Source organism: Trachemys scripta, chromosome 1, assembly GCF_013100865.1.
Source record: "Trachemys scripta elegans isolate TJP31775 chromosome 1, CAS_Tse_1.0, whole genome shotgun sequence".
Taxonomy (NCBI): Eukaryota; Metazoa; Chordata; order Testudines; family Emydidae; genus Trachemys; species Trachemys scripta.
This window is the reverse complement of record NC_048298.1, coordinates 338,344,673-338,412,508: the sequence shown is the minus strand read 5'-3', so window position 1 is coordinate 338,412,508 and position 67,836 is coordinate 338,344,673. Positions and strand designations below refer to the sequence as shown.

The 67,836-nt window shown below is 48.9% G+C and overlaps 5 protein-coding genes across 6 annotated transcripts; 4 read left to right on the top strand and 1 right to left on the bottom strand.

Moving 5' to 3' along the window:
* Positions 1–9,599: 9,599 nt before the first annotated feature.
* Positions 9,600–15,586, bottom strand: LOC117871367 (olfactory receptor 52K1-like). 2 transcript variants are annotated; one of them, XM_034759291.1, is made up of 2 exons: positions 15,565–15,586; positions 9,600–10,561 (listed from the first exon to the last, which is right to left on the bottom strand). In XM_034759291.1, the coding sequence occupies exons 1-2, from the start codon at positions 15,584–15,586 to the stop codon at positions 9,639–9,641; spliced, it is 945 nt and encodes a 314-aa protein (XP_034615182.1). In that variant the 3' UTR covers positions 9,600–9,638. The 2 variants fall into 2 exon arrangements, with proteins under 2 accessions (XP_034615182.1, XP_034615181.1); XM_034759290.1 differs by lacking the exon at positions 15,565–15,586 and having other exon boundaries at positions 9,600–10,601.
* On the top strand, positions 13,306–14,364 carry LOC117873415 (putative olfactory receptor 52P1). The gene has a single exon (XM_034762774.1). It carries the CDS (start codon positions 13,405–13,407, stop codon positions 14,362–14,364), a length of 960 nt encoding a protein of 319 aa, XP_034618665.1. The 5' UTR covers positions 13,306–13,404.
* A 5,401-nt stretch (positions 15,587–20,987) lies between the features above and the next one.
* On the top strand, positions 20,988–24,537 carry LOC117883031 (olfactory receptor 52I2-like). Its single transcript, XM_034781997.1, has 2 exons — positions 20,988–20,998; positions 23,598–24,537. Exon 2 carries the CDS (start codon positions 23,635–23,637, stop codon positions 24,535–24,537), a length of 903 nt encoding a protein of 300 aa, XP_034637888.1. The 5' UTR covers positions 20,988–20,998; positions 23,598–23,634.
* Positions 24,538–32,718: 8,181 nt separating this feature from the next.
* Positions 32,719–33,681, top strand: LOC117882946 (olfactory receptor 52K2-like). The gene has a single exon (XM_034781879.1). The coding sequence runs from the start codon at positions 32,719–32,721 to the stop codon at positions 33,679–33,681; it is 963 nt and encodes a 320-aa protein (XP_034637770.1).
* Positions 33,682–48,251: 14,570 nt separating this feature from the next.
* Positions 48,252–49,196, top strand: LOC117882864 (olfactory receptor 52M1-like). The gene has a single exon (XM_034781760.1). The coding sequence runs from the start codon at positions 48,252–48,254 to the stop codon at positions 49,194–49,196; it is 945 nt and encodes a 314-aa protein (XP_034637651.1).
* Positions 49,197–67,836: the final 18,640 nt, after the last annotated feature.

Genomic DNA, 67,836 nt, shown 5'->3' with positions numbered 1-67,836 from the left:
CAACCTCCTCCACTCTGGTCCACATGCCCCTTCTCGCACACCCAAAGACCGAAATCCCTCCACAGGCTCCTTGTCCTCATCCTCAGGGCCCTTCACAGCTCCACCTCCTTACTGATTCACTCAGTTCTCTTTTCGTGTTGTCCCCTCTCCCCTCCACTCTGCCAGGGATGGACCACCCAACTATCTGCGTCTCCCACGCTGCATCCCTAGTATAGAACAGCCCCCCTGAACCGGCCCACTCCCCATTCCTGCTTCATAGCCATCCTCAAGACACACTCGGCCAAGGAACAATGGACCATCGGGTAGATTTGATGTGCATCTATTTAACATAACAGATGCATATAATGCAGGAAAAAAATGGTCCATATTTTGGTTTGAATTCCTTTATCTCCCCCTCCGTATGTTACAGAGCTTAATGTTAATAAAGAAAAGTATCTGTGTGTGCACGTGTGTGTGTGTGTGTGTACAGTGCCTTGCACATTCTGAGTGCTATCTGAAGGACAATAATTCTCAGTATCTAGAGAATGTACAAAATCCCCCCAAACTTGCCAATCATTTGGTGGACAAATTTTAACACATGGCTCCTGGCTCCATCCCATCATTAGCTCTTAGGGATTTCCACCTTTGTTTGCACCCACAAGGATCTGCCAACAGGAATGTGGGCACGGAGGCTGCTACACACCTGATTTGTGGGGGCAGCTATTTCCAGGTGCAAATTATGCCTTCAGATAGAAAGGCCAGATTTTTTTAAAAAGCAAGACTCAAACGTAATCCGCATAGTCTCTTGCACATAAACTGCATTCCACTACCCCTTTCAGAATCCAGGCACCTTAACAGAAAGGAATTAGGACCAACGTTGAAGTCAAGAGAGGTCATCTGCCTGTGAAACGTCTAAAGAGCCATTCAACACCACATCCTCATTCTTGGCTGTTGAAAGTATTGGCCTTCATCCACGCTTGGGCACAGAGCTTGATTCTTAGGAGGTGCTGAACACCCATCAGCTCCCATTGAAAACCAGATCACTCATTTAGGTGAAAACCAGATCATTCATTCTAAATATAGACCATAGCTGCCTAGCGCTAGGCACCCAAGTGTGATCAGGTGGGGCACAATACGAATCCGCAGATGAAATAGGAAATTCAAATATACAGCAGCAGATATTTGGATCAGGTTTTGAACTTGCCCAGAATGTGGGTGTGTTTGGATCTGAGGTTCTGCTTCAGACCCGTCTCTGGCTACAGAACTGCACAATTCCTTTGCCCACACGAATCGGATTCCGTGGGCGAACTCACCAGAATCCTGCAGTGCTCCCTTCCTTTCCTCGGGCCTCGCTCTGCCTCACGGGCTGTGTGAGGTCCACACGCTCACCCGCAGCTGGCTGAATTTGGTGGATTTATAGCCATGGTGAGAGAACTTGTCTCCTCCCCTCGGGGGTCTCACAGTTCATCTGGGAATCTCTGCTTCCACTTTATCCTCCCCGCCCACTGCTGGCAGACAGAGTTAACTCTTTCTTTTCAGACTTGGGAGATAAGAAACTGTTCCTGCGTCGTGGGAATGAGAGATAGAAAAGCCATTTTCGGTCCCTTCTAGACCAAGATCCCTCAGCCACTGCAGAACTGATCACTACGGTACATTCCTCACTGCTCGGCCCAGTCTCGTTTTAAACAACCCAGGCAATGAACCCTCCACTACTTCCCTTAGGAGGCTGTATCCACCCCGGGGATTCCATTAGTGCCCGCAGTACCTTCACTGGCTACGCAAGAGGGTCACCCTGGCCAGACAAGTCAACTTCACCTGCTTTCTGGCTGAATATTGAACAGGCCGCAGTCACTACGAATACAAGCTAGCTACTGAACGCCACTCACGGGGAGAGGCCTTAGGAGTGCGAAAAGGCAATACAGCCTCACAGATATTTACTCCGCAGCCGGGCTCCTAATGTTATTATTTTTAGTTTGCACTGGGATAGTGCTGAGAGGCCTCAGCCTGGAAACCGAGCCCCATTGTGTCAGGTGCTGTACACACGTGTAAGGAAAAGGTGCCCTACAGAGTTTCCCATCCGTGTCGGTGTTTCAGTTCCTAGGTGCGGTAAACTTGCTGAGGAGACGAAATCTCACCTCATTCAGCCCCACACTCCCCTGAGGCATTCAGTAACCCTGTGAACAACGCAGACCAATGGGGAGACATTCAGTGCAATGAGTGGATCCTCTTGAGTATAAATAGGTCTACACTGAAAAAAAACCCCAAAGCATGGCAGCGTCTCAGAGGTTCAGGCTTGTGGGGTTCAGGCTGCGGTTCTCAAAATAGCACTGAACGTGTTCCCACTCAGGGGGAAGTCTGGGCTCTGGGCCTTCCCCCTTCACTGGCTTTCAGAGCCCAGGTTCCAGCCCAAGCAGAAATGGCTACACTGCTATCTTTAGCCCTGTACCATGAGCCCGAGTAAGTTCATGCAGACTCTAAGGGCAGGTCTTCACTATGGTGGGGTCGATTTAAGATACGAAAATTCAGCTACGCGAATAGCGTAGCTGAATTCGATGTATCGGAGCCGACTTACCCCGCTGTGAGGACGGCGGCAAAATCGACCTCCGCGGCTCCCCGTCGACGGCGCTTACTCCTACCTCCGCTGGTGGAGTAAGCGCGTCGATTCAGGGATTGATTTCTACCCGCCGATTCAGGCGGGTAGTGTAGACCTAGCCTAAGACTTGCTCCGTGGGAGAGGGTGGTTTGTGGTGTAGACATAACCTAAGAAGAGGCAGTTTCACCGCAGTGCTGGCACTTCCTGACCACAGTCCACCTGCCAATATGGCGAGGCAGCCATTCTGGTGAGATTTCAGCTCTTCCATTTCCATTTCTAGCTGGACCTCAACACGGATGAGGAGCAGTGAAAACAAAAAACAATTCAGTGGGGTGGAGTCCCCTTGGCTTTTCAAAACCTTCATAAAAGCACGCTTACTTGTATCAATCTTTCATCAGCCAGAAGCGCTGTGTTCCCACTGATTTATTCCGGACACCGCCTGGAGTGAAGCAGTTAAGTCACCACTGTTTTGGGTTCTGAAACCCCTGGGTAACACCCTCTTAACCAGACAGGGCACTGATGACCTCATAGTCCAACCTACGCAGAGCCCTGAACATGCAGGGACAAGTCTTCAAACGTCATAGACACTTTTGCACATGCACCCGCTCAGTTGTGCAGATCCCCTCATGCAGACACCTTAGGGGGTATTTGCACAATTAAACTAAATTAAAATTACACACACACGCACACACACACACACACACACCCTGGCACGTCCTCTCTTGAAGCTCAATCCCATATTATTGAATAGAGAAGTAGCTATTAAGCCAAGGGCCTGTAAAACATGAATGGGTTAATTTACTGTTACTATTTGTGGCTATAAATACCCCCAGGCAGGTTGTCCCGGCAGACTGGAGAATCACACAGATTGTGTGTGACTGTAGCATTCACTGAAGGTGAAGAAGATACAGCCGGATCCAGGTGAGTTGGGGCAGTACGGATTTAATCAGGGGCTCTGTTAATGCGTCATTTTTAAATGTACTGGAAAAATTGGGGCCAAATCCTGTTCTCAGTCACGCTGGTGTAAATATAAAATGGTCCCACTGATTAACGCAGAGCTACTCTGGATTTACAGCCGTGTAACTGGGCAGAATTTGCCTCTTTATGAATGAACTATTTAATAACATGGAAAAAAGACATTGTGAGAATGGGAAGGACTCAGAACTCAAGAAATGCCAACGATAACGCAACCTGAAATCCGCCCCCTTTGAATTTCTTAGTCTTTAATGATTCAATTGCAAATTATTCCTCAATTAACACAACCTCAAACGTTCTTTTCTACAACCTTAGACACACACCCGTGCGGTAACACCGTGTAATCCTCTGTTCTCCCGTGTTTACTTTCACTACTTTTGGCATCACAACCGTCCAGGCTGCAGCTCTTTGGTGACTCAGACTTTTTTGTATAAATTCACTTCTCTGCAAGGTCTGGTTTTACATACATTTCAGCCGCAGCAGCCATGGTCCCTGATTTCTTTTCAACCAACAGCATGGCTTCCCGCTCTAATATTGAAGCAGGGAAGCTTTCCCCAGGCAAATGACTGGGAATCGAATGCTGCAGCCTCATCTGCACCGGCCTCTACCGCAATTCATGTATTACCAAGTGGGTTTCCATTTCCGGGGACTTTTTAAAATCTCCAACCGGTTTTTGCATTTTAAACAAAATGGCAATTATTTTGCACACAAAGTGAATGAGCTGCAGTTAGCTACGTGCGGGTCCAAAGAATTGTCTGTGGGGAGCTAGTGGAACCCACAGTCAAACCTGTCTAAACTCTACACAGAGAGACAAGGTGGGGGCGGGAATCTCTTTTTTTTTGACCAACTTCTGTGGGTGAGAGAGGCCAGGTTCTGGGCCACACAGTGTCACATGGCCTTTAGTGTAAGTGACAGTCAGGCCCTCTGATGTCTGTCAGGTGCTCAGCTGTGGTGGTGATGGAGACGAAGAAGCGCCTGGGGTGAGCTGGTAACGGAAGACATGGCGGGAGGCAGAGCTGCTCAATGTCTACTTTGCTTCAGTCTCCACACAAAAAAATAACATGTGACCGGACAACTAGAGAAGTTACCACAGACAATAAAGGGGAAAGGATGGAGATGAGGATAAGTAAAGAACACGTCAGAGATCTGACCAATTTGAATGAGTTCAGGTCAGCAGGGCCGGACGCTATTCACCCCAGGGTACTGAAGAAATTAGCTGAAGAAATCTCGGCGCCACCGGCAATAGTATTTGCAAACTCATGGATGACAGGAGAGGTCTCGGAAGACCGGAGAAGGGCTAACGTGTGGCCCATCTTTAAAAAGGGGGGAAAGGAGGAGCCGGGGAACAATAGACCAGTCAGCCGGACTTCGACACCTGGGAAGCTACTAGAGTAATGTCTAAAACGTTCAATGTGCGAATACCTGGAGGATGAAGGGGTGACCACTAGCAGCCAGCATGGATTTACCAAGACCAAATCATACCAAACCCATTTGATTTCCTTCTTTGACAGGGTAACTGGTTTGGTGGATGGGGGAATGCAGTGGACATAATATACTTGGACTTCAGCAAGGCTTTTGACACAGTCCCACATGACATTCTGATGAGTAAGCTGGAGAAATGTGGTCTTGGCAGAACTACCATTAAGCGGATACATAACTGGTTAAACAACCACAAACAAAGTGTAACTATTACTGGAATGATGTCAGATTGGAAGGAGGTTTCTAGTGGGGTTCCACAGGGATCTGGATCCAGTGTGGTAGGAATAGAGAGTGTCCAGATCAAATTTGCAGATGACACAAAGCTAGGGGGTTGCTAACACTTAGGAGGATAGAGCTAAAATACAGCGGGATCGTGATAAATTGGAGAACTGGGTTTTTGACAACAAAATGAAATTCAACAAAGACAAACGTAAGGAGCTACATTTAGGGAAGAAAAATTGAATGCACAAATACAGAATGGGGGATAACTGGCATGGCAGCAGCACTGCTGGGAAGGATCTGGGAGTTGTGGTGGATCACAACCGCAACGTAAGTCAGCAATTTGATGCCGTTAAAAAAAAGCAAAAACAATTTTGTGTTGCATTAACAGAGGCATAGCATGCAAGTCACAGGAGGTGATAGTACCGCTCTACTTGGCGTTGGCTAGGCCTCAACTGGAGTACTGTGTCCCGTTCTGGTCATCAATGTATAGAAAGGATGTAGAGAAACTGGAAAGGATCCAGAGGTGAGCAACAAAGATGACCAAAGGGATGGAATACAAACCATATGAGAAAGGCTGAAGAAACTGTGTACGTGTAGTTTGGAAAGAGGAGATTAAGAGGGGACAGGACCAGCGTTCCCTCTAATTTTTTACATCCATGAGCGGAATGAATTTTGTTCTGTGCACCAATATGGAGGTGATGTGGTGGGGGTGGGGCTGAGGGAATCAGAGTGTGGGAGGGGGCTCAGGGCTGGGGCAGAGGGTTGGGGAGTGGGGGGCTGAGGGCTCTCACTGGGGATGCTGGCTCTGGGGTTGGGATGGGGCAGAGGGATTTGGGGTGAGGGAGGGGGCCCAGGGCTGGGGCAGAGGGTTGGGTGCAGGGGGTGAGGGCTCCGGTTAAGGGAGAAGGCTCTGGCTAGGGGTGCAGACTCTGGGGCGGGACTTGGGATGAGGGGTTGGGGGTGCAGGCTGCCCCGGTGCTGCAGTGGAGAGAGAATACTCCCTTCAGCCCTCTCTCACCGTAGCAGCTTGGGGCAGGGGAAGGGGCTCCTCTCCCCCGGACGGGGCAGGTCGACGCTGGGGCTGGCGGGGAGGGGCGCCTTTCCCTGACACAGCCCTGAGCCCCTGCGGGGGCTTAATAGGTGGCTTAGAGGGAACTTAGGACATGATAGGGGTCTTCAGATACTTGAAAAGCTGCCATAAAAAAGGTGGGGAAAAGTTGTTCTCTCTTGGCACAGAGGGCAGGACAGGAAACAGTGGGTTCAAACTACAGCAGAGCAGCTTTGGATTAAATCTCAGGAAAAACTTCCTCCCTGTAAGAACAGGAGGACAATGGAGCAGACGCCTCGGGAGGTCGTGGAAGCTCCTTCACTGGAGGTTTTCCAAAGGGGGCTGGAGCCATCTGTCCTGGATGGTTTAGACACAACGAACCCTGCATCTTCGCAGGGGGTTAGACCAGCTGACCCTTGCGGTCCCTTCTCACCCGGAGGGTCTATGATTCTACGATTGTCAGACAATTCCAGCATTGCATCATGGAAGGGAGAATGCGGTTGTTTACCGTGGGTCCCTTCATGGGGAGCTCAGTACATTATCAACTGCTCTGGAACCTTTCTGCAGAGACAAATGGAGCCGAAGCGGCCCAGAGCCTCAGCTCAAAGTGCTTAGCTGCCCCAGCCTGGAGGATCTAGTTCCTCTTTCATCCGTATTACCGACATGCCTGACAATAGAAATGATGTTCAAAAACCAGAAAGGCCGAGTCCCGCTGTGCTGGCTGACACAGGAGAAAGGGCTCTTGGTGGGGTGTGCGTTGGGGAGCTAGTGTAGCCCCATCCTGTCCGTTACAGTCACCTTCTAAGGCACCGCCATTCCGTTTATCCTCTTAGCATGTGTCTCTCTGTGTGTCGCTGTTCGGGGCTGATTGAGCAGCAAGACACGGCCCTGAATGGTGTAGAACTGCCCAGCCCCCAGACAGGAATCCAGGCACCATTCCTGCCCTGCTCCCCGGCAGACACTGACGGATGGTAGCGCGTTATAGGATCCTCTTGACTTCCCCACTCACCCCATCTCAGCTCCACTGCCCCCTTCCCCCGTTCTGCCTGCTCACTCGCGAGGGGGGTCATGGGTGCACAGCGCCTGCTTCCATCCCACTGTTCGGGGGCTCGGCGGCTGTGCCTCCCCCCACAGCCATGCTGGACCCACTCACAATCGGGCCTTTAGCATGTAGATTCTCCTCTGTTGTGCTGGGGGCTCCCACCCCTCTCAACCTATGTATGGGGGGTTGTGTGAGCGTTACAGTCTTAGGATTTAAGTGGACCACTCACTGGGACTGAAATGGGGGAGGGGATTCTGGGAGCAAGAGGACGGGAGGTAAACTGAAGGCCAGGGGAGTCGAAAGGCAAAAGGGGGTGGGGTGGGCAGGGGGCAATTGGAGTGGGCATCTCAGGGATGGTGTGCATAGGGGAGGGGGCCAACGGCAATAGAGCAAGTGAGAATAGAGCAAATATCCAGTGTCCGGGGGTCAGAGCTGAATGACTGATGGCGTCAGGAGCCTGCCAAGGTCCGTCTGGGTCCAGCGAGGAGGGACTGACCTACCTCCCCCTGCTCTTGCAACTAGCTGGCATGGGGAGCTTTGGACAGGAACCCTGGAATCCTGGGGCTTTCCAAAATCCACCCTTGCGAGCTCCTGCCAGCTGCTGCGGAGGGGAGGCCGCTGGACCCGGTGCTCCAGGCATGTCCCTCTGGGCCGGGGGTTGGAAGCAACTAAGTCCTGATTTATTCCAGTGGTCTCAGCTGCTGCTGGCTGGTTGACAAAGCAGCTCCAGGCGCAGGACCGGGCCCCACAACACCACACAGGGCCCAGCGCTGACTCAGAGGGAGTGGATCAGATCCCACCTGCATTACAGCCTGCGTCTCTGCCTACAAACCGCTGGGTCAGCCCGGCTCCTGTGGGACAGGGCAAAGCCCCAGATGAGGCCCGGGAGAGCGCTGTCAGCCGAGGGGATCCACCTGGGAACAAGCCCCCAGCGGAGACGAAATGAATGCAGAGTCCAGCCAACTTTCAGAAATGCTGTCATGGGATAAGAGGGAAGGTCCAATCATGGGTCAGTGTCTACTTAATCGACAGGTGTTACAATGCTGCCTTTCATAGATTCATAGATTCATAGATTCTAGGACTGGAAGGGACCTCGAGAGGTCATTGAGTCCAGTCCCCCTGCCCTCATGGCAGGACCAAATACTGTCTTGACAGCAACCAATGTCAGGTGCCCCAAAGGGAATGAACAGAACAAGGAATCATTACGTGATCCAGCCGCTGTTGCCCATTCCCAGCTTCTAGCAAACAGAGGCTAGGGACACCTTCCCTACCCAGCCTGGCTAATAGCCATTGATGGACCTATCCTCCATGAACGTATCTAGTTCTTTTTTTAACTTCTCTAGTTCTTTTATTACAATATTTGTGGCTAATGTTATTGGTACTTAATGCATACAACTAGTATATAGATATGGTGCAGAAAGTACATATTATCAATGTGATATATATATATGCTGTCCAGCTTATATTAGGCAACGGGAACAAAGGTGATAGCAGAGCAGAGCAAGACTTTCTCCTGAGTATTTTATTAACACACACACACACACACACGGAGACAATACTCTGTTTCATTTATTTATGGTCAGTATCAGAACGTGAACTTTGAACACGTTGTGCCTGAGATCACTCTGGTAAGGATTTGAGGAGTTTCAAAGTGCTCTTTGAGGCAGACATACCTTTCCTCGCCCCCCTCTCTTGACCTGGTGCATTGTGCTGCTGTGTGGTAGGGTTAAACCACTGGGGACAGACTCTCAAATGTTCAGAAACCACAACTAAGGCCAGATTTACAACAACAACAACAACAACAACAACAACAACAAGGTTGTCACCCAGCAGCTTCCATCGTGGTACGTTTGGCACAGAAGAGCCCAGCACTCAGCTTATTCTGGTGCTTAAATGGCCCCAGGTGTGTTGCTACATTTCAGAGGTGACTGAATTTGAGGGGAAGATACAGCATTTGTTCCTGCTGCATGCACAACCGTGGCTGTGGCTGGGTGTGTCAGTAATAAAGGCCAGATGTTCCTGCAAAGAAAGAGGAGTTGCAAGGAGCCTTCACACTCCTCTTCACACTCCTTCACACTCCACACACGGGGCCAAGGGACGACAAGGTCATGGCCAAGATCACCGTCCGGCCAGCAGCGCTACGCTCGTGTAGGGGTCGGTGTATTGCTCCCTGTGAGTCGGAGGTGGAGTTCCCATCCCAGTATACACAAAGCCCCCACAAGCATGCTGTCTAATTAACTCAAAAAACCTCTCCTGCATCCTCTGCTTCCTGATGTCTCCACAGCCCCCTCCTGCTCAGTCTAGATGCTCTTCCCTCGGAACAGGAGAAGCACTCGGATGCGAATCTGTTTGGTTTTCACACCGTACACGATGGGGTTCATCATGGGAGGAAAGAGGAGGTAGAAATTGGCCAGCAGGATGTGTACGTACGGGGCGACATGGTGCCCGAACCTGTGTACTGTTGAGGAGAGGACCACGGGGATGTAGAATACTAAGATGGCGCAAAGATGGGAGCCACAGGTGCTGAAAGCCTTGAGCTGCTCTTCCTTGGACGCCAGGCTTAAGACAGCCCTTAGAACCTTGATGTATGACAGGACGATGAACATCAGATCCAGCCCCACGATGAAGACAGTTACGATGATCCCATAGATGTTATTGAACCTGGTGTCAGCACAGGCCAGCTTCACCACGGCCATGTGCTCACAGTAACAATGGGAGATGACGTGGGACTGGCAGAAGGGCAGCCTCCTCATGAGGAAGGGCAAAGGGACTGCTGGCAGAACAGCCCGAGCCAAAGCCACCAGCCCGATCTTTGCTATCACTGAATTGGTCAGGATGGTGGCGTACCTCAGGGGGTTGCAGATGGCCACGTACCTGTCAAAGGCCATGGCCAGCAGCAGACCAGACTCCAGGGTACAGAACGAAAGAATGAAAAACATCTGTACCAGGCAGGCGTTAAAGCTGATCTCCCTGGAATTAAACCAGAAGATGCTCAGTATTTTCGGCACGGTGGTTGTGGATAAAACCAGGTCGATGACGGCCAGCATGGCGAGGAAATAGAACATGGGCTTGTGTAGGGAGGGCTCTGTCTTGATAATGTACAAGAGGGTGCAGTTTCCTAGAAGGGCCACGGTGAACATCGAGCAGAAGGGGATGGAGATCCAGAGGTGCAGAGCCTCCAGCCCTGGGATGCCCGTCAGGAAGAACACAGATGGATCAGAGCCTGTGCCATTGAGAGCTGACAGGTTGCCCTGCAGGAGCATCCTCCAAAAGTTTCACATCAACGTCTGTCCTGTCAATAAAACATATGAGATGGTGAACAGACACGACACACGTGAGATNACACCAGCTACGGATGCGGCTCAAGGAACTCAAAGCTCACCTAGTTTATTACCCTGCGGGCTCCATTCTTTCTACAATCAACTCTCAGAGAGAAAAATACCTGGACAACATTTCCCCAGTAGTGACGTTGAAATAGGTTGCCTTAAACTGCAAACCACACAAAGTGAACCCTGGTAACCATGCTTTGAAATGTTTCTTGGCCTGTGAGACTGGAATTCTCAGAGCATTTTAGGGATAGAGGATTTATCCTTGGGCCTAGAGCACAAAGTCTATATGACTTTTAAGCACTGGCGGACTTTGCTTTCCTCGTTGTTTAATGAGTTCAAGTCCCTAGACTGGGAATTCGGAGACCTGTGTTCTATTTTCCATTCTGTAGCTGACCGAGTCCCTGCTCTGTGCCTCAGTTTCCCCACCTGTACAGTTAAGGATAACAATACTTCCCCTCCTTTGTGAAAGATTTTGAGACCTATGTCTAAAGAGCACTGTTGAAGTGCAGTTATTAAAGTATTATGATCATTGCAACTTCATTAGGCCAACAGATAAATATTGACAGATTTTATAAGTGCCGGTATACAAATGCTAGAAGTCTAAATACTAGGTGTGAACTTGAGTGCCTGGTATTAAATGAGGATATTGCTATAATAGGCATCGTAGAAATTTGGTGGAATAATAATAATCAATGGCACACGGTAATACTAGGGTACAAAATATATTGGAATGACAGAGTAGGTTGTGCTGGTGGAGTGTGAAAGAGAGCAGAGAGTCAAATATAGTAAAAATCTTAAATGAATTAAACTGTACCATAGAATCTCTATGGATGGAAATTCCATGTTTGAATAATAAGAGTATAACAGTAGAAATATACTACCGACCCCCTGAGCAGGTTGGTGACGGGGATTGTGAAATGCTCCAGGAGACTAGAGAGGCTACACATACAGAAATCTCAATAATAATGGGGGATTTCTACTACTCCCACCCCACTGACTGGGTACATGTCATTTCAGGATGGGATGCAGGGATAAAATTTCTAGGCGCCATTAAGGACTGCTCCTTGGAGCAGCTAGTCCTGGAACCCACAAGGGAAGAGGCAATTCTCGATTTAATCCTAAGTGGCGCATAGGATCAGGTCCAAGAGGTGAATACAGCTGAACTGCTCGGTAGTAACGACCATAATGTAATTACATTTTACATCCTCGTGGGAGGGGAATACCAAAGACGCCCACCACGGTAGCATTTAACGTCAAAAAAAGGAGCTACATAAAAATGAGGAAGCTGTTAAACTTCAATTAAAAGGAACAGTCACAAAGACGAAATGCCTGCAAGCTGCATGGAAGTTATGTAAAAACACCGTAATAGAGGCTCAAACTAAAAATAGTAATTCTTAAAAAAAATCTAATAAAAAACATATGAGGAGAGATTAAAAAGACTGGGACCATTCAGCTCAGAAAAGAGATGGCAAAGGGGGGGATATGGTAGAGGTCTATAAACTCATGAGTGGTGTGGAGAAAGTCAATCAGGAATTGTTATTTACTCCTTCACATAACACAAGAACCAGGGGTCACTCAATGAAATGAATAGGCAGCAGGTTTAAAACAAACAAAAGGCAGTATTTCTTCACACAACGCACAGCCACCCTGTGGAACATGTTGGCAGGGGAAGTTGTGAAGGCCAAAAGTCTAACTGGGTTAAAAAAAAAGAATTAGTTAAGTCCATGGAGGATAGGTCCGTCAGTGGCTATTAGCTAAGATGCTCAGGGATGCAATCCCATGCTCTGGGTCTCCCTGTAGCTCTGACTGCCAGAAGCTGGGACTGGACAACACTCAAGGGATGGGTCACTCGAAATTGCCCTGTTTTGTTCATTCCCTCTATAGCACCTGGCACTGGCCGCTGTTGGAAGACAGGATACTGGGCTAGATGGACCATTGGTCTGACCCAGTAAGGCCGTTCTTATGTTCTTATTACAATTATCATCTACACAGACTGACCTCAGTTAACTCCCAGGTGACGCAGGTTTCCATGGCATAATGCAGGACCAAAGGCCCCTACAAATAGGAAGTCATATGGCTGCTACAGCGTGAAATCCTACCTCCTCCATGGGGCAGCCCCACAACTGACTAACGCTGCCCCGAAAGTGAAGGATGAGGCCTGGGGAGAGTGCTGATTCAGTGCTCCCACAAGGCTCAGCCATCACCTGCCCCTCCCCAGAAGGAGATGCTTTTTACACCCTTCTAAGGCATAGGGGTGACCCCATTTGTGACCCCATCTCAGGGTTCTACTGAACCTTCCATTTCTCTTGCGTTTAAACCCTTCTGGGCTGTTGACTAAAGCCATTCAGACATTGGGCTAGTTGTTGTTTCAGGTCCCCAAAACTGGAACTGGGGGTACAGCTGTGGTCCACCTCTGAGGGGAAGCAGCAGTGAGAAGAGCATAGAGAAAAGATCCATGGGCGCAGCTTGAGCAAATCCCGGGAGAGATGTAGAAAAGACGGCCATTTTGAACTGGATCCTGCGGTGAATGAAGCTGGGGAGGCCCAGGAGCTGGTGGAGGGGGGGGGTGACATGGCTCCAGTTCTCCATGGGGAGAAGGCAGACAGGGGCATTCTGCCTGCACTGGGGTCCAGAGGGGACCACCCCGCAGCAACAAAGCGTTTTTATTGCTGAAACTAACGCGCTGTGTGGTTTCAATTCCAGGCTCCGAAATGGTCCTGGAAACCATCCGTGCGCCATGTCCTGCTACAACCACTCCAACCCCTCCACCTTCCTCCTAATGGGCATTCCGGGGCTGGAGGCCACCCACTTCTGGATCGCCTTCCCGTTCTGTGCCATGTACGTTGTGGCCCTGCTGGGGAACTTCACCCTCCTCTATGTGATCACGACGGAGCCGAGCCTGCACCTGCCCATGTACTACTTCCTCTGCATGCTGGCAGGCATCGACCTGGTGCTCACCACCTCCACCGTGCCCAAAATCCTGAGCATCTTCTGGTTCCACTCCCATGAAATCGGCTTGGAGTGTTGCGTGGTCCAGATGTTCTTCATCCACAGCTTCTCTGCCATGGAGTCGGGGGTGCTGCTGGCCATGGCCTTCGACCGCTACGTCGCCATCTGCAAGCCATTGCGCTACACCGCCATCCTCACCAACGCCATCGTCACCAAGATCGGGTTGGCCGTCTTTGTGCGGGGCATCAGTCTGTTGACCCCCCTGACGTGCATGGTCAGTCGCCTGCCTTACTGTGGGCCCAGGGTCATCTCCCACTCCTACTGCGAGCACATGGCTGTGGTGAAGCTGGCCTGCGGGGATATCACACCCAACTATGTCTATGGGATAACGGCCGTGACCATTATGGTGGGCTCAGACTTCATCTTCATCGCCATCTCCTACATCCTGATTCTCCGGGCTGTCCTGAGCCTGTCCTCCAGAGACGCACGCCTGAAATCCTTCAGCACCTGTGGCTCCCATGTGTGCGTCATCCTGGTCTTCTATACCCCGGCGCTGTTCTCCTTCTACACGCAGCGCTGGGGCCAGAACATCCCTGCACACATCCACATCCTGCTGGCAGACCTCTACCTCTTGGTGCCGCCCATGCTGAACCCCATCATATACGGCATGAAGACCAAGCAGATCAGGGGCCGGGTGCTGAGGCCGTTCTATCCAGAGAGATCCAGGCTGGGCTTTGGCCCCCACTAACATTGGATGCTGAATCGCGATGAGTGAGACGCAGAAGGTTCAGAGAGGCACCCAGAGCTTCCGATTCTGATCTAAAAGGAACCTTGGAGACTCTCGGGCTAGCAATCCCACAAGAAGATGTTCTCATGAAAGTTCTGGTGCTTCCTTCCTTCCAGCTAGGTTGACAATCCTGGCCAAGACCTGGAAGAACAGAATCACCATGAACACAAGTAATTATTTTTAGCAGAAGTTAATTCTGACCTCAGCTGGGAGATGAAAATTTAGTTCATTGTTTATTTTACCCATGCCACTGGCTCATCTTTAACACTGAATATCACCAATGCTCCTTTTCCCAACAGCATCTGGTAAAAGACTGTTCCCACCTCAGAGGACAAGTTCTACACATGAATCTATCCCTCCATCCCTCCACCCATCCTTCCTTCCAACCATCTAGCATCAATCTGCATATCTACCTATCTGTTAGCCTTGAACAGCTGCCCAAGTGTGGCTGCTGCTGACTCCAACTAGCACCTCTGTGTGTGTTCTAGCGCAGAATTTCCCCCTGGATGTATATTGTATCTTTCCACCATAGCTTATGACTTTACTTGAGCAGTTACAGAAAAACTTAACTCGGCTATGTTGTGAGAGGAATGCTAGAAAACAACAATGAAATACTCCCCTGCATAGGTCAGGGGTGTTTTTTAGTGAATTTCAGTGCTGCAAGTTATTCAGAAGCTAATTTAAAAATTCTTAACCATGTCCTGACAGTCTCCTTCTTCCACTTGTCATGTCACCTTGTCTCAAACTTGTTGATCACCTGCTTTTTGTGTCTTCCTCACCTTTATGTCTGTTTCGTGACAATGCTAAAGACAAATTTAAGAGAGAAACCGTATAGTGCACAATATGCACAATCACAAGAGCAATGAAAAATGAAATGATTAAAACGTGTCGTTTGGAAATTTGTGGGAATGCTGATTGTGTACAAGGCCCATTGCACTATCCCTTGTTATTATTGTAACCCTTCTGCCCATCTAAGTTGGCAGCAACAAGGGCCGGGTTCTGTATCTAGGGGTTCCATTTCAATAACGCAATGCAAAACCGGCTCGAGCCCCCACCCAGTGACCTGGGACAATTACATACCACCCCCTGGGTGCCTCTAAGAGGCAATACTTCCCCTCTCGCAAGCATGGAGTCTGAGTGTGGCAGAAAATGTTTAATAACATGAGGTAAACGACATCAGCATTAAATTGGAAAAACACCACAAACAGGATTCATAACACAAACCATGAGCAAAAACCCACCCCAGCAAATTGGGCTGTGTCCTTTCCCTTTGGTTCTTGAATCCAGCAACCCAAAAATCACCCAGAGTCCCCAAAGTCCAACACCCCCAAAGTCTCTTGGGTCCAGCAACCACCCAAAGTTCCAAAAGTCCAACAACCCCCAAAGTCTCTGTCCCTGGTCAGTGAACCCCAGAGTAAAAGGGTCTTAAGGGGCACCTTATGTGATCCGAGGACGGCCGGCCATCTCTCCTTGGGGTTCCACCGCAGCCTTCACCACGAGCCAGTCCACTCCTGCCGTCCCACGAACTGCTCTGCTCTATGAGCTGCTCCACTCCGCTCACCGACCTATGAGCCACTCCAGCTGTCCCCGCAAACAGCTCCGCTCACTGTTCCTTGAGCCGCTCCAATCGTCCCCACAAGTCTCCGCACTGCTCCTCCAGTCTTCCCGGCAAATTGCTCCGCCAGCTGCTTAGCAATGTAGCTTCAGGCTCCCCCACTAGTTAACACAGCCTCAGTGATCTCAGCTCTTAGTAACTTTAGCTCTTTTGTGATTTCAGCTCATAGTAGGGGATCCCCAGTGCTGGTGTAACATTGGCCCAAAGTGAATTCAGCTCAGCAGCCTGTAGCTAGACTCCTAATGGAATCAAAGTTAGCTCTGGCATTCAACAGTGGGGAGCAGAGTCAGTGCAATTGGTGTTTCAAGCTCTCAAAGGGGGGCCCATGCCATCAAGTACAAATACCTGCCTCAATCCCCTCTCCATTCACTGGGGGGTTGTAACCCATGCCCCTTGTCAAGCAAGTGCTACTTAGGTAATGGTGAGTCCTTCTGTCATACAACAGTTCCACTGGCCTTGATTCACAGAATCAGGGTAACAAAACTTTATTCTTCCTGCCCCAATAACAGAGAAACTGGGGATCCCACACCAGCCAAAGTAACCACTTTCAGTTGCTGTTGTTTCATGCCAGGCGAGTGGGTGTGCCTATGCAAACAAGATCAGCCCCTGGAGTTCTTTTCCACCCTCACCATAATTCACCACCAGATGTCAGAGTAGAGCTCATCCTGACTCTGTTTACATTATTATTCATTAATATTGGTATTTGCACAGGGTGTCTCAGCAGAGCTCACAATGGATATGCAAAGGGCTGAAACCAAAGCTGGAATTCGAAGGTACAAGAAAGCGTATGTGTCTCTGCCACCCTCCAGCGCTGCACACCAGCATCTGAGCACTCTCCTACTCAGTGGATTTAAGAGTCACTTTCCAAAGCCCCGTTGAGGTGAACAAAACTCCATTAATCCTCCCTGGGCAGGTTCTCCATTCTCTAGCCCTCATCGTTGCCATATGAGATGCAGGACTCCATTTTAACTCTGATGAATATCATCAGCTATTCCCGCAGGATTTAGGCCTGACAAATGGAAATAGCGCCAGACCAACTCCTCCTCATGCATCTGTCACACGGAAACCAGCGCTAGGAAAATGAAGCTTTTTGGAAGTGGAAATGCTCTGCTGGTACACACAGGAGAGTAACCCGAGGCACTCAGAACCTGTCTTCCCTGACATTATTATTGCCCCCACTGGTTTTCTACTGTCCATCCAACCGCATGTTTCATTTTTGATGGATGGTAACATGATGGGACGCTCCTGTCAATCCAGGTTGGGACAACTGATGTGCCTTGAGAAGACCATCGGGGAAGGAGGGTATTTCTGTCCAGGTGGAATCCTGATAAATTGCTCTAAAATATAGATTATTCCAAATATTTTCATGTCTAGAACGTTCTTGACTCTCTGTGGAGGGGGAAGGGCCTCTGGGACGGCTCTGTAATCAGCTCCGGTTATGGAGAAAGCAGCAGAAGGAAAGTGGGATACTCATTCCTGCATGTATCTCATGCTTAATGAAGGACGAAGTTCCCATCACTGGACGGGTCAGGAAGTGCCATGGTTACTGGATAGAGCCTGGCCCTGGGACCTAAGTGCTGGTGGGAGAACCCCAGGTTCGTTGAGTGGTTCCCCAATGCCAATCTACATTCTTGAGAATACCCTGCTTGACTCCTACTAGGCCCAGAGCCCTTGGTTCCCTCCCACAAACCCCAAGGAGGCAGGAGTTAGCGCCATGCAGAAATGCTGCACTCAGCTAAAAACCAACAATTGAATCTGGGCAGAGACGAGCCCTCAGGCAGTGAAAGGGACCGTTCAGGGGCCCCTGTGGGGAGTCACAAACACTGTCCTCCCCTCAGCTCCAGCACAAGTATGGAGTCCCCAGTGCCTCAATATACAGCCTAATACTCACTAATGCGACTGAGAGTATGTCTACACTGGAACGTAAACCCGGGCTTGAGCCCAGGTTCAGGGCTAATCCCCCATTGCATTTATACTTTAATTGCGCTAACTCAGGGGTTGGACCCAGGGTCCCAGGTCCCTGCAGGGCTGGAGGGTCTAAGCTCGAGTCAAGCTGGGACCCAGGGTATGAGCCCTGTTGCTTTGCAGTGTAGCCACAGCCCTGCTTAACTCATGTCCCAGGAGTCCATTGGAAGTATCCCACAATTCCATGGGACAACTGCCTTAGTCTTCTCTAGCCCAACCATCTGCACGCCACTCTATTGAAAACAGAAGACACCCCCTGACCCCGGACAAACAGCAGTGGTAGCCCATTCTCTTCTGATCACCAGTCTGCAAACACACTGTCAGAGAGAACCCTATGCTTATAGAAACGTCTTAATTTTAAGAATAACTGAAATGTACAAACATGAAGAAATGGAACTGTGCACCAACTTTGGGTGGACCAGCATTCAACAGTGTTACAGCAGGTGACAGCCGTACAATGTTAACCCTCGCCCTTTAGTTCAAAAGGTGGCTATTCTCACCTTTGCCCTCGGGAACTGCAGCACAGAGAGGTCAATAGTGGTGTCCCCCAGGGGTCTGTACTGGGACCAGTGCTGTTCAACATAGTCATAAATGATCTGGAAAAAGGGGTAAACTGAGGTGGCAAAATGATACAAAATTACTCAAGATATTTAAGACCAAAGCAGACTGTGAAGACCTACAAAAGGATCTCACAAAACTGGGTGACTGGGCAACAAAACGGCAGATGAAATTCAGTGTTGATAAATGCAAAGTAATGCACATTGGAAAACATAATCCCAACTACACATACAAAATGATGGGGTCTAAATTAGCTGTTACCACTCAAGAAAGAGATAGGGGTTTGTTACAGGAGTTGGTGGGTGAGATTCTGTGGCCTGCGTTGTGCAGGAGGTCAGACTAGACTATCATAATGGTCCCTTCTGAACTTAAAGTCTATGATTCTATGATCTTGGACTCATTGTGGATAGTTCTCTGAAAACGTCCACTCCATGTGCAGCGGCAGTCAAAAACGCAAACAGAACCATTGGGGAAAGGATAGATAATAAGACAGAAAACATTATAATGCCACTATAGAAATCCATGGTATGCCCACCTCTTGAATACTGAAGGAAGTTCTGGTCAAAAAAGATATATTAGAATTGGAAAAGGTACAGAGAGGGCAACAAAAATGATGAGGGGTATGGAACAGCTGCTGTATGAGGATTAAAAAACCTGGGACTGCTCATCTTAGAAAAGAGACGATTAAGTGGAGATATGATGGAGAGCTATAAAATCATGACTGGTGTGGAAACAGTTATTTACCCCAGCACACAACACAAGAATGAGGGGGTCACCCAATGAAATTATTAGGTATCAGGTTTCAAACCAAAGCCATGTCTACGCTGTGAGATCGCTGTGAGATGCGTAGCCACATTATGCTGATAGGAGAGAGCTCTCCCGTTGACATAATAAAGCCAGCTCAACGAGTGGCAGTAGCTATGTTGGTGGGAGAGTGTCTCCCGCCGACATAGCGCTGTGCACACGAGCACATATGCCAGCAAAGCTTATGTCGCTCAGGGGGGTGTTTTTTCACACCCCTGAATGACCAAAGTTTTGCTGACATAAGTGGTAATGTAGACATGGCCTAATATAAGGAAGTGCCTCACACAACACACAGTCAATCTGTGGAACTCACTGCCAGGGGATGTTGTGAAGGCCAAAAGTATAAGTGTGTTCAAAAAAGAACTAGTTAAGTCCATGGCGGAAAGGTCCATCAATGGCTATTAGCCAAGATGATCAGTGAGGCAACCTCATGCTCTGGTGTCCCTAAACCTCTGACTGCCAGAAAGTGGGAGTGGATGACAGGGGATCACTCAAAATTGCCCTGTTCTGTTCATTCCTTCTGGGGCACCTGGAATTGGCCAGTGTTGGAAGACAGGATACTGGGCTAGATGGACCATTGGTCTGACCCAATATGGCCGTTCTTATGTTTTTATGTTTTTATGCAGAACATGTCTCTTCAAAAAGGTCTTTCCACCATAAGAATTACCCCGGCAACATCAACATAATGCTCCATCCTATCCCCCACCCACAACAAAACACAGAAATCCCTATCCTAAGCAGGGTTCCTATAACCCTAGAACAGAGATGAGCCAGAGATCCCATGTAGGGACCTCACTACTGTGTGTGCCTGGTGCTCAGATGCTGTAGTGTATGGCCGCCATATGATAGGGCTGCATATCAGCTGGGCTAAGCCTGGATGTCTTTCTGAGAGAGAGGCTCTGGCTCAGACCGAAGTTATGGGCTTGATGCAGGAATAACGGGATAAATGTCCCTTGCTTGGGCTATGCAGGAGGTCAGATGAGATGATCCTCCTGCTCCCTTAAAAGCCACACTTCTGTGACTAGATAAATAGGGAAGGGGAGTATTTACTGTACTACCAGCCTCACTGCCCACATACCCATAGGCTCCCTGGGTCTCGCATCCAAGCCTGTCCCTTGCAAAGCTGAGATCAGGTGGGATCATAGCACAAGGGAATATGGTTACACACGTCACGCTTTGCTAATACCATCCAGAGACACATGTTGAGAAGGTCCCCAGAGCAATGGCAATATTAGGGGATCCCTAGCACATGGCAGCTTGTACAGTGGTCGCAGCCCCAGCAATCTAGTGCCCCCTCAGTGTCCGTAGCAGTGAGTACCCATGAATCTAGCCTCAGAACTTTCCCCTGGAGAGAGAACCAAAGGAACAGAAGCGTGTCTTGCCAATTTGCAAGTGCTCACATAAAAGGCAACGGAACCCCATTGGATGTGGCTTGGTGTCTCCTGGGGTTTAATAAGGATGAATTAAATACTTCTGCATTGCGAGGCCTGGCAGATCGGTGATTCACACAGATTCAGCGTGACCAGAGGAACCTCCAAGGGAGAGATACATGACTGCTGCAGCCAGGTGAGATCGATGGATGGGGTGAGAGTTTTGCTTCTGAATGGGAACAGGAGCCTTTCCTTAGATTGTCAGTGTCATGGGACCATCTTTGTGTTCTAGAATATAGGAGCGGCCATAATGGGTCAGACCAATGGTCCATCTAGCCCAATGTCCTGTCTTCCCACAGTGGCCAGTGCATCTATATCGAGCCTACCACAATGGTGCCCTGATCCATGACATGACTGAGACTCCTAGACACTAAGATAATATAGATTATACATAATAAAAATATACTAATCTGCTGTGCCTTGAAAGCAAAGTTTGTGCCACTGACCCACACGTGGCAGGATTCACAGCTCTCTTTGAACATAAGCCTGTATCTTGAAGAACTCGTCTCGTTTTCATTGTTAATGTGATTTCTGCTCTGAGAAGCAAGTAGGGGAAAACAGCCCCTTTTTAGTCATTGCTCTGTTCTCTGTGTATGGTGCCACCTCTGCTCCTGTGGGGTGACGCCCACCTCTGTGCAGAGGGCCAGCACAAAGTCTAGGTACAGGTGTAACACCGACAGACCCCAGTCGTCAGCGGGCAGGATCAAACCAGGGACCTCTGGAGTTTAGCGCATGAGCCTCTACTGCATGAGCTAAAAGCCACCTGCCTGTTAGCTAAGGCTGTAGACCAGACTGGTTTTATCTCTTTCTAAGTGGTGTCAGTGCCATCAGATGGGACAGAGCACCACACCCAGGAGGCGTGTGGGTTACACATGCATCTAGTCTGAATTCCTGCATAGCACCAGTCAGATAATTTTAAAATGGAGCTTACATTCTAGGAAGGCATCCAATCTTCATTTTAAAATTCCAGTGATGTGTTCCAATGGTGAGTTACCCTCGGATAGAAACGTGGGCCTGATTTCCAGTCAGAATTTATCTAGCTTCCGCTGCTGCCACTGGATCTTATCTGCTAGATCAAACAGCCCTTCTACTACTTGAAAACGTCTTCCCCCATTGGTGCTTATCATGGTACTTCTTAACCTTTTCTTGCATAAGCTAAACAGACTGAATTCCTTCGGAGAGAGACACGGTGGGAGAGGGAATATCTTTATTGGACCAACTTCTGTTGGTGGTGAGCTTAATCCCATAAGTCTCTCACTGCAAGGCAGGCTTCCCACTCCCCAAATCATTTTTGTGGCTTTTCTCTGAACCCTCTCCAATTTTTCAACGTGCTTTTCAAAATGTGGCTGCCAGAACCGCACACAGTGTTCTGGTGTCAGTCTCAGCAATACCAACCACAGAGGTAAAATCAACTCCCTACTCCTACTCCGTAGTCCAGTTTTGCTACCTACAAGGATCATGTCAGCCGCCACAGCATTGCACCAGAAGTTCATATTCAGTTGATGATCCACCACGCCCCTACGTCCTTTTCAGAGTCGCTACCTTCCACAATACAGTCTCCCATCCCGTAAGCGTGAGTTATCGGCTTTTTCCTTAGATACCTGACCTCACATTTGGCTGTATGAATATGCAAGTGTTTATGCTCCACTTACTAGTTGATCCAGATCACGCCATATCAGTGACCTGTTCACATCATTATTTACCACCCAACCAATCTTTGCGTCATCAGCACGCTTTTCTTCTAGATCACTGATAAAAATGCACGGGGCTTGTGCTGCACAGGGGTGAATTTCCCTCCGTGCCTTTAACCTAGAGTTGGTTGAAAATTTTTCGCCAAAGCCGTTTTCTATCTGAAAATGCCATTTTTGACAAAACTGATTTTTTTGGTGTGAAATCATATCAGTTTTGGTGATGATAGTGATCGCTTGCTCTCCATGTCCACTGAGGGTAGGACATAGCTGGCTTCGTTTGCAACAAGGGAGATTTAGGTTAGATATTAGGAAAAACTTTCTAACTATAGCAACAGCTCAATTCTGGAATAGATTACCAAAGGAGGTTGTAGAATCCCCATCACTGGAGGTTTTTAAGAACAGGTTACACAAACACCTATCAGGGATGGTCTAGGAATACTTGGTCCTGACTCAGTGGGGGGGGTGGAATGGCTGAGATGACCTCTTCAGGTACCTTCCAGCCCTACATTTCTATTATGTCTGTGAAATTTTGTTGAGAAAAAAATTGAGGAAAAATGTTTTTAAAATATGAAAACATTTTGGACCCTTTTGGAATGAAGCATTTCAATTTTTCATTTCAGAACAACTTTTCTTTCCAAAATGTACTTTAGTTTATATAAAAGTCATTTTAAAATTGAAAGGCTGTTTGCCAGAAGCTAGGAATGGGTGACAGGGATTGATCACTTGATGATTCCCTGCTCTGTTCATTCCCTCTGGGGCACCTGGAATTGGCCACTGTCGGAAGACAGGAGACTGGGCTAGATGGACCTTTGCTCTGACTCGGTATGATCGTTCTTATGGGTAAAAAATGTAAGTGCAACATTTCAAATTTAAAGAAATGAAACATTTTGATTGGCCTACAATGAATTTATTTTTAAAATTTCATTTCACAAGAAACATTTAAAATTTTGGCTTTTTGTCTTGATTTGGGACCAAAACAAACTCCAAATCTCAAACTTTGTGCCGGGATGGACAATCTGTTTTCCCACCAGTTCTGTTTGAAACATTTCATGACATTTAAACAATGATTAAATGTCTTTTCTCTTTTTATTCGTAGAAAACAAACCTCTTCGAAATGGCCTTGGCTCTTTCCAATCACACCAGCTCCAGCTCATCGTCTTTCAGCCTTATGGGCATCCCAGGGCTGGAAGCTTCCCATGTCTGGATGGGAATCCCTTTCTGTTCCATGTACATCATTGCGCTGCTAGGAAACAGCATGATTCTGATTATTGTCAGGTTAGATCAGACCCTCCATGAACCCATGTACTATTTCCTGTGCATGCTCGCGGCCATCGATTTAGTCATGGCTACTTCCATCGTTCCCAAGATGCTCGGCATATTCTGGCTGAACTCGATGGAGATTGCTTTCGATGCCTGTTTCACGCAGATGTTCTTCGTTCATTCCATCACAGCTGCGGAATCAGGGGTGCTCTTGGCAATGGCCTTTGACAGATATGTCGCCATCTGTTACCCTCTGAGGTACCAGGCCATCTTAACGCGCCAAAAGGTGACACAGATAGGCCTGGCCATTCTGCTGAGAGCTGGCCTTGTCATGACTCCGGTCACCTGGATGATGAAGCGCTTACCCTACTGCGGCTCCACCGTGATTGCCCATTCGTACTGCGAGCACATGGCTGTGGTGAAGCTGGCCTGCGCAGATCCCCGAGCCATCAGTCAGTACTGCGTGGTTGGGCCCACGCTCCTCGTCGGGACTGACACAGCCTTCATCTCCGTGTCTTACGGAATGATCCTTCGAGCTGTCCTGCGGCTTGCCGAGAAGGAAGCGCGCCTCAAGGCCATTGGCACCTGCGGATCCCACCTCTGCGTGATGCTGCTCTATTATCTTCCAGGGATGGCTTCCATATACACACAGAGCTTTGGCCAGGGGGTGGCTCGCTGGACTCAGGTTCTGCTGGCCGACCTCTACCTCACCCTTCCCCCCATGCTAAACCCGGTCATTTACAGCATGAGGACAAAGCAGGTGCAGGACGCAGTGCTGAAGGTATTTGGGCCCAAGAAGGATCTGGTCTAAGGAGTGTGATCAGTTGTTCACCGGGTCTATTCAGCAAGGAGGCGATTCTGCCAACCTCACTCACACAGCGTAGCCACGACAGAATCACTGGGACTACTGGAGAAGTAAGGAGCGTCTCGACACGAGTGAGCATAGCAGAATCTGACTCAGAATAAGAGGCAGTTTCGTCTAATGGTTAGACCACAAGACTGGGTGTCAAGAGATCTAGGCTCTCTTCCTGGCTCTGACACTAATCTGCTGTGTGAACATAAGAACATAAGAAAGGCCGTACTGGGTCAGACCAAAGGTCCATCCAGCCCAGGATCCTGTCTGCTGACAGTGGCCAATGCCAGGTGCCCCAGAGGGAGTGAAGCTAACAGGTAATGATCAAGTGATCTCTCTCCTGCCATCCATCTCCACCCTCTGACAAACAGGGGCTAGGGACACCATTCCTTACCCATGCTGGCTAATAGCCATTAATGGACTTAACCTCCATGAATGTATCCAGTTCTCTTTTAAACCCTGTTATAGTCCTAGCCTTCACAACCTCCTCAGGCAAGGAGTTCCACAGGTTGACTGTGCACTGTGTGAAGAAGAACTTCCTTTTATTTGTTTTAAACCTGCTGCCCATGGGCACATCACTCCACACACACACACCCATTCCGTCCCTCAGTTTCCCCTCTCCACCCTCTGTCTGTCCCGGCTAGTTAGACTGAAAATTCTTTGGAGCAGATATGTCATACTGTGTCTGTACAGTACCCAGCATAACCAGGCCCTGATCTGGAGTCTCTGCTGCAATACAAACAATGAATAATAATTATCTGCATAAAATAAATTACATTTGGAATCCAGAGCAATGCAGAATCGTTCCCTACAGTGTATCTGACAGCTTGTTTAAACCACACTAGTTAAGGTCACAGAACAGTGTCCATTGTGATCATCTGTATTCATGGTGCCAGAACTTCAGGGAACATGAACCATTTGCCTGCCACGAGGAGTGGCGTCTGCCTTGAGATGGTTGGGGGTTTTTTGGTGAAGATTTTGACTGACAAGAGTGCAGCCGTGGCTGAGTTTTGAGGGGCTTCCATTAGCAAACTATTAATAAAGGTTTCCATTAGCAAATTATCAGGCTCAGATCTGTTTTGGTGGGGGAGGGGGGCAGATAATTCAGAAACAGCTGAACTCGTATGCTTGACATTGTCCTGGTTCTGCGCAAGGTACATGACAATATTTGCATTTCAGTAGGCCCCAGAGGCCCCGATCAGGGTCCGCTTGTGCTACGTGTCTGTAACAGGGTCAGCCTCCTCCTGAGGACCCCTCCTAGCCAGGATGGTTCTGCAGTGCCTTGCCTCAGTTTCCCCTTCAGCTCAGGCCCCCTTAAGAACTGCACATCACAGACCAATGGTGATTAAAACTCTCCCTCTCTGGGCATCCAATTTATTTAGTCCCCACACATGGCTCCTCCAGGTCCCAGCCCCAGGTCAGTGCTTCTCTCCCCTTGAGCTAGGAGCCCCCAGTCCTTGCTCCCGGAGCTGGGTTCAGTTCGAACTGTCATCTATCCTCCACAGCTTCCAGCTGCAGCTCCCCAGGCTTCTGCCCCGCCCAGCGCTCTCAGCCCTCCAGAGCTGGAGTCAACCCCTCGCTCTCCGTCAGACATCTCCCTTCTATCCCTAGGCCTGGCCTGGCTTTGTTAGTCACATGACCAAAGCCATCTGCCCATCTCGGGAGGTGAGCTGCTCCTGTAGAGGTAGCCGAAGGCCCCGTTTCCGCTTCAAGGACCAGCCACCCTGTGACAATGCCCTACACACCCTTGAGAAGAAAAACAGTCCCTGCCCCAAAGTCCTGACGATCTTAGCACCCCACGAGAGACGCTGCATGGACTTTGGCCGTCAAATGCAGACATTGTGACGGCTGGAAGATAAACGGTGGAACCTGTGCAGAAAGAAGCATTGCCGGCCGCCACGTTGTCCTCCTAAATAATTCCCCTGCCGCCTGGGGGATTGCACCTTTCAGCCACATGTCCTTGGGCTGTCGCTTAGCCACACTGTACAGATTTAACTCTTTGAACCTTTGCTCACAGCGCCCCCCTCAGCCTTAGTCACTTCTGTCGCTCTTCTTGGAGCTGCGTCTACATGTGATACCCAACTGAAGGTGATGGGATTCCTGGAATAGCCACTACTGGGTAAAAGTCACCACTTAAGTCCCATTAAGAACCTGGTGCCTTGGTCTTGTACTGGTCCCTCTGCATCAGGGTGAATGTCACCCCTAGAGAGGAGTTATATCACCCTGCTGCTCCGTGATCGTGTGTCTCATTTGCATGCCACCAAAATATCAGTGACTCTCTTCAGAGCGGTGGCATGATGCAAACTCATGTCTGGCTGAGGCCCACTGATGCCCTGCAGGGGCGGCTCTATGTATTTTGAGATCCCAAGCACGGCAGTCAGGCGGCTTTCGGCGGCATGCCTGCAGGAGGTCCACTGGTAACGCGGATTTGGCAGCATGCCTGTGGGAGGTCCACTGGTCCCGCGCCTTCGGCGTACCCGCCGCCAAATTGCCGCCGAAGCCGCAGGACTGGCGGACCTCCCGCAGGCATGCCGCTGAAGGCAGCCTGACTGCCACCCTCATGGCGACCGGCAGGCCGCCCCCCGTGGCTTGCCGCCCCACGCACGCGCTTCATGCGCTGGTGCCTGGAGCCGCCCCTGATACCCTGGCCTGTCCATCAGCCATCCCTGGTTCCCAGGTTTTCCCCTCCACTCGGTGTGCATTTCAATGTATTGTCCCCCGGATGAAGCACGTGGGTTACATTGTCTAAGCTGGATCTTGTGGTAGTTCCTGGCTGCGTTTCCTAGTCACGGAGGTCCGTCTGCAATCACCGGTCAGCCCCAAGTGCACTCACACCCAGGAACAGAGATGGCAGTTGGGTTTGAACAGAAACCCTGGGGGATCTCCGTCAGTGTAACCCTGAAAAACAAGAGAGAGACACCTGCAGAGCTCGGAACTAAAGGAAACAATGGACTGTCATGCCGAAGGGAGAGGGCCAGACACACTGAGGGGAGGTGTGTAGTGTAGCACCAGGTGAGGAGTCAAGGAGTCTTGAGTTTTAATCCCAGCTCGGCAATGGATTTTCTGTGTGACACAGAGAAATCTCTTAAAAGGAGAATGTCAGGTGTTTAGATAAGACTGTACTGAAGGATAGATAGATAGATAGATAGATAGATAGATAGATAGATAGATAGATAGATAGATAGATAGATAGATAGATGGGGGTAGGGAATAGGTGGATACACAACATTTAGATTTTCTGCAAAGTTTTACAAAACTTCATGGCAAAATTATTTATTATTTATTATTTGTGCTGTATTAGCACCCAGAGGCCCCAGTCATAGAGCAGGGCTCTACTGTGTTAGATACCGTACAACAAGCCATAATAAACAGACAGTCTGTGCCCTGAGGAACTTCCCATCTAAGTATAAAACCAGAGGCAACAGGAGACACCCATTGTCAAGTTTCCTGTCCGCATCACGGCAAAGAAGAGTTTTAAGGAGGCCTTTGAAGGAGAACCACACGGTGGCTTTGTGCATGTTAACTCACTTTGCGTATGTACTTTAATGCAGCAAAATAAATGTTTCCTGGTGTGGGTGGGTGGGTAGGTGTGTGTGTGTGTGTGTGTGTGTGTGTGTGTGTGTGTGTGTGTGTGTGTGTGTGCGCAAACACTGAGTTTATGGTGAGTGCAGAGGATTCAGGAATTAAAGCAGACTAGAAATAAATTCGTAAATCTATATTCATGGACCAAGCCGAAGGAAACATAAAAAGCAAACAAACAAATTGCACGCGGGCTGAAGCAGAAATTAGATTTTTTAAATGTTCCCAATTCTTGGTGAGTTTTCACCAACCTGGGTGCATTTTTTTTTTAGGACATGATCTCTAGAGTGACAGTCTCTTTGACGGGGGCTCAGTTTCCCCATTTGTAAAAGACGGCTCATCGTGCTAGGGCTTGAAGTGAGCTGCAGTGAGTTATTCCAGCACCGCCCGGGGAGAGCAGTTACTCCCTTCCAGAGCTACTTTTCAAGCTACAGATATTGGCCTCAAGTCTGAACTGCCCCCGATATGCACTGAGCACAGTGAAGGGACGGAGGTACATCAAATTCAAGGTCTTGGTCCTTGTTCAATGGCCTACGCCCAGCATCTCTTAAAGATCACCTCAAAGTCTGGGCTGAAGACCATGGTCAACAACTCAACTCCCCTGGCCCAATGGAACGCACGACATTAAGGGCGAAGCGCAGCAGTGAGGGAGACAGAGCGTTCTTGTGGTCCAGCCTGAGACTGTGAAACAGACTCCCCAGAGCTAAGGACCATCCCAAACTTCTCCCCACTGCGCTCCAAGTGCACAGTGCATTTCTTTGACCGGTCTTCTCTAACATAAACATGAAAATATGACCACGATAAAACACCCTCCCGCACACACTTCTTCTCCTGGGGAGGGGACGAAAACAAATGTGTGACAACCGTTAACGTAATGCACTACAGGAAGGAGCTCAGAGACTATGGTGCTGAGCCTGGTGTAAGACACTGAGTAGTGCAAGGGAGCCATTGATATCTCCTCAGTCCTATGGCCTGTACAGTTCAGAGCAGCCTCGGGGCTGCTCTAAACACCACCAGTGGAATATGGCCCCAAAGGTCCAGGTCCCCTGCTGGGGATTGCTGGAGCACAGTAACATTCTGACCATGCTCCTTTCCTCCTGTCAAGTCCCCAGTACCCGCCATACCAAGGACTGGGAAAGGGGCCAGGAGTAGGAGCTAGCTACACTGGCTCCATGACACTCAGGGATTCCCCCACTCCTGAGGAATCCCCACATTTTAATCTACTGGTTTTTTGTCTCCTTTGTGCTGCCAGAGTAGCCCAAAAGGACAATATCACAGGAGAGACTCTCAGCCCTTCCAGTTTTGTTGGTTGTGAAGAAAGCTTGGGAGGGTGATGTGATGCAAGCCAGGGCTCAGAGGAGGTGGCTCAGCCAGTAGACCATTGCCAGGAGATCCAAGGTTGAGGTCCTTCGATGGTCACATGCAGGACATCCTTTCATACCCAGCTGCTGGATGGGGAACTCCCTTAGGTCCTGCTCTAGTGTGTGGCTCCTACCTGACAGACTTTCAGAAGAGAGGTTTTTTTTCTGAGGAAAAGTTACACAGAAAGTTGCAACCAACACCACAATCATTTGCACCACCCCATCCTAGTACTTTCCAGATCCGGGGGCTAGCAAAGCAAAGCAGGGCAGCGAGAACTAATTTAGGGTCAATACCACTTATCCTTCACTGCCTTAGACTAGCACGGTTGGAGAGGCCATAGTCACCAGAGACTCCCATCTGGTGGAGAGATCCCAGAAGATTTAACTGGGGTGAATTATAAAGACTCCTGCAACGTTTGTCCTGACATTTCAGAATCACGCCCGCACACAGGCAGAGCACCCCCAAAGAGATAAGGAGGGACAGCCACAAGACTCGCACGGAGGTAGGTGACTGTAGGGTTATTTGGATGGAACGGGGGGAGGCGGGGCGAGAAAGGCTCATTGGAAAGTGCTCTGTTGCTGGGTGACTGAGAGGGAGCTAGGTTAAAGGGCAGTGTTTCTCCCAGGCTTTGCAGACTGAGGTTGCTTCAGCATTTGCGGTGTGTGTGATCTCACAATTAGAGCTAGGCCAAAAACAAACAAAAAAAGCAATTACACTTTGGTGGACATTTTTAATTTATTTTTACATTCCCCCCCCCCCCCCAAAATTTACAATGAAAATGTTTCCATTTTTTTTTCAATGAAAAATCAAAACCAAAACTAGGAAATACTCCCTTTTTGAAATCTGTTTTCAGTTACAATTTTTGTTTTCAGTAAAAAAAAAATACTATTTAAAAATAAGAATCAAACATTTTTATCAAAAAAATATTTTTGTATGGAAAATTGAATGTTCAGGTTGCTGTGTCGGGGGTGTTGTTTTTTTCAGCCACAAACCAGAAAATCTGGAGCAAAATGAAAATGTTCTGCAAAAGTCATTTTTCACTGGAAAAATATTTTAACCAAAAAATGTTGTCTGGCTTTACTCCCTGTGTGTAGGGAAAACGCGCCCTGCCCTGCGGGAAATCCCAGAATTTACAGCTAATAAGTGATTAGAAATAAGTTCCCAAGATAAGATGTGACATGGAGAATGGCGAGGCAATAGCACTGAAGACTAAAGCATGATTCTGGTTTTTAAAATGAAATGGACCAGATCATTGCTGTTAGAAACCATAATGATAAACCTGCCCCAAACAGAGTTTCTGAACTCCAGAAAGAAAGAAGAATCAGAGCTTCTAAATCCCTTGAGGAACTGGCTATTAACCATCTATTTTATGTGGAAAATGCAGAGATGTGGTGATGGTGGGATTCATTACAACAGCCTGGATGGAAATGTTCTCATTGCTTATACACCAATGCTAGGAGTCTTGGTAATAAGCGAAAGGAATTGGAATTCTTATCAATGAAAAGATATGTGATATAATTGGCATTACTGAAACCTGGAGGGACAGTTTGCATGATGGGAATGTTAAAAACACTGGTTACAACCTGTTTAGCAAGTAAGAGAGGTGTGGGGGGGGGTTATGGTGAAGGTGCTGTATAAATCCATGGTACGCCCACATCTTAAATATGGCGTGCAGATGTGGTCGCCCCATCTCAAAAAAGATATATTGGAATTGGAAAAGGTATAGAAAAAGGCAACAAAAATGTACAGGGGTATGGAACGGCTGCAATATGAGGAGAGATTTATAAGATTGGGACTTTTTGAGCTTGGAAAAGAGGCGACTAAGAGGGGATATGATTGAAGTCTATAAAATCATGACTGAGGTGGAGAAAGTAGATAAGGAAGTGTTGTTTACTTCTTCTCATAACACAAGGACTAGGGGTCACCAAATGAAATTAATAGGCGGCAGGTTTAAAACAAACAAAAGGAAATATTTTTTCACACAACAAACAGTTAACCTGTGGAACTCTTTGCCAGAGGATGTTGTGAAGGCCAAGACTATAACAGGGTTCAAAAAAGAACTAGATAAATTCATGGAGGATAGGTCCATCAATGTCTATTAGCCAGGATGGGCAGGGATGGTGTCCCTAGCCTCTGTTTGCCAGAAGCTGGGAATGGGCAACAGGGGTGGATCACTGGATGATTACCTGTTCTGTTCATTCCCTCTGGGGCACCTGGTATTTGTCACTGTCGGAGGACAGGATGCTGGGCTAGATGGACCTTTGGTCTGACCCAGTCTGGCCGTTGATAGATAGATAGATAGATAGATAGATAGATAGATAGATAGATAGATAGATAGATAGATAGATAGATAGATATCAAACTTTTAATTGTTCACATCCTTGATTATGTTCTTAACTCACAGTTCTGGATGCACCCGCTGTAATTTGCAATGATCAAACAGCTGCAATTCTCTCTGGTTCATTTTGCCATGGACATATCAGGCTAGATTCACCCCTGGCACAACGCACTGCAGTAGCTGTACAGGGGCGTAGGCTGATCAGGGAGTAGCCAGGGCTGTCTGCTGTCTCCAAAACATTATCTTGTGTCCTCAATCCTCATCTTCCTCTTCTTACCTCCAAGCATGCGGTGGGATCCTCGCAGCGGCTCATGGGTCTCCCGATTGCACTTGGTTCATGGAAGGTGGCTGGGGAAAGAGGGCAGGGCAGGGAAGTCTCTGTGCCTTACACTCCCCATCGGTCAGTACAATAGCAACTGTGGGCCCCAGCTGAGATCAGGGCCTCACCATGCTCGGAGCTGTACATACACATGTGCATGCTAGAGAGTCCTTGTCCTGAAGAGCTTAGAAAGGAAATAGACAAGACAGACAAAGGGGGGGAAACTCAGGCCCGAAGCAAGGAAGCGACTGGCCCAAGGTGACCCAGCATGTCAGTGGCAGAGCCCAGGGCAGCATTCAGGTCTCCTGACTTGCTGTCCAGTGCCCTCCCTACTAGACCACTGTGCCTCTCCAGACCATGCTGCCAATTTAGGAGCATAACTTAAGACACCGAGCTTTGAACACTTTGGCCTGAATAAACCAAATGAGCTTGTGCTAGGTTTGAAAAATGTCCAGCGCCCTGAAAAAATCCCAGCCCTTCAATTATTGTATTGCAGGGAAAGAACTTCTGCAAATCGACTGATCCGCACCTGCTGTAGGTCATGTCAACCTTCAATCAGACCTGCCCTAACCCCTCTACGTTCCTGCTGACCGGCATCCCCGGCCTGGAATCTGAGCACATCTGGATCTCCATCCCATTCTGCCTCATGTATGTGATTGCTCTGCTAGGAAATGGTACTGTCCTCTTCGTTGTAAAGCAGGAGGAGACCCTCCATGAGCCCATGTACTATTTCCTGTCCATGCTGGCTGTCATTGATCTGGTCTTCTCAACTGCCGTTGTCCCCAAAATGCTGAGCATCTTCTGGCTGGATTCCAGAGAGATCAGCTTCGAGGCTTGCTTCCTCCAGATGTTCTTCATCCACACCTTCACTGTAGTGGAGTCAGGGGTGCTCTTGGCCATGTCTTTAGACCGATACGTGGCTATCTGCAACCCCTTGAGATACAATACTATCGTAACCAGCCCAAAGATTGCCCAGATTGGGCTGCTGTCACTTGCTAGGGGGGTGGGGGTCGTGACGCCCTTAACCTGCCTTCTAACCAGTCTGCCCTACTGTAAAATGAATGTCATCCCTCATTCCTATTGCGAGTACATGGCTGTGATGGAGCTGGCCTGCGCAGACTCGGCAGTCACCGACCTGTACAGCATCGTTGTGGCCACAGCCCTAGTGGGGACAGACTTCGTCTTCATCGCCTTCTCTTACGGCATGATCCTCCACTCCGTCCTACGGCTCTCGTCTCAGGAGGCACGTCTCAAGGCCTTCAGCACCTGTGGCTCCCATGTCTGCGTCATCCTGCTCTTCTACTTGGGAGGGCTCCTTTCTCTGTACCTGCATATTTTTAAGCTCGGCCTTGCTCCTCACACCCAAGTCTTGGTGGCTGACCTGTACCTCATCGTTCCCCCCATGCTAAACCCAGTCATCTACGGCATTAAGTCCAAGCAGATCCGGAAACGGGTCTTTAAGCTCTTTGGCCAACGAAAGATCTTAGCAGAACCCAGTATCTAGGGTGGCCACTGACGCAGCCCCAGAACCTCCCCTCCATTGTCCCTGCCCTCTCCTGCGTGTCCCCGCCCCCACCAGCATGACATTGCATGCACAGTGCATGTGAGCTCACACCAGCGGGGACAGAGCAACACACTCTGCAAAACAGCATCCTCCGTGCATGATACCAGAGATAACCACGGCTGGTTTGATATCAGCACCGGACAGGGGGCAAACCATACAAAACCAGGTCTGTCTGGATTAAAACCAAATGAATGGCTTGTCTATCAGTATCCCACCTGCTACAGTATGGGGCCAGATGTCAAGAGACGCTAAGCAGCCCTGACTCCCATTGAAGTCAATGGGACCAATCCTGTGGGGTATTGGGGGAGGGATCAGTGGTTTCAGCATTGGCCTGCTAAACCCAGGGTTGTGAGTTCAATCCTTGAGGGGGCCACTTAGGGATCTGGGGCAAAAATCAGTACTTGGTCCTGCTAGTGAAGGCAGGGGGCTGGACTCAATGACCTTTCAGGGTCCCTTCCAGTTCTAGGAGATAAGTGTATCTCCATATTTTTATTTTATTTTATTTTTATTTAGCTATTGCTATCACCATCTGGCTTCTCAGCAGAGCTGTCTGAAAAGTCAGTACACATTTTTGGAAATGTTTTGTAACATTTGATTGGACCGTTTTCTCCCAGGGTTTGCTATTCCGATGCGTTGTTTTAAAATGCCAATGACATTTTTGGAAATCATGTCAGTGCCATTTTTTTTTAAATGTTGATTTTTATTTTTAAATGTCAACACCAGTTTTTGAAAGTTCGATGAGGTTCTTTTGAAAATTCCAGCCGGCTCTCTGGCTGGTTGAAAAATACCATGAGTTCTTTGTCCAATGTTTTTATTGGGTTCCAAAATTTGGAATTTTTTTCGACGTTATTTGAAAAATCAAAGACTGGTGACCATTTTGACGTGGCAGGATTTGACCCCTTGGGCATTGCAGGGGAGCATTTTCTAAAGCACCACTTAAGGGTACATCCACAGTCTGCAGCAGTGAGCCTGCTAGCCCAGGGCTACTGGCTGTGGCTCGGGGGGGCGGGGAGCTCGTGTTTCCATGCTAAAAATAGCTGCGTAGAGAGCTGAGACGAGGGCTTTGAAGCCTAGTGAGGGGAGCCGTGCTTCAGAACCTGAGCTCCAGCCCGAGCCACGCCTTAAAACCACTGTCCACGCAGCTATTCATAACACGGCCGCATGAGTCCCGCGACCCGACGTGTGTCAACCCACGCTCAGAGGCTCCCTGCCGCTGACTGTGGAGACGTGCCACAAGTGACCAAGTCCTGTTGGGACTGACGGGTAAAATTTACAAAAGTGATTGAGGGACATTGGGCCAGATTTTTAATGGTATTTAGGTGCCTAAAGATGCAAATAGGCCCCTGGATGCTTCTGAAAATCCCAGTAGGGACCTACCTGCATCGTGAGGTGCCTAAATTGTTTAAAAATCTGTCCTGTAGGAGCCTAAGTCTTACTGAAAGTCAATGGGACTTGGACTCCTAAGCCACATATTGAAAATGTGACCCTAAATCTGGTTTGTGTTTCCCTCCAATGCCCCTCCAATGCAATCTCAGATCAACCCCTTCCAGGGGTTATGGCCTTGTCAATCCCATACCCCAGCTATTCCCCAAGGCAAGCGCGTTCAGCTACCCAAATCTATACCAAATCCATACCTAGGCCATGTTCCTACTGGAACCTTGCCACGAACTTCAATAGGGGCAGGACTGGGTCCCGGTCTGTCCTGAACATAGTCTAATGTAGATCCAGCTTATAGGAAGTCTGTTACCCAAAGGGATTCCACAATGACTACTGTAAAACAATGATTTTATTGGCATGGAGTTTTATAATTAAGCACTTTATTGTTTTAGGCATTGTCTGATTATACAGTCTGCTGAAGACCAATACAGCATTATGATAAAGGTAAAGAATAAGTCACTGGGAGATCACCTTGTAAAGAAATTGTAGTTGAGTTGGTTTTGTTTTCACCGAACACCTCACGCATCAGGAGATAATAAACCTGTAACATGGTCATATTGCTGTATACATGTTCCCCCAGACTAGAGTAAATGCTCTGTCTCTATAAGAAAATCTAGGGGCTTCCCTACCCCCAAAGGCAAAAAAACTGCCTTTGATGAGCCTGATTCTGCATTGGCACACAGTCCTTTTCCTCCCCACCTGCCCTACACATGCAAACTTTGAGAGCCAAACTGTGTTTGGGGAACCAATCTTCTGTTTATTTCTACATGGACGCTTCTAGCTAACACAAATCCATGTAGAGCCAGCTTTTGAAACAACTGCAACTGCTCAACAGTTTTCTAATGAAAAATGGGCCTTTTCCCACGATTTTCCGTTTCTTCGATGAAATCAGAAAACCAAACCAATAAACCCTTTTTGGAGTTTTGGTTATTTGGGATTTTGTTGTTGTTTTCAGATTTTCTGGAGGTTTACTGAGTTGTTTTCATGTATTGTTCTTCCTTCCTTCTCTCTTCCCCCACCCCCTTTTCTTCAAAGGCAAAATTGGGGGGAGGAGAAGGGAAAAAACAAAAAATGTGAACAAAATTTTAATAGATGAAAAATCACCTCCTTTCTGAAAGCTGTGCCATGAAAATGGCATGGAAATGTTCAGAGGGGTTTGCAAACTTTTTTTTCTCATTTTTTTTTGACGATCTCTAGAAATGACTTTCTCTGGTGCAAAGGGTGGTGGAGCGTATCTAGAATAGAATAGAAGTCAATACAGAACATGGATTATGGTCCACAGAACATGATTTTAGGAAAGCTTTCCAGCACTGAGCTCTGGGGGGCAGGATGAGCAGCTCACAGCCCACAACGGCCTTTTAGTTAATTCTGCCCACCACACTCCCCGGCAAGGAGGTACTTACAGCTTCTTGTGACTCATTCATAATTGCACACCCGGCATACCCAGTAATTATTTTGTGGGTGCAAATATGTCATCAAGGATCTGAATCCTGAGGAATTCCCAGACACAGACACATCGCACGGCAGGCCTGTGATTTATTCTTACATAGCCCCTCTTCTGGGGCACCCCAATCCTCAGTAGTGATGGAAGCCCCTAATTCCTCTCTCCTTGGGGACTCGGTGACACCCCCACTTAGGACCAATGGCCCTGTGTTTCTAATGGACAGGTGTCGAAACCAATAACAACCTCTATGGCCTGTAGGCTATTCCCATTCACCGGTGCAGTACATCAAAGACACAACACTTTATACCTGGAAAGGAGAGGACTAATGAAAAGAAGGGGAAAGGAACAGGCAAAGGAACCAAGGTTGTTAAATAAGACCCCAACCAATCCCACAGCAACAACTCAAAGCCCACACCCCGGAGTCTGGGCCGTGTCTGGACAGGAAGGCTGGAGCTTGGTGTGAAGGGCTGGTTCCCTCACTGGAAGGCCAGCAACTCTACCTTCAGCTGCATGGAGTCCCTGGCAGCCTTGAGCCCTGGCCATCCCCCAGCTCCTGGTGCAGGGGCGGCCGGCCGGGCTCAGGCATAAGAACATAAGAACAGCCATACCAGGTCAGACCAAAGGTCCCTCTAGCCCAGTATCCTGTCTTCCAACAGTGGACAATGCCAGGTGCCCCAGAGTGAATGAACAGAACAGGTCATCATCAAGTGATCCATCCCCTGTCACCCATTCCCAGCTTCTGGCAAACAGAGGCTAGGGACACCATCCCTGCCTATCCTGGCTAATAGACATTGATGGATCTGTCCTGCATGAATTTATCTAGTTCTTTTTTGAACCCTGTTATAGTCTTGACCTTCACAACGTCCTCTGGCAAGGAGTTCCACAGGTTGACTGTCCGTTGTGTGAAGAAATACTTCCTTTTGTTTGTTTTAAACCTGCTGCCTATTAATTTCATTTGGTGACGCCCAGTTCTTGTGTTATGAGAAGGAGTAAATAACACTTCCTTATTCACTTTCTCAATACCAGTCATGATTTTATAGGCGTCAATCATATCCTCCTTAGTCGTCTCTTTTCCAAGCTGAAAAGTCCCAGTCTTATTAATCTCTTCTCATATGGAAGCTGTTCCATATCCCTAATTATTTTTGTTGCCCTTTTCAGAACCTTTTGCAATTCCAGTATATCTTTTTTGAGATGGGGCGACCACATCTGCACGCAGTATTCAAGGTGTGGCCGTACCATGGATTTATATAGAGGCAATATGATATTTTCTGTCTTATTGTCTATCCCTTTTTTAATGATTCCCAACATTCTGTTCGCTTTTTTGACTGCCACTGCACATTGAGTGGATGTTTTCAGAGAACTATCCACAATGATTCCAAGATCTCCTTCTTGAGTGGTAACAGCTAATTTAGACCCCATCATTTTATACGTATAGTTGGGATTATGTTTTCCAATGTGCACCACTTTGCATTTATCAGACCTCATCGGTGCAGCAGAATCTTTGGGCTTGGCCTTTCTCTTGTGAAGCTGGTGGCTCCAGCTTACTCTCAGGGAGTCAAAATGGCTGTCTCCCCTTCTACTACACAGAGCCACTCTGAGTTTGTGCCTCCTCCAGCCTGTGGCCCTGCAGCCAGCTCTCCCACGGTCACACAATCCCTGCCAGGCTCCACTCATGTGGCCCAGCCATGTGGAGATGCCTTGCCACAAATGGTGTCAGCAGTGGGATTGACTTTGTGGCGAATTGTCCCAGGGCAAGGTAAATCACCCCCACCCCCAAAATGGATGACGTAGTGAGGGTGCCAGTTCAGGCCACGGCAAACACAACAAGAGGCTACCAGGGTCCAGCCAGCTGCCCAACAGGAGTCACTATAGCAACAGCAGGCGATGAATCAACTGCTGATGAGCCAGGCGGCCCAGGATCAAGCCACAGTGCAGGAGGTCTCATAGACTCATAGACTCATAGACTCATAGACATTAAGGTCAGAAGGGACCATTATGATCATCTGGTCTGACCCCCTGCATGCTGCAGGCCGCAAGACCCTTCCCTGTACTCTACCGTTGAAGTCCCCAGTCCTGTGTTTTAGTGACTTCAATCGGCTGAGACCCTCCTGCTAGTGATCCCTGCCCCATGCTGCGGAGGAAGGCGAAAAACCTCCAGAGGCTCGGCCAATCTACCCTGGAGGAAAATTCCTTCCCGACCCCAAATATGGCGATCAGTAATACCCCGAGCATATAGGCAAGAGTCTCTAGCCTGACCCTTGTTGGCCATTATGTTGTTCATGTACCATTGCTTGGTTTTCCTTGACTACTATGTTTTATCATTAAACCATTCCCTCCATAAACTTATCCAACTTAATCTTAAAACCAGACAGGTCCGTCGCCCCCACCGTTTCCCTCGGAAGGCCGTTCCAATATTTCACCCCTCTAACCAGCCGAAGGGCCTGACTGCTCTGACACATGGCTATGATGGGACACGGTCCCTAAGGGCAAGGAGTTACCTACAGAAGATGACAGTGGATGATGACGTGGAGGCATATCTTCTCGCCTTCGAGAGAATGGCCCTACATGAAGCCTGGCCCCAAGACCAGTGGGCCAGCATCCTCGCCCCTTTCCTTTGTGGGGCGGCCCAGAAGGCCTACTACGACATGGCAGAGGAAGCAGCTAGCGATTACCCCCAGTTGAAGGCTGAGATCCTGGCAAAGTCCAGGGTGATGACAGCTATAAGGGTCCAGAGGTTCCATGAGTGGAGGTACCAGGATGGCAAAGCACGGAGGTCCCAGCTGTTCGACGTGATCCATTTAACACGGACGTGGCTGTGCCCTGAGATCCACAGGGCAGGGAAAATTATGCACGTTGTGGTGTTGGATAGGTTCATGAGAGAATTACCACCAGACTTACGAGGATGGATCAGCCAACATCACCCCGCCTCATATGATGAGATAGTTGCCCTCGTAGAGAGACACTTAATGGCCAAGGAACTTTCTTGGACTATCGGGGAAGAAATGCGCCGGGTCAAGAGGCCAATCCCTGGCCCAAGGGCCTGGGTTTCCGAAGCACCGGCAGAACTATGTTGGGGAGGAAGGAGTCTGAGGAGCAGCCTGAGACCGCGAAGGGACGTGGGGACCTGGGCAGAGAGGGTCATGGGGTAAGGCCCACTAGCCCAAAGAATAGGGGGATGCCCTCAGCAGGATATAGGCATTATGCCTGTGGGGAATTAGGACATATAGCCGCCCAGTACCCTAATGTGGAGGAGCCCATGCAGTGCCATCTGGGGGATCATGAAGATCTTTGCAGCTTGATAAACCTTGTGGAAGTCGCGATGGTCCCCTGTAGAGACATGCGGCCAGTTAGGAAGTGCCGTCACTCTGGTCTCTGGGAAAATAGTGGGGCGGGACCAGCTGTCTCGGGCCAAGCGCACCGGAATAACCTGTGTACATGGTGCTGTCAATTATTATCCGACCATCCCTGTACAAATTGAGGTCTAGGGGAATACAACAAGGGTGATGGCAGGGGTGGTCCTGAAACGCCCATATTTGGTCCTTATAGGATGAGACATCCCAGTATTTGGAGACGTACGCCCCATAGATGAGTCAGAGGAGGTTAGTAACCCCGTGATTGATACATTGACCCCAGTAACTAGCCCTCTCCTGGTCTTCTGTGAATTAGCCCAGGACTTGTTCTCTACACCTGGGAAGCTCTGGAAGAATAGGCGAGAAAGGAGGACAGACAAGAGGTTGGGAACCAGGATCCTGGCCCAGAACCAAAAGGCTGCACTTGTGGGGAAGAAATCATGTCCAGCTGGCAGAGGGGCAACGCAGAGGGTCGATAAGCTGGACCCAGTTCCATGGAGACCAACCCTGAGAGGGAAACAAAAGTAGGTCCCCTTGAATTTGGGCATATTGGACCCTCACTTGAGACTTTGGGGCAGGATCAGGCCAATGATCCACTGTACAATGAGATTAGAAAAGAGGTAATTGAGGTGAATGGGGTCCTGGCGGAGGAGAAAACCAAAGGCCCAGGGCCATATTTCATGATAAAAAGGGATCTGCTCTGTAGGGTAGTCCGACTACAAGAGCAAGAGGTGGAGGAGCTGTTGGTACCTTGAAGGCTCCAGAGGGCAGTGTTGGACCTAGCTCATAGTCATGTGTTTGGAGGACACCTAGGGATAGATAAAACCCTCGATCAAATCCTACGGAGGTTCTTTTGGCCGAGAGTTTATATGGCAGTCCGACAATATTGCACCTCCTGCCCAAAAGGCCAATTGTATGGCCCCCGAACGCACTTGAGGGCCCCTTTAGTACCTCTGCCAATTATCAAAGTCCCATTCAAGAGGATAGCCATGGACCCGATAGGCCCACTGGAGAAGTCAACCTGGGGCCATCAGAGTGTGCTCGTTGTTCTGGACTATGCCACCTGGTACCCAAAAGCCACACCCCTATGAAACACAATGTCCAAGATGATAGCTAAGGAATTAATCAAAATTTTCTCTAGGGTGGGGATACCCAAAGAGATCTTGACGGATCAAGGAACCCCCTTCATGTCAAAGTTGATGAAGGACTTGTGTGCAATGCTAAACATACGGGCCCTAAGAACGTCAGTCTACCACCCACAGACCGATGGCCTTGTTCAACACTTTAATAGGACACTGAAGAAAACGATAAGTAAAGGGGTGAGCCGGAATAGGAAGAACTGGGACACCTTACTACCCTACCTGATGTTTGCTATAAGGGAGGTTCCCCAGACTTCAACCGAGTTTTCCCCTTTCAAGCTGTTATATGGTCGCCACCCCTGTGGCATACTGGACATCACTAAGGAGGGCTGGGAAGAGCAGCCCAACCAGGAAAGAAGCATCATTGAGCATGTGATGCAGATGAAAGACAGGATAGCCCAAGTCACTCCCATAGTACGGGAACACATGGAGAAGGCACAAGAGGCCCAACAAACCTATTACAATCGCCGAGCGATGGCCCGGAAATTCTAGGTGGGAGATCGGGTAATGGTGCTGGTGCCCACTGCCGAGAGGAAGCTCCTGGCCAGATGGCAGGGGCCATATGAAGTTATAGAAGCCATTGGAGAGGTCAACTATAAGGTTCGACAGCCTGATTGCCGGAAGCCAGAACAGATCTACCATATAAACCTATGGCAAGACAAGAAAGCTCATCTGGTCACCCTAGAGATGCCACCCCAAGAAAGCAAACATCAGGGTCAGGTGGGGATATCCCCTGAATTGGCCCCTGAACAGCGAGCAGAAGTCATCAATATGATTGAACGGAACCACAACATGTTCTTGGAGAAGCCCAGCAGGACCACAGAGGTTCATCGCCGCATCATCACAGATCCTGGAGTAAAGGTGAATGTTAAGCCATACCTGATCCCAGAAGCAAAAAGGGAGGAGATCAGGACCAAAGTTGGGAGAATGCTGGAGCTGGGAGTCATTGAGGAGTCAATGGTCCAGTCCAATTGTCCTGGTACCTAAGCCAGTAGACGAGCTAATCGTCCAGTTGGGAAAAGAACGATTTTTGTCCACCCTTAACCTAACCAAAGGTTATTGGCAAATCCCCCTGGCCAAGGAAGCCAAAGAGAAGACGGCCTTTTCGACACCAGAGGATTGTACCAGTACACAGTCCTCCCTTTTGGATTACATGGGGCCACCTTCTAATGGCTCATGGATAAGCTGTTGTGTTCACATGGCAAGTGTGTGGCTGCTTACCTTGATGATGTCATCATACATAGCCCACACTAGGAGATGCACCTAGAAAAGGTGGAAGCTGTATTGGATATCCTGAGGAAGGCGGATCTCACTGCTAATCCCTCCAAATGTGCAACAGGGCTAGCAGAAGCCAAATACCTTGGTACATTGTGGGGAGGGGCGTAGTGAAGCCCCAACTGAACAAGTTGGAGGCGACCCAAAGTAGACCCTGACCAATCCGGAATAAACAGGTCAGAGAATTCCTGGGGATAGCTGGGTACTATAGGTGATTCATTCCCCACTTTGCTACCACAGCATACCCGTTGATGGATCTGATAAAAGCCCGGGGCCCGGACATAGTGAAATGGTCCAGCGCAGCTGAAGAGGCTTTTACAGATCTGAGGACCGCCCTCTGCAGTAATCCAGTGCTAGTAGCCCCAGCCTTTAAGAAGGTGTTTATACTGCAAACAGATGCCTCCGAGGTCAGGTTGGGAGCTATGCTTTTCCCAAATCGTAGGAAAGGAAGAACACCTCAATCCTATTCCTTAGTAGGCAACTCCTTGAAGTAAAGTGCGCCATGGAAACCCTCCAATATTACCTACTCGGACAGAGGTTTACCATCGTCACTGACCATGCCCCACTGAAATGGATGCACCGGAACAAAGAACGAAATGCAAGGGTAATGAGATGGTTTCCGTCATTACAACCCTTCCACTTCAGCATGCAACACAGGTCGGGGACCAGGCATGGCAACGCTGATGGCCTGTCAATGGTACTGTCATAAATATAAAGGGAAGGTAACCAACTTTCTGTATACAGTACTATAAAATCCCTCCTGGCCAGAGGCACAAAATCCTCTTACATGTAAAAGGTTAAAAAGTTCAAATAACCTGGCTGGCACCTGACCCAAAGGACCAATAAGGGGACAAGATACTTTCAAATATGGAGGGGGGCCTTTGTTCTTTCCGGAGACAGATCAAGAAAGCAAGCAATCCATCTCCTATAGAATTAGTAAGGACTAGCAAGGGAATGCGTTAAATTATCTTTTGGTTTTGCTTGTGATTTTCTCTGTGCTGAGAGGAAGGGGGGGCGGGCTGATTACCCCGGGCTCACCATCGCCAGAGGGGGAAGTGCTAAGTCAGGCAGCATGAAGGAGGTGTTTTGTCACACTCATTATAACTTCCACAGCACAAGGATCCAGTGAAGTCAATGGAAAGAATTCGATTTAGTTTATGAGTTTAGGAATAGGCTCTCAATGATCTGTACAATTAGTCTCGGCAATGTTTTGGAAGCTGACCTAATGCCAAATGGCATTTGCTTATAACTGTGGGACTTGATCCAAAGCCCATTGAAGCCATAGAGTCATAGAGATTAAGACCAGAAGGGACCCCCGGATCATCTAGTCTGACCTCCTGTCTATCACAGGCCACGAGCACCACCATCAGCGGTACACTCAACCCAACAACCGAAATTAGACCAAAGTATTGCAGTGCTAGAAGAGTCAGCGAAGTTAGCAACATGAAGAGTGACTAAGTACAGAATGATCAGCTCGTGCAGGTAACATTTCAGAAAGAGAAAACCAGGAACAAAGACAGCAAAATACCAACCAAAATAAGAATAATTTTTTTGATGAGCAACCATTCCTAGGCACTGTGTATAGGTCCGTCCTGGCCAGAATTTAGTCAACTATGCCACTGATGCAACAGGAAATATGTTCTTCAAAGGTAGGCCAAACAGCTAAACCCAAGAGTCTCCATGGTTGGAGGACTGGAAATAAGGGCCTCGGATCGCTTGGTAGTGACAGTGACTGCAAAACATACTGCTTTACTTTGATAAATCCCTCTAAATAGTAACAGCAGGGGGCTATTTTTCAAATGGGACACTAGCGTGCAATGCAATGTTATTCCAAGGAAGATGTATGATGCTCTCATTAAGGAAACCATTGAGAAATCCTAAGTGATGGTTGTTTCCTATGCAAGACTTAAGCTACCAGTTACACTCAAAGTTGGATTTTATGAACACCTGTCTTATGAATGACCAATTATATGAACCATGTTTCCTGATGGAAAAGGAAAAAAATCATATAATGAAGGTGATGTTGATGAAGAACAAATTGATGACCCTTCACCACCACCACCACCACTCCACCACTCCACCAATGCCTTCAGTGCTTTGGAAATCCTTTTGCAGTGGTTTTGAAGAACAAGAAGAAAGCAATGCAGTGCATCATACTGCAACTTATGCACTGAGCCTACTGCAATTTTGAGATGTTCAATGTTATGAACTTGCGATTTTGTGAACTGATCAATCCTCAATTAATCTGTCAAATAGGGAATCTACTGTACAAGGGCAAAGAACCATCACAACTTGTTTTAAGAACCAGTATCAGTTAACAGCTTTCCAAAGAGTAAGTGCAGATTTACTATCTGTTTTAGGAGTTAAAATCTGCTAGCCATAAAGTTAGTTTAAAATGTATTGAAGTTAAACAAGTATTTGCTGTAAAATGTGGATCTATCTATCTATCTATCTATCCTAATACACCCCCTATCTATCTATCTATCTATCTATCTATCTATCTATCCTAATACACCCCCATCTATCTATCTATCCTAATATACCCCCTATCTCTCTATCTATCTATCCTAATACACCCCCTATCTATCTATCCTAATACACCCCCATCTATCTATCTATCTATCTATCTATCTATCTATCTATCTATCTATCCTAATACACCCCCATCTATCTATCTATCTATCTATCCTAATACACCCCCTATCTATCTATCCTAATACACCCCCATCTATCTATCTATCTATCTATCTATCTATCTATCTATCTATCTATCCTAATACACCCCCTATCTATCTATCTATCTATCTATCTATCTTAATACACCCCCATCTATCTATCTATCCTAATATACCCCCTATCTCTCTATCTATCTATCCTAATACACCCCCTATCTATCCTAATACACCCCCATCTATCTATCTATGTATCTATCTATCTATCTATCTATCCTAATACACCCCCTATCTATCTATCTATCTATCTATCCTAATACACCCCCATCTATCTATCCTAATACACCCCCATCTATCTATCTATCTATCTATCTATCTATCTATCCTAATACACCCCCTAGCTATCTATCCTAATACACCCCCATCCATCTATCTATCTATCTATCTATCTATCTATCTATCCCCATACACCTCCTCTATCTATCTCTCTGTCTATCTATCTCCATACACACCCATCTCTCTCTCTCCCCCCTCCCCCCACCCCCCACATATACACCTAGCTAACTAGCTAGCTGGCCAGATCCTCTGCTGGTTTAAATGGGTGTCGCCCCAGTGTTTTCAGTGGAGCTTCCCCAGCTTACACCAGCTGGAGCCTGTTCGGTGTTTGCACACAGAGTACAGTCCGGAGGATGGCAAGACCTATGGAGAGTTCATGTTCAGCCGTGGGGGGGTTCTAAACTTAGAAGCATGTTGCTGTGTGGAAAGGGCCGGAGCTGCAGATTCTCCCCGCTGGCTGAAGTTCCCCAGTGGGCCGTGTGTTGGAGGAGCTATAAATACTGGCGTGCTCTGAGCCTGGCATCCCCGGGAAGCTACCATCAAGCCTTGCAGCTATTGCCGAACGATGCTGACCAGGTGACTGAGCAGGCTTCGGATCTCCGGTTCCCTGAGGCAGCACGGATACTGCCATCATGGCTGAGAAGTGAGTTGGCTTCGTGCTGTAACAACCTGCTTCTCGTGGCACAGGTAGATAACGAATGTTCACCATAACCCGGTTCAGCTGAGCCCAGGAGGGGCAATGTATTGAATAGAAAATGTCTCTCTCCATCTCCGGTAATTATATGGCCCCAGCACCACAGTAGCTGAGAGCCTCATGGTCTGTGATGGATGGATCCTCACTCACCCCTGTTATCACCAATGTATACTTGGGGAAACCGAGGCACAGGGAGACCAATGACTAAATGACCTGCCCATGGTCACATAGGGGAGAGTGTAGCAGAGCTGGCAATTCGACAAGCTCTCCTGAGTCCCAGGCTAGTGCCCTAACCACTGGCCCATCATTTCTGAGCCTTTGGGTATATTTAAAGAGCGGTGTGGCACGTGCACTGTTGGTGCCATGTGTTATAGCCTGTGTAACGTATAGCACATAGCAGACTTTGTCCCATCCGTGATCAGTCAGCTCGCACGGCTAGAAAGTCAACCCTGGAACTCCCGCCTTGCTTTCCGACTTTCCTGCCCTCAGCACGGTCGGGCAGCTACAGTGGATTGCAATAGCGCGGGGGAGGAGGAGGGGAAGTGCTGCTTACTCACGCAGGGAGCAGAGGGGGCCCTCCCCTGTGTTATTAGCAAAGACGGGGAGCCTGTGCTCCCCTGGCACCACCTTGCTTTAACCAGCGGATGAATGAGCATGGAAGAAAAATTAAATCCCACCTCATTAACTAAGATAGAGCTGGTCGGAAAAGAACGAGTTTGATTATTTAATCGTACCTGAAATGTATTACAAAAGTTTACTTATTTTGATAGGCCACAGTGTGTATCTGTGTCTATGTCTATACATAACATATACTATCTGTAGATAGATAGATGGATACAGTGGGTGGGTGTGGTGATTAGATAGATAGATAGATAGATAGATGGAGTGTATGGAGATAGATCAGGGGTTCTCAAACTGGGGATCGGGACCCCTCACGGGGTCATGAGGTTATTACATGGGGGGCCGCGAGCTGTCAGCCTCCACCTCAAACCCCGCTTTGCCTCCAGCATTTATAATGGTGTTAAACATACAAAAAAAGTGTTTTAATTTATAAGTGGGGGTCACACTCAGAGGCTTGTTATGTGAAAGGGGTCACCAGTACAAAAGTTTGAGAAGCACTGGGATAGATAGATAGATAGATAGATAGATAGATCACTAGGAGGGTGGTGAAGCACTGGAATGGGTAACCTAGGGAGGTGGAATCTCCATCCTTAGAGGTTTTTAAGGCCTGGCTTGACAAAGCCCTGGCTGGGATGATTTAGTTGGTGTTGGTCCTGTTTTGAGCAAGGGATTGGATTAGATGACCTCCTGAGGTCTCTTCCAACCCTAATATTCTATGATTCTATGATTGATAGATAGATAGATAGATATCTCAAAACTTTTTCTGAGAAAGGTAGCTTTTTTTATTCATTGTTTCTTTCTTAGCATCTCATTCCAGCACCTCTACCCAGGGGGTTGTGATGGTATTGTCCCTAGATAACACGCATTGCTGTCATTCATGCCCTAAAAGAGATAATTCTGTCTCTGCGTAACTGTGCCAGGCGAATGCAGGAAGCAGCGCTGGGATGGGAGGGCAAGCTAAAACAGATAGACAGACAGACAGAGAAATTAAATGCCCTCCCCCTCCGTCAAGGCCACCTAGGGCATGACTTGCCACATACAGAAATGCAAAGTTTGGGTTCTCGCAGAGACAGTAACTCAGCCACACACACCCTTGCATGTTGACAGCGCTTGTCATGTTTACCCAGTCTAGTGTCGCTGCACATAGTCATCGTATTCATAGAACTGTCCAAGAGAAAAATGCTATCAAAGAGCTACACACCCAGCTCCACTGACATCAATGGAGACTCCCCGTTGATTTCAGTAGGAGTTGGATCATGTCCTCATTGAATCAGTGCCTCATAGATTTCAAAGCCAGAAGGGCCCATTTGCATCATCTCCTCTGACCCCCTGCATAGCACAGGCCACAGAACCTTGCCGGCAATCGGTAATTATTTGTTAAGTGGGGACGGAGTGGTCAGGCTGGTAGATCTGGTTCTTCCCAGCACTAGACACCTGAGGACTAATTAGAGGCAATGCAATCTCTGCCAACTAGCACCCGCTGCCTCTCATTACAGGGCCAGAAGCATCTCTTGAAGTCTCATCTGGCACAGGAAATCCATCATGTTACCCTTCAATGGCTCCTGCTTCAAACCCTCAACGTTCCTCCTGATCCCTGGGCTGGAAACCCTGCATGTCTGGATCTCCGTCCCCTTCTGCTCCATATACATCATCGCCATCCTGGGGAACTGCACCATCCTCTTCATCATCAAGACGGAGCCGAGCCTGCATGAGCCCATGTTCTACTTCCTCTCCATGCTGGCCGTCATCGACCTGGTCCTCTCCACCTCCACCATGCCCAAGCTGCTGGGCATCTTCTGGTTCAGTTACAGAGAGATTGGCTTGGACGCCTGCCTCCTCCAGATGTTTGTCATACACTCCTTCTCAGCCATGGAGTCTGGGATCTTCCTGGCCATGGCTTTCGACCGCTATGTCGCCATCTGTGACCCACTAAGGCACAAGACCGTCTTGACCAACACGATCGTAGTCAAGATCGGGCTGGCGGCTATGATCCGTGGCGTGTTGTACATCTCCCCGCTGCCCCTACTTGTCCAATGGTACGCGTACTACAGGACCAACATCATTGCGCATTCCTACTGTGAGCACATGGCAGTTGTGATACTGGTGTGTGGGGATATCACCATCAGCAATCTCTATGGGTTGACTATTGGCTTTCTGGTGCTGCTCATGGATTCGCTGTTCATCGTCCTGTCCTACATCATGATCCTGCGGGCCGTGCTCAGGCTGGCCTCAGTTGATGCCCGTCTCAAGACTTTCAGCACCTGCATCTCCCACGTCTGCGCCATCCTGGCTTTCTACACACCCATTGCTGCCTCGTCGCTGACGCACCGGTTCGGCCAAAACGTGTCTCCTCACATCCACATCCTGTTGGCCAACTTCTACCTCCTGGTCCCACCCATGCTGAACCCCATTGTGTATGGGGCGAGGACCAAACAGATACGGCAGAGAGTGCTTAAGATGGTCTCTCTGAGTAGGCCTGGCCTCTGATCCCTAATCCTGAGAATAAGGGCAGCTATATGAAGTGACTAGCAGGTGGCAGGAAGGGTGGTGTTGTGGCTAAAGACTTCTTTGAAAATCCCACCCAGACTCATCAATGTTTGTGAGGAGCACCTAGACAGATTAGATGAGGCTTGTAGCAAGGCAGGAGTTCACTGGGTTTGTGGGAAGAGAAGTGCAACATCACTAAAAGGAATAAATTGTATAAAGGCAAATTCCTGCCCTCAGAAGTCACGGAGAGTCTGTTCTAGTTATTCCATGCCTGAAACTGGATATCCTGCTGCGGGAGCTCGGGTGGGGAGCCAGACAGAACTGGGTTTCTCCTCCACTCTATCTGTGTGATTTCGATCGAGCATGGCTGAATGAAACCTCGTTCTCTTCAGTAAAGCAAGTGGTTATTTTCCACACTTACCTCTGTGGTCTTCTGATGTACTCAGTAGGTGGGTGAGTGACAGGGAGGGAAGGAGCATTACAAGAAACTCCTGGGAAGAGGCATATGAGGGGGTGAGGGACCGTGCTGGTGTGTGCATACAAGTAAGGGTGTGAGGTTGACCTCTGAGTGCCCACAGGGGAGTGTGGGAGCCACAAGGGATGGAAGGGGGGGAGTTTGCAAGGGACAGAATCGCCTGCCCACCCACAGCTACCACAGTCCCCGAGGTTTGGGCTTTCCCAGGGCTCAAGCTCCCGTGGGAGGCTGGAGAACGCTGGCCCCGGCCTGCTCGGCCTGCTGGGCACAGAGACATGAAACGCTCCCTTCCGGCCTGAGGTTTGGGATCCCCAAATCACCAACACCTCCCTCGCTGCCTGGCACATGGGCAGCCGCCGAAAGGACGTGCGCAGCAGCTCTCACTCCCCTCGCTCCTGCTGCCCCGGGGAAAGAGTCCCCACCAGCGGTCATGAGGCTCGTCCTCTTCCCGCATCCCCACCTTGTGGCCTGAAACTGACCGAGGGCCCAACCCTTGCAGTGACAGGCGCAATTCTCTCCGTGAGGCACAGTCAGACGAGATGGTGTATGTCAGCCCCAGGGCTATGATGGCTCATGTTCTGGGTGACTCTTCCCTCCCCCCACACACGTACCCCTTTCTCCTCTCGTCCACTTCACTTACTCCAAGGTCTGTCGCTTCCTTCCCCTCATCTCCTGGCACTCCCAATGGCTGACCTCCCTATCCCAAGTGCCCACTTGCTCCTGCTTAACCATCACCTCCCTCCTTTCTGGTGCCTGCTTAACTGGTTCCTGGCTTGCCCTGCTCTCCCCAGCCCCCAGAAAGCCACCGTCTAACCCTCCTCTTCAAGTCCAGCCCCACCTCCCTCCTGTCATAACCATGGAAGCAGTGGGTCTGCCCTGCCTGTGAGACACTGGCTGTGTGACATTATTGACATAAACTGTGACCGGATAGATCATTGTTGCAACCACTGTTATATATTTGCAGCAAATATTGTACAAAGGGTGTCGTGTGAGGTGTCTACAAAAAGGTTATGATTTGCTGGTTATAATTCTGCTGTCTGTATGTGTGTATCATTTTTGTAGTTGAAGTTATTAATATTGGCTGTGTACTTGTATCTCACTGTGTTTTGATTCTAAGTAGCCTCAGTGAAGCATTTGGTCAGTTTCTTGAGAAAAGACTATTCTCAGTAAGTGCCCAATCAAGAAACACTTAACTGACAATGAACTTTGGGAGACGCCAATCCACATCTGAGCTTTCCTGGGAACGTTCATACTAACCTAAACAATGGCGTTGGCCTGTAAGTTCTGAGTCATGAATGGACATGTGTCTTGCCCATGTGACTCCAAACTCCATCTTGTTGCTGTGATTTTGCACAGGAGAACCAAGGAGTTCCCGCCCACAAGAGAGAGAATATAAAAGGCCCTGGAATCCCCTCCATTTTTTCTTCAATCCTGCTTCTTACTTCTGGAGGAACCTTGCTACAAACTGAAGCTCTGAACAAAGGACTGAATGACCCATCCCAGCTGTGGATGTACTCCAGAGACCTGATTTGAGACTGCAGTTTATTCCATCACTGCTACATGTCTAAACCAAGAAAATTGCCATTACTGTATGTAATTGATTCCATGAATAAACCTGTAGATTTTAGATTCTAAAGGATTCGCAACAGTGTGATTTGTGGGTAAGATCTGATTTGTATATTGACCTGGGTCTGGGACTTGGTCCTTTGGGATCAAGAGAACCTGTTTTCTTTTACTGGGATATTGGTTTTCATAACCATTTGTCCCCATAACGAGGGGCACTGGTGGTGATACTGGGAAACTGGCGTGTCTAAGGGAATTACTTGTGTGATTTATGGTTAGCCAGTGGGGTGTGACCAAAGTCCCCTCTGTTTGGCTTAGGGTGACGAGACAGCAAGTGTGAAAAATCGGGACAGGGGGCGGGGGGTAATAGGAGCCTATATAAGAAAAAGACCCCAAAATTGGGACTGTCCCTATAATATTGGGATATCTAGTCACCCTAGTTTGGCTGGTTTGGTGTGCCTTAGAGGTGGAAAACCACCAGCCTGGGGCTATGACTGCCCCGCTCTAAGCAATTTGTCCTGAATTGATACTCTCAGTTGTGTCCCGCCACAGCCAGCATCGTTACAGGCTGTAATTGGTTTAAGGCCTCTAGACTGAGGAACTGTTGCCATGGAACTCAGGGAAAGGCCGTATAACATCCCTTAACCGAGTCGCGCTAAGGAGAGCCCGATGCATGCTGGGAACTTGGTTTAAAGGACTGGATTCCTGCTGATATACTTTGACGCTGATTGGGGTTGGGCCTCCAGGTGGTTTTGGGTAGATGCTGCCCCTGGAAAGTGTTGGTAGGGCTGCCAAACCAGCCTGAGTGGTTTTCAATGGATGAAGGAAGTTTAAAACCCAGAGAAAACCTGATGTGGGGAGGGCTTGGTCTTTGGGCTTTGATGGGGTTTTTTAGTTTGCTCTGTGCCAGCCCAGCGCTTGGAATTCAGCCTTTGCCTGCTGATCTGACAGCAGCCGCTGCTAGAATACAGTGACCAGTTCTGCTGCCCACAGCGCGAGAAGGACGTTGGTCAATTGGAGAGGGGTCAGAGAAGCGGCGGGAGAATGATTCAAGGAGTAGAAAACCTGCCTGATAGCAACAGACTCAAGAAGCTCTATCTGTTGAGATGCTCTAGTTCAAACCCAGAGTGTTTAGGAGCAGTGCCCTGGCCTTGGTCATGCAGGCTAGATGATCCCAGTGGCCTGGGAATCTGGGAACTGGCTCCTCCATTGCAGGAAACTTCCCCCGACACCCCACCTTGCTCCCATCCAGCCTCCAGCCTGACCTCAGGGAGAGCAGCCTGCCAGTGGAGGGAGCCGGGACCTAGGAGACTGGCAGGATTGGGGAATTGTATCATTCGTGGCTGGCTTCCCAGGCCGGAAGTCAGGCAGAGACGGGCTGCATAGCTCATGTTGGAAGTAGTTGGAACAGCCTCCCTGAATAAAGAGGATCTGCTTCTAACCCAGTGGTTCCCAAACGATGGGGGGCACAGAGGAAAGTTGGGGAGGCATGGAGGAGTCCGAGCCAGCTCTCATAGGCCAGCCCCCCCCCCCCCCGCCGCTCTACCCCCAGCTCTGCTCCAGCCTTGTTCCCAGCTGGGCCCCGGCCTCAGCTCCTGGCTCCCAGCCCAGCTATGGTTCTGGCCCCACCTCAGCCCACTTTCCCCTGTCCGCGCTCCCCCGCCCCCGGAGCCATGGCCCCAGTTGCTGACCGCAGATCCTGGGGCGGGGGGGGGGCAGGGACAGCAGTAAGGGGTGGCGCAACGTGAAAAGTTTACCACTATTCTAACCCTTTGGGCTCAGCGTGAGAACTGAGCCCCAGATGGCACCAGGAGCACTTAGACATTCACTGAGTGCAGCTAAACGCTCTACCAGAGCTGAAACTCCCTGGAACGTGGCAGACAACTGGAAGAGATTTCAATAGTGCGGCACTCTGTACCTGCCAGGGATGGGTGGCAGTGAAAACGAAGGCAATCAGAATGAAGCCTTCCTTGTGACAACAGCAGGTTCTGCTGCACTTGACGTGTCTAATAGTTCTCAGTTAACTCAGCCTGGGGAGGCGAACTATGAACCCGTATTGAGGAGAGCTGCCCTCCCTGTAAAAACCAAACATACCAGTGAGAGATTTTAACCTGAGGGTGCAAAAACACAGTGCAGCTAGCGAGAGTTTGTGACAGATCTACAGCTGAAGAGTCAGGCTTGCTATTTTGGGCGGGCTTACAGCATCCCCAATAAGAGACCAGATTGTAACTAGAATCCAGAACAAAAAAACAAGGAGAAAAACTAAACTACTGATCCAGAATTAACCCTTGATGAAGCAATTAGAATTTGCCAAGCAACAGAAGTCACCCAGTCCAGACTGAGGGCTCAGTTGTCTTAACCTCTTGTGGGTTGTTGCCTTCCTGAGACCTTCTCAGGCAAAACAGCAAATCACTATAGCTCCCTGGGCTGATTTTCACCAGCTGCAGATCTGGTCCCACAGACACAGACTATGAGAAAGGATTCTGCAGTTTTACCACTAGCTGCGAGGTGCATGGACACCTAATTAACCCATAAACCTAGACACGTCTTCCCTTCACCTCTCACCTCTGCATGCGAGACATTCACTCCCATTAGCTTGAGTGCCTCTCTGTGACATTCTATACCTTGGGGGAGTGTACTGTAACCCCCCTAGTCCTCGTTTTTATATAATCATGATCTTACATATAACGCATGCCTTGTGAGGTATCAGGGGAAAGGTTATGATTTGCTGAAAGTCATTTCTCTATCCATATATGTGTATAATTAATAGTATATGGAGTTATGAGAATTGTGTTGTATGATGGTCACTAAAACATGCTGTAAGTTGGGGAATCAGCCAGATATTAGCTCCCCAGAGGCAACAGGAAGGAAAGTAACCAATGCCCAGGTGGGGTGTCAGACAACCCATCAACAGCCATTGTCCAGCAGGGGGCCTACAATGCAATGACTCACCTGCATGAGGCCACACCAGGGGAATTGTTCAACCTTGCCTGGAGACTCAGCAATGCCCCCAGACATGCCTGGACATGTGTTCTCCAAGCACGTGGACTGAGGGTATAAAACAGACAGCGTGGACACATACTGGGCCCTTCTCCTGCCCCCACCTATGCTGCAAGCAACCAAGATACTGAGAAGAAGACAAGACTCCAACACAGGAGATTGGCCCAGGTTTAAGGAACAAACCTGTATATTAAGGACTGAAATATCCAGTGGGGTGAGAAAAAACTTAATATCACTTAAAATCTACCTTTTATATTCCATAACTTTGTTTAATTGTTTATCTTTACCAGTGAGTTTGTATGAAGTGTGTGGCAAATCTGCTCAGGTCTGACAAAGGCTGGTGTATGTCCACTTTCCATTGTTGAACTGGTGAACCAATTAATAAATTTGCACTGCTTATCTTGAGCAGGGCAAGACGGTATATTCCTGAGGTGCAGTGCTGGGAGTTGGGGGGATTTGGCTGGTGCCCTTCTCTGTGTGATCCATGAGTGGCTCTGGGAGCATTCATGCAATCTAGCTGGGTGTGGGGCTCCATATGCGGTTGTGCTGAGTGATCACATCACCTGGAGGGGTTTGCTGCTGGTCACTAGCGAGGCACTGGGAGACACAGCCCAGGCTGGAGACAGTTCAGGGGGCACAGCAGTCCCACAGTCCCAGGCTGCACCCCGGGGATCCTGTCACACTCTCATTCCACTCCACCTTCCATCCCCACTAGTCCATCTTCCACCCACTCCACTCCATTGCAATGGCTCTCAGCAAGGTCTCTGATGACCTCTTTGGGCCTGTCTACACTGAACTTGGGAGCGAGTCTCCCGGCCTGGGTAAATAGACTTTCACTAGCGAGGCTCAAGCTAGGGCGCTAAAAATAGCAGTGTGGATGTTCTGGTGCAGGCTGCAGGTGGGGCTGTCAAGTTCACCTGACCCCCTAGACTTCAGGGCCTGAGCTCCAGCCCAAGCCAGGACACCCACATTGCGATTTTCAGCAGGCTTGAGACAATATTCTGTCCTCATCCTCCATGAGCATTCTACTGATTTCAACATTAGTGATCACGTCTTCCCTTGGTTTTCAAAATCCCACCTTGCCCTGCTTCTCCTCCTGCTTCTCTGGCCATTCCTTCCAGTACCTCTCCTCCCTCTCCCTCTCTCCATGAGGTCCCTCTGGGCTCAGTCCTTGCCTCTTTTCTGGGTGATCACATGCACTCATACAGCTTGCTCTGCCATCTCCAGGCTGGCAAACCAATCATGAATAGAATCATAGAATAGAATCATAGAATATCAGGGTTGAAAGGGACCTCAGGAGGTCATCTAGTCCAACCCCCTGCTCAAAGCAGGGCCAATCCCCAACTAAATCATCCCAGCCAGGGCTTTGTCAAGCCTGACCTTAAAAACCTCTAAGGATGGAGATCCACCACCTCCCTGGGAACCCATTCCAGTGCTTCACCCGCCTCCTAGTGAAAAAGTGTTTCCTAGTATCCAACTTAGACCTCCCCCACTGCAACTTGAGACCATTGCTCCTTGTTCTGTCATCTGCCACCACTGAGAACAGCCGAGCTCCATCCTCTTTGGAACCCCCCTTCAGGTAGTTGAAAGCTGCTATCAAATACCCCCTCAGTCTTCTCTTCTGTAGACTAAATAACCTCAGCCTCTCCTCGTAAGTCATGTGCCCCAGCCCCCTAATCATTTTCGTTGCCCTCCGCTGGACTCTCTCCAATTTGTTCACATCCTTTCTGTAGTGGGGGGCCCAAAACTGGACGCAATACTCCAGATGTGGCCCCACCAGTGCTGAATAGGGGGGAATAATCACTTCCCTTGATATGCTGGCAATGCTCCTACTAATACAGCCCAATATGCCGTTGGCCTTCTTGGCAACAAGGGCACACTGCCTACCCACCACATAGCCCAGCCCCAGCGCGGGGAGTTGGGTTCAGAAGACTGAGCACCCTGGAGCGAACATCATCAGTGAAATTAGTGACGGAGAATGAGCCACAAAAGACCAGCATCGTCGACTATGGGTGTTCGGGGGATGATGAAGAGGGTGCTATGCAGAAGCACGGGGATGCCATCAGCTCCAGTCTGCAAGGAGCTGCGTGATCACAATCCAGGAACCCAGCCTTCGTTCCCACACCCCACCACCCAAACAACAAACATCCCAGGGGTTAAAGATACAGGGGCAGACTCTGTTCTCCTTTATCCTTGTGTCCATCTCGCCACTGACTTGGACTGGGTCAGCCCAGTGTCACTGGGAGCAGAATTTTGGCCCAACAGACCCATGAGTCCAGAGCAGAGATAGGCAGCAAAAACCCATCCGCACTAGCTTTTAACCCCTTCCTGTGTCACTGTGCGCCAGAGATCAGGTTTCAGAAGGCTGGACTGAGGTCTCTGCAGCAGCAGGAGAGTCTGACCCAGCAGCACCATCCTTGTAACGAAGTTATACCGGTCAGTACCGACTGTGCTACTGTGGCATTTCAGCACCTTGTGTCTGTTGGGGAGATGCAGAGAGCAGGGGAAAATCTCTGTGGGCTGAAGCCATGAGCTCAGCTCAGCATTAACAAAGAGAACTCATCACTACCAGCAGCCCCAAAGAAATTCTGCAGCTAAGCCCAAGACTTTCTGTAGCTTTCTAGGCCTACGGATTCTCTTCTCCCTCACTGCCCCGCTGGTGCTGTTGGTGGCCCTCCATTGACTCCAGGGGGACTACTCCAGATTTACACCCATCTAAGCTTAGAGGAGACTCAGGCCCTGTGGCTCGATTTTGGAAAGGGGTGGACAGTTACACAAACTATGGGAGGGGCTTGAACCACTCAGTAGACCTGGATTCCCCCAAATTTCAGGGGTGTTCTGAGCCCATGCACAGCCCCACTGTGAGTAATTATAGAAACTAAGAAAAGGGAAACCAAAATAACATCAGTTAATCTCTCCAAGGGGTGAGAAGAACATCCTGCCTTGGCCGCTGCTGGGGAAAGGACACTGAGGGGGCTAGCAGAAAGATTGGTGACCTCATGTGGCATCTCCTACATTCAGGATCTGTTGTATCAATATTGATCTTAAAGGCCTAGAGAGTTAAAGGTGTTTATAAACTCTTTGACAGTCCAACATTAAACAGCGATAGGCAGGTTCGGGGTTATTTTTAAACAGAGCCCTTGATTTTACGCAGTTGCTTGGCAAACACCCAGAAGCATTCATTCCAACTGAAAGTTTCTTGGCTAAACACAAGGAATGAAAACAAGTATGTCTAGTTAAACTGCAATTGAGCGATGATGCAAAACAAACTTAGTCAGACCTTATCCAAATCTTTCCTTTTGGAGCCAAAATATCAGCTGCTTATTTTCAGAGCAACATTTCTTCGATGAAAAGGAGAAAGTTAAATTTACTCTCAGTCCTGAAGTGAAGGGCAGTCACTGATCCTTTTCTTAACATACAGACTCAAAGTGGACGAGAGACAGGAGAGACAGGACAGATGAAATATGACATTAGGTGATGTTTTTGGAACGCTGGATCACTGGTTAATTACGAGTGGAGGATTTCACTGGCAAGTCGACCACGACACCTGCTGCTTGGACCCTGGTTAGATATGCTCTGATCAGGGCAGTGATCTGGTTGGATTCTTTCTCTTTAAACAAGGCAAGTTTGGATGGACATGTTATGATTGACTTCAGGACTCGATGAAAAGCTCTGAGAGTGAGATAGGAAGCAGGAAAGAAACAGTGGGGCAGAAAATACTCAACAATGGAAGGGAATTCAATAGAGGATCAATGCCAGATGCTGGGAGTGTATGACAGGGGATGGAACACTCGATAATTGCCCTGTTCTGTTCATTCCCACTTAAGTCTCTGGCACAGGCCTCTGTCAGGAGACAGGGTACCGCGCTAGATGGCTCATTGTATGACCCAGTGTGGCCATTCAATGTTCTTATCTTATGTGCCTGGGCAGTGCTGGTAGGCTGAGGACTGGATGGTGTGATAATGGGATGACTTTTAGAACTCACCAGGTGAAAACAAAGTTCCTTAAACAAAAGCAAGGCCAGCCGGTGTCCTCCTGAAAGAAAGTCCTTCAATCTGGTTTGCTCCGATCTTGCGGCCAATCAAGACGAGCTGGAATGCAAGCAGGGCCGGCTCCAGGGTTTTGGCCGCCCCAAGCAGCCAAAAAAAAGAAAAAAAGCCACGATCGCGATCTGCGGCGGCAATTCGGCGGGAGGTCCTTCGCTCCAAGCCGGAGTGAGGGACCATCCGCCAAATTGCCGCCAAAAAGCTGGACGTGCCGCCCCTCTCCGGAGTGGCCGCCCCAAGCACCTGCTTGACAAGCTGGTGCCTGGAGCCGGCCCTGGATGCAAGGAGGATAAGGGATGAGAGAGCTGATGGTGGGTGTTTTTCTCGAAAGTCTCTTTTTAAGAAAGCCAGAAAGGGGGGAAGTTGGCAGCATAATTCATCCCTCTCGTTTTTTTTGTCCAACCTTTAGGCCTAATGTCCGACACACCGATTTTGGTTCATTTCCGGTTCCACGTCTTCTCTTGCTTACCAAGCATGATTTTAACACAGTACTTGAGCCATATTAGTAGGCCCTTTTATTTAGACTAATTGAGTTTTTCTGTCTCCTTTTCATATCTTTTCCCAGCTACGTTTGTCATTAAAGGGACTTTTGTGAATATAGGGATCTTTTGGCAACACGTGGAGGGCTCAACATTCAGCATGTTTGTGCAGAATTGCACACTTGCTTTGCACACACCCCCATCATGCAAACAGTCGTGTGAATATAGCTGCACACCTAGCCACGTGTGCTCTTTGGGCAAGCACAAATGGGAGTTTGTACCAAAGCAGGTGTGTGCGCTGGTACACGAGAACACACTGGCCTGCGTGTTTTGCAAAAAATAACAGTTCACACAAATAGTTGACGTTACCCCTTCTGCCTCTCCCCCGATGGACTAGAGGCTGTTCCCAGTCCTCTGTCCTGACTTTTGACAAGACTGGTCTATGCAATCAAAGACCCTGCACAATTCAGAAGAGCCGAGGCCTGGAAGAGCAGAGAGATACAGAGCGTTGGGACCTGGTACATTGGCAGAGCTGTGTGTGGGCGTCCAGGGCTAGAAACGTGGGGTGCCCTACAGGGCGGGACTGAGGTGCATTAACGGAGCTATGTACATACTCGCGCCACCTCAGGTTTCTTGTCTTGGGTTTTGGGGGGGAATTTCTCAAGACTACTTCAAATATCTCTGGTATCCCAGCAGCACTGTAGCTATAAGCGCCATGGCTCAGGGTCTATATCCATGAATAATTACAGTACTTTAGCTCTTACACGGTGGTTTTCACCCATACGTATTGTGGTTAGGTGTTCGGCTGTGTGTGTGTGTTCTCCCTGTGTGCTGCCCCAGCTCTGCGCAGATAGGGGCACAGCAGACCTACGTACTGCCCCTCTGACATAGTTAGTTACTGCCCCCTGACGTGGCTCATTATCACCCATCACCTTGTACAGGTTGGTTCGATCAAAACATCTCTATTATGTACTGTCATCTTGACTTTATCTTTCAGGAGGGGTCAGTGTGTTCCCATTATCCTTGGGGAATGTTTTTGTACCATCCTTGATATCGGGATGTTCTGGTACCACTTGATCTCGGGATGTGAGTACTCTGTGCCTAGCACTCCTTAGGAAAATGCATTTCTCACTATCAGCCCTGTTTTTGCCAGATTCTGCGAGCAGAGCTTGCCTCATACTAGGCCTCTAATAAAAGGGCTTATGTATCAGGCTCTCTTCCTACTACACAAATCAATGCACTTTTCAAAGGAGGGGAAGCGCATTATCCCCATTTTACAATTGGGGAAACTGAGGCATGGGGCTGTGATGTGACTTGCCCGAGGTCACTCAGTAAGGCCGCGGCAGAGCTGTGAACCGAACCCATGTCCCCAGCAGAGCTGTGCAAACAACTAATTTTCCAGTTCAGTAGCAAAAAAGCAGAGGGGAAAAGTTCATTTCGTGTCGATCCAAAATTATATTTTAAAAAAACATTAGCACACCAAAAAAAGGCGGGGGGAATAGTTTGGAGTGAAGTGAAACATTTAGTTTAGTTTTTGAGCTTTCTTTTACCTTTTTGGATAAAATTAGTAGACTTGAAGTAAAAGTTGAAATGAAACAGCCTTTCACATTGAAACGTGGAAAGATTTCATTTTGAAAAAATGTCAAAAAGAAAATGTTTTGAGGTTGGGGGGATTTGGGTGGTTTTTTATTTGTTTGGGGAAGGGGCGTTTTGTTTTGTTTCGTTTTTTGTTTAGGGTTTTTTTTCAGCCAAAACAATTTGGCAAAGCCGCAAAATATTTCCAGTGACCCTTAGCAAAAAAACAAACAAAAAAAGCACCCAAAATTTTGCCCAGCTCTAATCTCTAGGCCAGGGCCTTATCTATTACACTGTGCTGTCTCTGGGAAAATTAAAGTTAGATAGAATAGAAAGGGAACCGAAAAGGGGGTACTGTCTAGGCAGGCTGCAAAACATGGTTCTGTAGGCCTCACGGTCATCTGGACTTGATTCCTCGCTCCCATTGAAGACACTGGAAAAATTCCCATTGACTTTACTGGGAGCAGAATCAGGCCCTTAAAATAAGGAATTGATTATTTCCCTGATGCAATAATAATAAAGATAATAAGCATGATAATAAAAGCAAGTATTTATTTATTATTATTATTATGTTTCATGACTTTCCCCCCCCCAAATGCCAGGGAGTAACCCAGGGTGAGTGCCGGGACAGGGTCAGAGTTTGCATCATAAGGCCAGATTCTGGTATCCGGACACATGCTGAGCAGTACCTCACTCTGCACCCGGGCTCAGTGGTTTCAGTGGGACGACTCACAGAGTGAGATACTCTCCAGTGTAAGGAAAGGTGTCAGAATCTGGCCCAGAAGCGGGAGCAGCTGGAAGCTGGAGAAAGCTCCTATCCCCTGTGCCTGTCAGTTTCGTGAACTTAAATCTCAGCTACAAAGCCAGATAAACAAGCCTCTGTTTTAGCTGCTGACGCCTCTTCCGCGGACCAAAGGGTCCATCGTGTGGCAGGCAGCTCGCAGTGCAGGTGCCCAGACAGGGATGTGAGCACAGCGTATGTTAGAAAACAGTAGAGAGAAGAGCTGTGAGCTTGATTCTCATCCCTCTTCCAGCAGCCTCCCCTCTGAGTTCAGTGATTACTCCAGCTTTACTGGTGTAACAGAGAAGAATCGGGTCGCTGGCTCGTAACACCCAGAGCTCTTTGGCAGAATCAGCCTAACCCAGCCACCTCCAAGCTGCCCCCACGCTCTCTGCCAGAGCACACGTAACATACATGGGGTGCATGTGGGGGTCATTCGGGGGGACAGGGGCAGGACACATTTGTACACAATCAAATCTGTCATATTGATCTAGTCCTGATTGATGATTTATTTCTTACACCCTTATTCCACAGGTACAAAGAATCAGTCGCAGGCCCTTTAAATTCGTATTTGTTTGTCTTTCATCCCTGTAACTCCTGTGTGCCTGCTCATTACCTGTGGCATGATTGCTCCAAGGGTCACTGGAGATCCCTGAGTTTGTCCACTGTTTATTAAGTGGGCCCCCAAGGAAAAATATAACTCTCCCTTGTTTACATGCAACATTTAATAGCAGGTCCTCATTACTAGTAGCCACTGAGCAGCCACTGAGGAATGGCCTGCGGCCAGATAATTAACCCCTGGGCACCTCATCCCATTAGCCACCGACTAACTTTCCAATTTTTAATCTGACCCTTGGGTGGAGCAGCCAAAAGCAATCAACAGCTTAACCCCACGGCTGCTGGACAAGCCCAGTGCTTGGGTTGTTAACCTGGAGCTTTATTGACAGGTGTCTGCAGCGCGGCCGGGGATGTGGCAAAAGAAGCCGAGGAAAGCTGGGTTGCCGGGCAAGGGATCTTTGAAGAGGCAAAGATGCTGCATGTCTTTTCCTCAGTTGGGCTGGGGTCCCTCCGTCTGGGACAAGGAAATTGACCCGGTGCCTGGTGGAGCAGAGTACTGTGGGGGGGAACTATTGCGAGTGGTTGCTGATGGGGATCTGTGAGCATTGGGGGGCTGTTCACAGGACACACAGGGGCTGTCACAACACACTGTGGTTAAGAGGAATGAACTTCTGAGCATCTTAACCCTAGTAAAGATCATATCCCCATAGTGAGTCTTGGCTGTATTTCCCGGCTCACGCCAAATGTCCCACCTGCAAGCAGGGGCGTCGGCGGGGGTGCAAGTCATTTGCGTGCGCTAGGGCTTGATCCTGAACTGTTGATGTAAATGGAGGTTTGCCATTGCTCAAATGAGAACAGGATCAGGCCCTTACTGCTCATCTAACCAGGAGCGCCGCCAGCTTTTCTGCCGCCCTAGGCAGCGAAAGGTCCCGCCCCAAAATGTCACCCCCCACAGAGGCAGCAGAAGGTCCCGCCACCGAAATACTGTTGCAGTCGCCGCCCCACAAATTGTAGCGCCTTAGGCGACCGCCTAGGTCACCTAATGGGTTGCACCGGCCCTGCATCTAACGGGTGACAGCCCACACTGATTGCAGCTAGTGGCAGCACTGTGTGACAGCATTACCCACACGGCAATAACCAGGCCTGTACGCCTGCATGTCTATCCTGCCACTGCGCCTCCAGTCCCGGGCCCCAGCACAGCAACGCTGGGGTTTTCCTGAACAGAGGGACGCAGATACTAGACAGGTAGGCAAACGGTGCCGACAGTGAACGGTGATTTTATGATGCATACATCTGCAGCTAGGCTGAGACCAAACAAATTTCATCTCACTTGTGGCCTAAACATAATGTGAAGCCAGAGGAAAGGGCAGAGTGGGTCAGCCTGCTGGGCCACCTGCCCAATTTTGAAGCACTGAATTTTTATATTGTCCCAAATAAAGCTTTGAACCAGTTTCTGACATTTCTGTGTCCTGTTGTAACTCCAAAGAGGCCCCGTGTGCTGCACTGAAAGCCCCACACCAGAAGCTGCAATGGTCCAAGGATCAGAAAGACCCTTGGAAACACACCCTTGTGTTTCGACATGTATCTGATTTTTAGAGGAGCTTTCTGAGCCGGCCAGCTAGGACTGGAGATGTCACAAAACAAGCTTTCTCTTCGTATCTCAGCGCTTCCAGCTCCAGGAGCTGCACGGGCCTCTGGGAGGGGAAAGTTAACCCAACTTTTACAAACTTCAAAAAAGTTTAGATTTGGCTCTTCTATTTAGCAAACAGGTTTCTCTGCTGGCCCAGGTGAGACCACGGAAAATTCTCCGCCATGCGGCGTGCGTAGTAAATTATCCATAAGGGACCAGCTCCTGCAGCGCTGTCTCCGTATCTGCTTTCTCCTGTGCACCCCCAATGGGCCATCTTCTGTTTTCCATCAGACGAGTGTAAATTTAGAATACCTCCCTGGGAGTCCAGTGGGACTTTGGCCTAAGGAAGGATGGAGTGAAGGCTTTAAAATTTGGACCAGGGTTACAATTTATGATGGCCCCCAGTGATTAACGTGAGACAGACTGTACCACCTGCAGGCTCCTGAGGTACGTGTGGGCTATGACCACCTGGGAAGCCAGGAGCTCATGGCTTGCATCATGCGTCACAACCTCAGGACACAAACAGAACATTGGCAGGTTGCCGGGTTGCAAACGGTGCTGGGCGGAGAATAGAAATTCCCCTCTGCAAAGCATCCGAGATTTCAAAATCTGGCTTTGTTCTGCCCTAGAGCAAATAACACTCTCAATTAGCTGAGAAGGAAAATTCCTGGGAAGAAAAATGTGTTTTGGGTCAATCAAAACATTTTGTTTGGATTGTGCCTTTTTATTTTGTATTGTATTGGAATATACAACATCACACAACATGGAAGAAACGTTTAAACTAAAAGTTGTTGCAAAAGGAAAAATTGAAACATTTCATTTTTTATATACAGAAATGGGACGTTTTCACACTGATGGAACTTTTTCGCCCCGTTTTCTGAGATGAAATTTGAGTGAAATTGACTGGATTTTGCAAAGCACTTTAAAATGTCGATGGAATGCCACAGTCCCACAGAAAACGGCTCCTTCTCTGACCAGCCCCATGGTTAGGTTGACCAGATAGCAAGTGTGAAAAATTGGGCCAGAGGATGGGGGATAATAGGAGCCTCTGTAAGAAAAAGCCCCAAATATCAGGACTGTCCCTATAAAATCAGGACATCTGGTCACCCTACCCATGGTGCACCACCGTCGCACCACAAAGCCTATGGCACATAACTGTAACCCTGCAACCCAGCACAACACAACTGGTGGGGCACTGTGACACACACAGCCGCATGACACAAAGCTGCAGCAGAGTTGTCACGATGTAGTAACTCAAACAGCGGGACGTTGCAACGCATATGCCATGACATGGTGGCAGGACAAATGGCTGGTGCCGCAACTCTACTGATGCCACCGGGTGAGAGCAAAATGCCAAACAACTCAGCCCAAGCAGCACCGCATATGGAGCACGCTGCTGGTACACAGACAGTGTCGTGCAAACAGCACAGCACTACAAGGCAGATGAGGTGAGACAAACGACCTCAAAATGGTGTGGCCCAAAGCAGACAGCCTGCAAATGGCACCAAGGGGGGTAGCTAGTAATGGTTGGCAATAGCTGCTTGGATCTAGCCGCAAAAATCCAAGGCCTGGAACAGCAGGGGCTGTTGCAGGGGCAGGAGCAGAGCTGCAGGAGGGGGAAGATGGCTCAGCCCCTGCCTCTCCTCTGCTGATTGAATGATCTGGGAGAACCGCTGTCCGGGATTGTGCTGTAGGGAGCCAGGCTGCCACACTCTGACAGACCCCAGTCATCAGCAGGGGGATTGAACTGGGGCCTCTGTGCATGAGGCCTCTACAGCATGAGCTAAAAGCCAACTGCTTGTTAGCTTAGGGTGTCGAGCAAACTCATTTAACTTCTCTAAGTGGTGCCGAAACCTGGGACAGGACACCACGCCCAGAAGGTGTGTGGGTTACATGGTGACATCACTTCCTGATGTATTACATCTCCAGGGCAACACCTGCGCAAACCAGGTGCACGTCCCAGGAACCATTGCTGGGATAGGGCTTGGGCCGCCACGGTCGCTCGCAGACAGGCCGGGCCAGAGCCCCGCTTTCCCAGCCGCCCCCTGGCCCCTGTTTGAGTTGAGCAAAGTGGGGGCCTTTGGGCCTTGGATATGCCCCAGAATTCTTTGTACCAGCTGCCACAATGCCTCATTGGAGGCACCGGCTGCAGCTGGCGCAAAGGTTGATGGGACACATTGGAGCCATAAAGGCTACGGTGCCTGACCGAAGAAACAGGGACACAGACAGGGCCGGGAGGAGCAAGGAAGGGATTCATTTCTGAGACAGGCAGGCTGCGGAGGGTAAACAGGGAGGCCAAAGCCTGCTGCGGCCTAGAACATCAGGCCCAGGCATCTGAACCAAACTCTCAGAAAACCCCTGCCCCTCATCACCCACCGCCTCCAGGCTCCCAGGCCTCGCTCGCTATTGACATAAGAAGATGCACTGACAGTGTCTGTTTGTGCAGAGTCCGAGTGGTTGCCCAGCGTCCCCAGGGAAGCTCTTAGATCTGAATGTGTCGGTTTCATTAAGTGGAAACTGATGCAAAATCCCCCAGCGGAACTGGCAACTGTTACAACCTGCTAATTGGCCCACCTGCGTCCAGGCCTTCCCGGCCAGTGCTAATCAACCCTACTGTGGCCTGGTGCTATGTTTACCATCCATCTCGTTAACGCTAATTGGACTCACAGCCAGAGCGGCACCCCCGGGAGGGGAGCTGGCTGGAAAAAACTTTAGATAGTTTTAACTTTGTCTTGTTTGTAGGTCAGGCAAGAAAAATCAGCTGAAGGCCCATAAATATACTCTCAGGTCTCCAGTTCCTTTCACGCCATGGGCCACTAGAGCCAAATTCTACCAGCGGGGGGTGGGTGTGTTGCTCCCATAGAAGTCACTGGTATGTGCTCATCCACAGAGAGAGAGTTTAGTCTAGGGCAGCAGTGGAGAGCCCCACCTGATGGGTGCCTGGGACCAAACTCATCCCTGTCACTCCACTTACATCAAGGAATAGATGACTGGGGGTCCTGTTTGCTGCTCAGGCCACGACTACGCTAACTGGTGAGCCAAGTGCAACGCCAACAGATCCCAGTCGTTGGCGGGTGGGATTGAACCTGGGGCCGCTGGAGCTCAGTGCATGAGCCTCTACTGCATGAGCTAAAAGCCACCTGGCTGTCAGCTAAGGCTGCAGGTCAGACGCATTAATCTCTCTCTCTGAGTGGTCTCGGTGCCACTAGATAGGACAGAGCACCACACCCAGAAGGCGTATGGGTTACACAAGCAGGTATCTCCGCCTGGCTGGTGGTCATGCTGAGTTGGTTGTGTGCTACATTCCCCAGGTGTGTGTGATGGAGAAAGCATGGGCCCAGGTCTCCACTTGCTGTATACCAGTGTCACGCCATCGAGCTGAATTCTCTCTGGGTAGGAACTGGCGCAGGGGTATTCCAGTTCCCAGCCCCACCCGCCCAGCAACGTCAGTGGAATTACTCTTGATCTACATGGGCGAGGTCCGTGGGGTCAGAATCAGGCCCGGTGACTTTGCCCATCCCTGGCCCATGCGAAGGTCCATCTAAGGCAGGCCCTGAGGCCTAAGTCTTCCGCACAGAGTGAGCCTTTGAGGAGCACGTGGCGTGGCAAGGAGCAGGCTGATGCTGCTCCAGGATTCAGGGCGTAGGCCTCCGCTAGCATCCGGGTACCCTGACTCACCCAGCGTGTGACGCGCACACTGCCAGCTCTCAGGGCCGGGGAATTTGTGATCTCGCCTTGCTCTGCATCACCAGCTTCCAGCCCCACAAACGCTGCTTCCGTCAAGCAGGGCTGAGCAAAGGCAAATTTCTACGCTGCAACCTCCTGATCTGTCTCTGCGCTCTGAGGGGTAGCTTAGACCCTAAGGGTACATCTGTACTGCAATAAAAACCCACGGCACCAAGGGCCGGCTGAGTGGGGCTCGGGCAGCAGGGCTGTAAAAGTGCAGCATAGAAATTTGGGCTTGGGCTGGAGCCTGAGCTCTGAGACCCACCCTCTACGCAAGGTCCAAAACACATGTACCCCTCTCCCACCACAAACCCTGCCTGCCCTGCCACACAGCTAGACCTGGAAGGCTTCGATTTTTATCAGTACGTGTCAGTAAACGTCGCTCCACGGCACACCCACAATCCGACAAACCATATTTCTGACAATAAAAATCGAAATAGACAGCTCAGCAAAGTACAAAACAGGTTGCTGGAGAACTCAGAGTTTGGCGGAAAGATATTTACTGGGCGTACATTGACATGCGATGTTGACAATTTGTGTTTTCGTGATTATAAAACTTTCATTTTTTGACTCTCAACGTCTACTGTCATTCAATTATTGTCACACACACACACACACCATTGTCTGGCCCCTCCATGATTTCCTGCAAATGTGAAAATTTTGACCAATGCACATAAAAAAAATGTTTAAAATCCCGAATTTTGCACAACAGTGAAAATGTAAATTGATAAAAATGGGAAAAAATGCTTAAAAATAAACATTGACATTGTCCATTAAAATGATTAAAAAAATAAAATTGAATTCAAG

Coding starts and splice junctions, on each gene's coding strand:
- LOC117871367 (XM_034759290.1), bottom strand. CDS start 10,601: ATGCTCCTGCAGGGCAACCTGTCAGCTCTCAATGGCACAGGCTCTGAT.
- LOC117873415 (XM_034762774.1), top strand. CDS start 13,405: ATGTCCTGCTACAACCACTCCAACCCCTCCACCTTCCTCCTAATGGGC.
- LOC117883031 (XM_034781997.1), top strand. CDS start 23,635: ATGGGCATCCCAGGGCTGGAAGCTTCCCATGTCTGGATGGGAATCCCT.
- LOC117882946 (XM_034781879.1), top strand. CDS start 32,719: ATGTCAACCTTCAATCAGACCTGCCCTAACCCCTCTACGTTCCTGCTG.
- LOC117882864 (XM_034781760.1), top strand. CDS start 48,252: ATGTTACCCTTCAATGGCTCCTGCTTCAAACCCTCAACGTTCCTCCTG.